We start from the raw sequence: 70,690 nt of genomic DNA, 5'->3' as shown, positions 1-70,690 counted from the left end.
GGTGGGTAATCAAATACTCTTTCATTATTTTGATTACCGTCTTACACACTTCTTTTGTTAACTATATCTTCATACTTTCATTTGTAATATATCCAGCAGGGGGGTTCCTGGGTGTTCATATGCCTAGCTTTAGTAGATACAGCCAATCAGTTTTCCAGTGTGGTTGTAACAGTTTACATTCCCACCTGCAAGGAAGGGGAGTCCCAGGTGTTCCACATGGGAATGACCACCTTTGTCATTCGATGATTTTGGAAGGTATGTAGTCATGTCACACTCTGGTTTTAAATTTCATTTCCCAACGGGTTATGATATTACTATCTCTCTAGATGCCTGTTGGCCACTGGGGATCTGTTTTGGTGAAGTGCCTAGTTCATATCTGCCCACTGGTGAAATAAATTGAGTCTTAGAGAGGAGATGACTTACTCAAGGTCGTCCGGGTTACCTAAGAAACTGAGATGCAGTGAGGTTATGTGACTTACCCAAGGTCACACAGAGAGTAAGAGAAGAGCAGAACCTGAAAGCTGGGCCTAATAACTCCAGGATGATTTAAAAAAAAATTTTTTTTTTAACTGGGAATATTCACAGGGTCTCAAATATCACCCCATAAATTACTTTATTAATTACAAATGAAAATGGGGTTTCTCTACAATGGTAACATTGAGGATATCACCTTGACCTTCACCAAATGAGACAAATTGATATCAGATCCCTCCTGGTGTAATCAGGATGATTTAAATTGTACATCGGGCCACCAATCATATAAAATATTTGGTAAGTTTTTTTTTTTTTTAAATGATCTGACAGCTGTTTGGGCATTTTGTAATACTTACACAGGTAAGTGTCAGTATTAGAAAGAAAAGGTATTCCATTGCTCCTCCTTCCTCTGTTCCCTGCCTCTTCCTGCCACAGACCTGTATGGAGCACCCATTCTGTGCCAACTGTTTTGGATGGTGGGAATTTATTGATTTATTGAGTTCCCAGGCACAGAGTAGATTACAGTCTGTGTATTCCTATCTTTTCTGCAACCATGGTGGTTTGTGGAGCCAAAAAGAGGACCACCCTTTATTTCCTCTCTACCACTTACTAGCTCTGCAATCTGATGTGAGTTTCCGCAAGTTTTCTGAGCCTAAGAGGCACATAATACGCTCTCAGTAAATGTTAAAGTTCTTCCTGCCAATGTATAAATTGGCTTATACAGGTAACCGACTGAGCCAGCCAGGCACCCTGGGGATTAGGTTTTAAATAAACGCTCTTCTGGGCAGCAGCTGATCACGCAACACTCATCGTTTGCGAGACTTAACCTGGCCAAGAACACTGGGGGCGGGAGAGGACAGTAGACAGTCCACACAAAAGAGCTGAGTGGACGATCTTAGAAAATTACTTATTTTACAAAATCGATTCCCTTCTTGTGAGCCATTTTCTCCTGTGTATAGTCAATACATTTACAAAATGTTCTCCTTGCTTCTGAATAACTGGCAGATCCTGAGGCAGAAGGGGCCGGTCTGGGGGAGATTTAGATCGCATTTTCAGAACAGCATTACCACAAATTACCACAAATGTGCAGGAAGGTTTAAGAATAATCACTAAAAGGCTAGTTTACCCCATTTTGGAAAGTTCTCTTCTTTCACAAATGCATTTTTTCCAAGGGGTTCTAGTTTTGCATAGGGGGCTCACTTTGGTAGATCATTATCGTGGCTGGCTAAGTCACCCTAAATTCTCAGGGATTCAGAATACTTAGTTCCTAGGAATATCTCTACAGGAAGAAGGAAACAAATCAACTCCTCTTGGAGCCTAAAAATCCCTACTTACCTCTAAGCAAGATTCTGACGGAATCTTTCTAAAGACATCAAAACAAAGTTCAAGCACCTCTCTGATTTGAAATTAGCTTCCTTCCATATAAATCAGCACAGTAATATTGGTGAATAGGAGCAAACAGCAATCACTCAGGCGATACCACAAAGATGTCTTGTCTGATAAATTCACAAGCTGACTTAATAAAAATACCTTACATGTGAGTCACACTTCTTAATCTTTCAAAACACTTTAATTAAGTTCTTTAAGCTTATTTGTTTATTTATTTATTTTATTTTTATTTTTTTTAAGATTTTATTTATTAATTTGACACAGAGAGAGAATTAGCGAGAGCAGGAACACAAGCGGGGGAGTGGGAGAGGGAGAAGCAGGCTTCCCACGGAGCAGGGAGCCCAGTGCGGGGCTTGATCCCAGGACCCTGGGATCATGACCTGAGCCGAAGGCAGACGCTTAACGACTGAGCCACCCAGGCGCCCCTGTTTATTTATTTTTTTTAAAGATTTTATTTTTAAGTAATCTCTACACCCATGGTGGGGCTCGAACTCACAACCTTGAGATCAAGAGTCTCAGCCCCACTGACTGAGTCAGCCAGGCGCCCCCGAAGCCTTTTTTTTTCTAGTTGTGGAAAAATATACATAACATAAAATTTACCATTAAAGTGTTCAATTTAAAGTGGCATTAAGTATATGCACAATGTTAGGGCACCTGGGTGGCTCAGTTGTTTAAGCGACTGCCTTTGGCTCAGGTCATGATCCTGGAGTCCCAGGATGGAGTCCCGCATTGGGTTCCCTGCTCAGCGGGGAGTCTGCTTCTCCCCTGCGCCTCACCCCCTCATGCTCTCTATCATTCTCTCTCTCTCTCAATAAATAAATAAAAATCCTAAAAAAAAAGTATATTCACGATGTTAATGCAACCATCATGTCTATATGGTTCCAGAACTTTTTCGTCACCTCAAGCAGAAACCCTGTTTCCACTGAGTAGTAACTATCCATTTCCCCTGTCTACACCTTAGCAGCCACTAACCTGCTTTCTCTATGCATTTGTCTTTCCTGGATAATTCATATAAGTGAGATCATATAATATGTAGCCTTTCGCGCTTAGTTTCTTTCTCACATAATGTTTTCAAGGTTCATCCATGTGTTTGTACTTCATTGCTTTTAGTGGCTGAATTGATAAATCACATTTTGTTTATCCATTTATCAGTTGATGGACATTTGGGTTGTTTCCACATTTTGGTGATTGTGAATAGTACTGCTATGAACATCTGTGAAACAGTTTTTGTTTCAATGCCTGTCTTCAGTTCTTTTCTCTTTTTCTTTTCTTAAAGATTTTTTATTTATTTATTTGACAGAGAGAGAGTGAGAAAGCCCAAGCAGGGGGAGCAGCAGAGGGAGAGGGAGAAGCAGGCTCCCCGCTGAGCGGGGAGCCCGATGCAGGGCTCCATCCCAGGACACTTGGATCATGATCTGAGCTGAAGGCAGACACTTAACCAACTGAGCCACCCAGGTGCCCCTCTTTTTCCTTTCTTTCTTTTTTTTTTTTTAAGATTTTATTTATTTATTTGACAGAGACACAGTGAGAGAGGGAACATAAGCAGAGGGAGTGGGAGAGGGAGAAGCAGGCCCCCTGCTGAGCAGGGAGCCCAGTGCGGGGCTCCATCCCAGGACCCTGAGATCATGACCTGAGCCGAAGGCAGCCGCTTAACGACTGAGCCACCCAGGTGCCCCTCTTTCTTTTTTTTTAAGATTTTATTTATTTGAGAGAGAGACAGAGAGAGCATGAGTTGGGGGGTGGTGCAGAGGGAGAGGGAGAAGCAGACTCTCAGCTCAGCAGGGAGCCCAACTCAGGGCTCCATCCCAGGACTCCAGGATCATGACCTGAGCCAAAAGCAGCTACTTACCAGACTGAGCCACCCAGGCGCCCCAGTTCTTTTCGATGTGTAATTAGGTGTGGGATTGGTGGCTCACGTGGTCATTCTGTGTTTAAGCTGTTGAGGAATCCCAGATTATTTTGCACAGATGCTAGCTCATTGTACATTTCCCACCAGCAATGTATGAGGGTTCTGATTTCTCCATATCCTTACCAACACTTTTTATTATTATTGTTTTTTTTTAAAGATTTTATTTATTTATTTGAGAGAGAGAGAATGAGAGAGAGCACATGAGAGGGGGGAGGGTCAGAGGGAGAAGCAGGCTCCCCGCTGAGCAGGGAGCCCGATGCGGGACTCGATCCAGGGACTCCAGGATCATGACCTGAGCCGAAGGCAGTCGCTTAACCAACTGAGCCACCCAGGCGCCCTATTATTATTGTTTTAAAATTAAAACCAATCTAGTAGATGTAAAGTGTATCTCATTGTAATTTTGATTTGTATTTCCCTAATCACTCAACAGTATTGAGCATTTTTTCATGTACATGTTGGCCATTTATATATCTTTGGAGAAATGTGCCTTCAAACCTCCTGCTCACTTTTTAATTGGGTTGTCTTTTTGTTGAATTTTAACAATTCTTTATATATTCAAACCACATTATCCCCCTCCCCCCTTTTTTGTACATGAAAATAAACATAGAGTCCAAAGACTCTCTCCTCCCATCCTTTGCACAAACACTTTTTGGGCGCCAGCTGTGTGCCAGGTGCTACTCTAGCATCTGGAAGTGCAACAGAAAGATCCTGGCTGGGCATGGGAGGGGAGGTCGGGGGAGTGAAAGTCACAGAGAGCTGTGCACTTGGTGCAGCAGAGTGTAGAAAATGTCATGGCCTTCTCATCAGCTGTTTCTGCATGAAGGAACACTCTCCTTTGCACTGATGTCATTTGGAATTCAGGCTGGAAATAAATATGCCACTCACACCGCCTTTGCCACGCTTGTTCGCTACCGATCTGGTTTATGTTTTACAAAGGTCTTGCCAGGCATTTATAACTCCCAGGGTGTGGCAAAGCATCATTACCATAGAAGTTAATGGTATTAGCAGGGTAAGTTCAAAGAATCAGAGTTACTTGTTTTCCTGAGATAAGTCATAACTGCTTTTTTCCCCTCACAGACTTCCCCTTACAAACTCCATCATGGTTTTCCAGACTAATTTTTTTTTTAAGATTTTATTTATTTGAGAGAGAAAAAGCAAGAGAGAGAGCAGGATGGGGGGGGAGGGCAGAGGGAGCAGTACAAGCAGACCCCCTGCTGGGCAGGGAGCCTGGTGACAAGGGGCTAGATCCCAGGACCCTGAGATCATGACCTGACCCAAAGGCTGATGCTTAACCTACACCCAGGTGGCCCCCAAAATAATTTTAAGTAGAACTACTTTCACTGGCTTAGAGAAATGTATTCCTTCCTGGCAGCAAGGTTTATGGAGTATAAACCCATGTAATTAGATCTGCCAGCTAATTCCTAATTTTTCTTTCACTTCCAGACGGCAAAAATACTGTGTTTGAATGACAACTTCGTGGCAGGACAGATATAAGATGTTTTGTCCTATCTTCCTCTTTGGAAGCTTAAATATTAGCAACCATACTTGCAGAAGCAGCTGGGCCCTCGATGCAGATACTTATTTTCAAAGCCACATCAGACCCCACATGATCCTTCTTTGCCTGCTGTGGGTCAGGCACTGACTGTGTCCCTGGGAGTACAATGGTGAGCAAGACAGACCAGATCCCTCCCCTACAGTCCTGCCACAGTGGTCTTCCTGCCTTTTTGATCTCTGATCTTTCAGAATAAAACATAGTGAGTCTGCACCCCCAATATATGTATTTGCTTAAATTGTACATGTTTACTACAGTGCTAGTACATAATTTACATTGCAAAATATATACTTTGAAAAGGATGAGATTATAAAATATAAATTGAATTTCTAACATTTGTTCCTGCACATCCCTATTTCATCTTACACTCCCTTCTTATGTTTTAAAGGTTGGTGTCTTGAGGGCGCCTGGGTGGTTCAGTCAGTTGAGCATCCGACTCCTGGACTCCTGATTTCGGCTCCGGTCATGATCTCAGGGTCATGAGATCGAGCCCCGTGTCAGTCTGGGCTCAGCATGGAGTCTGCTTGTCCCTCTCTCTCCCCCGGCTTGTGCTCTTGCTCTCTCTGAAATAAATAAATAAATAAATAAATAAATTAATAAAATATTTATTTATTTTTAAAGATTTTATTTATTTGTTTGTCAGAGAGATAGCGAGAGCAGGAACACAAGCAGGGGGAGTGGGAGAGGGAGAAGCAGGCTTCCTGCCGATCAGGGAGCCTGATGCGGGGCTCGATTCCAGGACCCCGGGGTCATGACCTGAGCTGAAGGCAGACACTTAACCGACTGAGCCACCCGGGTGCCCCAAATAAAATATTAAAAAAAACAAAACAAAATAAAGATTGGTGTCCTGGCAGACAAGATGATTCCTGACACATTGCCCTTCTCTGCCTGGGCGGTCAGCTCCTTCTGCAGGGGACGTCTCAGCATATCACTTAGCACCTGCTACATTTTATATTCTGTCATTGTCTGCTTCTTTCATCTGGGAGAGCCTGCCTGTTTCTTTTTCTGTCTCTCTTTCCCTGCCAATTCACGCATATATTTTGGGGATCTTTTTACCTCTCACAGTGGAATATGCTGGCACTCAATCAATTGCTATTAAAGGATTGAAAATTCTTCCACTTTTTTGGTTAGTCTGATTTTGTTGTTTTCTTTGGTGTCTGGGGATGATTCTATTTTTCCATAACTTTTTCAGAAATTGGGCAACAAATCTGAGTCAACATTACATTAAAAAAGAAGTTGTTCATTATTTTTGCCTCTCAATGGAAGTAATTTTCTTCTTTCTAGTCATCAGAGGTGGGTAAGGTCAATAAAACCAACTATTAGAAAAATGACCATGCAGGTAAATGTTGCAGCGGGAAACTCTAAGTTTTCCAACAGCTTTCAGTTTCTGCACTACCCACTGCAGACCAGCACCAGTCCAGGGACCACACAAGGAGTAGCCTGCTTTACTCTTTCTCCTCTGAGACCAGGATTTAGAGTCTTAGCCTTGAAATTGGAAATGCAGGCCAGTCCTTTGACCTGGCAATCCCACTTCTAGGACTTTATCCTACAGATACACCTTTATGAAATGTCAGAGAGGAGGTTATCACTTGTGACACTGTTTGCAATAACAAAAGATTGGAAATAATCCAGGTGTCCAGCAATGGGGCTATGAATGCAGCTATAAACAAAAGAATGTGGGCCATCTCTCCGTATTGACCTAGAGGGAGTTCCAGGCCATATTAAGTGGCAAGGTACAAAGAGCACATGTAACCTGCTTTCTCGGGTGTTAGAAAGTGGAGGAAATAATGGTATGCATTTGTATTTGCTTCTATTTGTATGAAGTATCCCTAGGAGGGTTAACAAGAAGCTAATATAAAGGGTTGCCCACGGTGGGGGATACCGACTGCATTGGTTTGGGGCAGGAGGAAGACTTCTTGGGGTGTATGGTTCATTTGTAAATGAGGCAAAGGCATTAACTTTTACAAAACAAAAAGAAGTTGTTTGGGAGACAAAGTGTCAGGGAAGTAGTTCTACAGACTTAGCAAAAAAAACAACAACAACAAAAAAACAAATAAATAAAAAAAACCCCAGCTAGATAGTTTGCACAATTGGAAGGTTTCCAAGGTTCCTTCAAATAGCACTCTTTGGAAATTGAGAAGAAAATTGGGACTTTCAACAATCTGCCCAGTGGGGCACTGGGCTACCTCCCCGGATTTATCACAAGCTTCCTTTAGAAAATTAAACATGTGGGAAGGTATGACCAGAGCTTGTTCATGGACCAGAAGAAGGCCAGCTCAGAGTCAAGTTCTTAACATATAATCCAGCCCGACTGTGCTTCCCAAACTCCAAGGAGGCTATGCGAAAACTCTATGGTGGTCATGTGTCGGCCCAGAGTGGGAACAGCGTCTGAGGCATCTGAGCAACACTTCATCAACTATTAAAAAGAAGTTGCCTTTTCCAAATAAAATTTACTCCAGCAGATCCCAGTCGTAAAATATTGTTGCCTGTTTAACTTCTCTAGCTTTCTAAGTACAATACACGATTTACCCAGATTTCAGTAGGAATCTGTAGAAGATGGAAGAGTCAAGACCAGATGATGATCATGAGGACTTATAAAAGAACCTTTACTCATCACTGTAAATAAAAATAATAATGCCACCATGGTTTGAACCGCTGGGTAGCTTCGAGTTAGCTGGGTGTTTTAGAGTATCACATCTGTCTGTGATCCTCAGGACAACCCATTTTACAAGGTGGGTAAGTGAGCCGTGGGGTCTCAGGCTACCCAGCTAAGGAGTGGAGTCAGGATGGACTTCCGGATTGTCCGACTTCAAATAAAAGTTATCCAAGTTTTGGCACTCAGAGTTGGCCTTCATGGAATCAATAAAAAAATCATTGCAAAATACACTGAGCTTCTTAGTACCTGGATAGATAAGGATGTAAATATTTAACTGGTACTTGAGGTTTCTCTTATTTTTTAAATTAATTAGCAAGGCAAATATTTTCTAATGTAAATGGCTGCAAACTCCCTACTTAAATTTTTGTAAAAATTTTTACTTTAACTTTTTTGTTCTTAGTTGAAATTCCTTCTTTTTTTTAAAAGATTGATTGATTGATTGATTTTAGGGAGGTGGGGAAGGGGCAGAGGGAGAGAGAGAGAGAATGTCAAGCAGACTCCCTGCCGAGTGGAGAGCCCTGACAGGGGTTTGGATCTCAAGACCCTGAGATCATGACCTGAGCCAAAATCAACGGAATTAGCTGACTTTTCAGCTCCATAAGCTGAGTCTCTCTTTAAACACTTGCTGTTGAGCTGATTGAAATGGGCTTCCCCGCTAGGTGGGTGAACTGAATTGGCGTGGTTGACGATTCTTTTTGGTATTTCCCATTCTTTCTCTACTTAGCCTTCCAGGCACACAGCCCTCTCAGAGGCTCCCCTTCTGGACCCAGTTCTGTCTCCTGGAGATATGGAGATCTCATGACCCGTGCTAGGGACTGGTCCACCGCCTTCTCTCCAGCACTCAACTTTATAAACTTAACCACACCAAGTGACATTTCTTCAGCACTTAGATAAGTAACAATAATGGTTCAATTGTCCTCTTTTCTTCAACCCAAGCTTCTAGGGCTTTAATCTGAATGGCTGTTACTAGTGTAAGAGTGGGAAGGGCTTTGGGCAGCCTGGGCTTTTGGAATTCCAGGATCATACTCCCATAATGGCCACTGGCTGTGCCACGAATTTCTGCCCCCAGGAATGCAGTGTAGAATAATCATTTCTACGAAGAACACACCGTGAAGATGGGTTCGGGAAGCTGTAAAAATCCTGCAAAACAGGCTCAACTTTCAAGAGCTTTAGAGTCTTGGTGGGATGATAAGATATAGATAGAATTAGAGGTATATGGTAGTGAAACAAGGACTGCAGGTGAGTGACCCCTGTGGCCTTTGTCACCAGGGAATGTGTCATGTGGAGGACAGGTGCTACAGCTAGATTTCTTTCTTTCTTCTTTTTTTTTTTAATATTTATTTATTTATTTTAGAGAGAGCAAGGGTGTACATGCAAGCAGGGGCAGAGGGAGAGAGAGAGAGAGAATCTCAAGTAGACTCCCCACTGAGTGTGCAGCTGGATGCGGGGCCCAATCGCACAACCCCAAGGTCATGACCTGAGCCAAAACCAAGAGTCAGATGCCTAACTGACTGAGCCATCCAGGTGCTCCATGCACCTGATTTCTTTCTTTCTTTTTTTTTTTTTTTAAGATTTTATTTATTTATTTGAGAGAGAGAGAATGAGAGAGAGCACATGAGAGGGGTTAGGGTCAGAGGGAGAAGCAGACTCCCTGCTGAGCAGGGAGCCTGATGCAGGACTCGATCCAGGGACTCCAGGATCATGACCTGAGCCAAAGGCAGTCGCTTAACCAACTGAGCCACCCGGGCGCCCTTCTTTTCTTTTTTTAAGATTTTATTTATTTATTTGACAGAGAGAAAGAGGGAGAGAGAGAGGGAGAGAGCACAAGCAGGGGGAGCAGCAGGCTCTCCACTGAGCAGAGAAGCCAATGTGGGGCCCGAACCCAGGACCCTGGGATCATGACCTAAGCTGAAGGCAGATGCTTAACCAACTGAACCACCCAGGTGCCCCATGGACCTAGATTTCTTAAGTGGAATTCAGCTGCTGGGAGGGAAAGTAAGTACTCCTGGCAGGCAGACTCTCCTATCAGAACCAGTATTTCAACTGCAAAATTTCTGAATCTCTGCCTATTGTCCCCAGTTCAGAACCAAGTTCAGAACTTTTACCAGCTACTCCTCTCCCGCTCTCTTTACTACTTTGCTTACCTTGCTCCTGCCAGATCCCTTCTTGTCTTAAAGAGGTTTACTCTCCTCCAGATACAAATGTCTGCCCCAGCTCAGTGCAGTAGCAACAGGAGGGATAAGTCATGTGTGTTGTTGAGTTTTTTCTGGGAAGGTATCTTTTTAGGGTGAATATAATCTGGGGGAAGGAAAATTTCTCCTGCTGGGTCAAAATCACCAAATACTTATTTTCTGAGTCTCTTTACCAGGCTTTCTCTTTGGTTGTCAGCTTGGATTTTTCCTTTTTAATCAATCCAAGGCCAAGTATATGTAAGCTGTACTAATAACAAGAAATAACAAGTTGGACAATGAAAGAAGTAGTGAAAAGTCAGAGGCCTGCAGAATCCATAAATCATTTTTCTGGTCACTGAGTAATTCAGAGTTGCCTATGGGAGAAAAATGAAGACTTGTTTCCTCTTTTTGTATAGTTTTAGCTTTTTTAGATGGTCAAGGTTGCCCGATCCAGTTCACTCCTGTTGAAAGAGCGCTTCCTGAACTTCTCCTTTCTCACTAAATTGACCCATGTGCTCTTGCCTGATTCAAAACTTATTGCAGAACCAGGCATGTAGGCACTCAAAGGACTTTGTTGAGTGAACTAATGAAATTAATTTAGGTGTTGGGTATCTGCTATAGGGTCAGTCTTTTTTTTTTTAATAAAGACTTTATTTATTTATTTGAGAGGGAGAGAGAGCGAGCACGAGCAGGGGCGAGAGGCAGAAGCAGAGGGAGAGGGAGAAGCAGGCTCCCAGTTGAGCAGGGAGACCTACTCCGGGCTGGATCCCAGGACCCCAGGATCATGACCTGAGCTGAAGGCAGACACCTAACACCACTGAGCCACCAGGTGCCCCTATAGGGTCAGTCTTTATATCTCCCAGATTTATGGCTCCTGAATAGTTAATTACTTGAATCTATGAACAGCTTTAGAGGCTCAAAAATCTTTGTAAAGTATGTTCTGTTTAAACATTTCTAGATTGTACAAGTAAAAAGCATACAAATAGAATAGCTGTTTCTTGGTTGAAAATAAGCTGCTTTCCAGTCCAGGGCTCCAAGGTCACATTATGCTGCAAAATAACCTGGTAGTAGAGAAACCATAAAATATTATCATGTACTTTGTACCTATTGCATTTTTCTGTTAAGAGAGAAGAGATAAAACCCAGACGTTCTCAGGAGTTTCTTACATGTGGAAACTTTTTTGTTAAAGAGCATCTTGTCTGTGAGTCCAAAGGCAATGTGACATATTTTGATGTTATACTCAGATCTTGGGTGTCATGTTCCCCTTCATGAACTCAGAAACACCTGCCCCTACTTGCCAAGGCTTAGGAGAGGTTTCCTGGGCTCTGTAAGATATCCAAGAGCTGGGCTTGGCTCTATATATCTGCCCAGGTTTGTAGAACAGGACCTTAGAGAAAACAATCCTTCTCTGACCTGTTGGGCAGAACAACCTAACTTCCAAGAAATCACACAGTGTTCAGGGTTGTGGAGGGACATCAAAGAAGTAAAAGGCAAAGTCCTGCTCTCAGTGAGCTCCAGAGAGTGCGTGGCTGTAACAGCTGGAGTAAGTGACCTTGGTCTAGGGCAGCGGGAGCCAAGGAGGACTGAATCCCTTTTGGTGTCTTGCTCTGGACATTTGCAGACATGGGCTCTGCTCTTTACAGCTTTGCCTCTGTGCCTACACCATTTTTCAGCCCTGACCTCGTAGCTTTGACTTTACTTTCTACTCAGCTAAGACTAATCTCAGTTGCTTATGTGTGTTGAATGTCTTCCATTTGCCTCTCTACCCCATCTATTCTCCACCCTTTCCCACTGAGTCTGTGTTCTTGGAGAGTAACCTGCAGAGACTTCCTTAAAGGGGCTCCCTAGGGGGGTGCCTGGGTGGCTCAGATGGTTAAGCGTCTGCTTTCGGCTCAGTGCATGATCCCAGGGTCCTGGGATCGAGCCCCGCATCGGGCTCCTTGCTCAGCGGGAAGCCTGCGCTTCTCCCTCTCCTTCTACTGCTCCCCCTGCTTGTGCTCTCTCTGTCAAATAAATAAATAAAATCTTAAAAAAAAAGGGAGGGGGCTCCCTAGGTCTCTGGCTTCCTAATGTGTCCAGCCCATGGAGAACTCTGGTAGGAGGTGGGAGGTCGGGATGCTTATCACCTCGGAGCCCTCCCAGTGGCGTCACTGATGACCACAGCTCAGGCAGGTAGCCTCTCCTTTCTTCTTCTCTTTGGGTTTTGGGAACCAGCCTAGGATTGACAATGGTGCACTGAGTCCAGGTTACTTCCCCACCCTTGTGGTTTACCAGTCCATGCTTAAATAATTCCTGTAACAAATGCACTTCAGATTTCCAATTTGGAGTGTGCCATAGGTTTCCAGCTGGGGTCCTGACTGATCACAATGGTTTCTTTTTCTTTCTTTCTTCCTTTCTTTCTTCTTTTTCTTTTCTTTTTAAAGATTTATATATTTATTTTAGAGGGAGAGCACCCCCCCGTAGGGGGAGGGGCAGAGGGAGACTATCTCAAGCGGACTCCCCGCTGAGTTCCCAGGCTCCATCTCACCACCCAGAGATCATGACCTCAGCCGAAATCCAGAGACTGAACCACCCAGGCGCCCCTGACCACGATGGTCTAAGGAAACACGGTGCAGTCCTTTGTCCCTGCAGCTGTCTTGGACTGCGCACTGAGAAGGGCAGAGGCACACGGGTCTGGGCTGCCTCTCACCTGCAGAGTGACCCTGGGCAAGTCGCTTTCCCTCTCCCAGTCTCTGGTTTCTAACATATAACAAAAATGGTGGAGGCAAAATGATGTCCAGGTCCCCTCCTATTCTCATACGAGATTGTCCTGGACTGTCCATTTTGAGTTCTGAGTTTTAATTATGGCTTGTGGAGGGCGCCACAGACAAACTTACACGGGGTGTGTCGCGGTCATTTAAGTGTCTACCCGCAGCACGAGGTCGGCAGTGTGTTTTCCAGCTGCCGTGATGACTTCTGGGGGTGGGTTCAGAAGCGCAACAGGGTTCGAGGGGTCCCGCAGCTGTGTTTGGGGTGTAGCTGGGTGGGCGCCCCGCAGAAGGCTCTGCGTGGCAAGGGACAGGGAGCATGGCCGGGAGCGCAGGGCTGGAGGTCCTGCCAGTCGTCCAGACCCTCGCGGCTGGGATCCTGGAAACTCCGGGAGCCCGAGGCCCAACAGACATTCCATCCTTTCGGGCCTCGTCTTCCCTCCAGCAAAGGGCGGACAGTGAGCGACCGGCTGAAAGGCAGCGGCCAGGCCCGCGCGGGAGCGCAGGGACCGGGCGGCGGCCCAGAGCAGCCCCGCCCGGGAGATGCGGGAGCCGCTCGAACCTCGGTGGGAGGTTGGGTTCGCGCCGCGCCGCAGCCGGGCGGGCGGGGCGGAGGGCGGGCCCACGGCGATTGGTGCCCAGCTCTCCGTCGCCAGCCAATGGGTGGCGAGGGCGTCCCGGGGGCGGGGCGGAAGCCGCGTCTTAGGCTCTGTGACGCGCCACCGTCGCGCTGCTGTGCTGTCGACGACGCGTGTCCCCGGCCGGCGTCGGAAGCCCCGCCAGGTATCCGCGCTAGCGCGGAGGGGCCGCGGCTCGGGCCGGGACCGGGCGTCCGCGACCGCGGCCGGCGAGGCGGCCGACGCAGGCGGCGTCGGTCTCGGGTCGAGGGTCTGGGGGCTGGGGAACGGGCTTAGGGGGCGCGCTGGGCCTCAGCCCGGGGGCAGGTTCCGCCTTTGCGGCCGTTTTACGCGGCGGGCGGCGGGCACTGCGGGGCCGGGGGCAGCGGGCGGACGCGCAGCCTGGGCGGGCGGGGGACGCGGCGCATCCCGGCCCGGAGCGGCGGGCGGGCGAGGGAGGCAGGAGGCAGAGAGAGGCTGAGGATGTGGCGCCTCCGCCTGCCAGAGCAGGCGGGGCCGGGCGGGCCCTCGGCCCTCGGTGCCCCCGGCCCGCGGCCCCCCAGCGCTGCGGGGTCTCTGCGCCTTGGCTGCGCGCCTTCGGGCTTGCGAGAAGGTGTTGGGGCGCTAGCGCGTGGGGAGGCGGCACCGGGCACCGCGGGCACCCTGGGTTCCCGAGGTCTACCAGAAGGGTACACTATGGATTTGGGGGAACTGCTCAGTAAACGGTGGCTTTTGTAATGGGACGGAGGGCGCCGATGGACCCTTGAAAAGGGTTCGAATCCTTCCGGGTAGTGCCTGGGCCCTGCCTCCGACCTGCTTATCTCTCCCCTCCCCCAACATCGTTTTTCCCTCCAGTCTTTGTCCAAATAAAAAATTGCAGAAGTAGAGCCTTATCTACAGTAACGTGCAGACTAATTGGATGGTGTCAAGGGATTGGGGCCAACAGGCTTTCAGCATGAAGACTTCATCCGTAGAGGTCTTTGCCAGCAGTGCTGAACATCAGTAAATTCTGGTTGAAATCAGTGGGGCCCTTGTCTCAGGAACCTGTGGTCTCCACCTTTTTGTAACTCTTACCTTCTTGGTTTCAGTTTTACCTCTTTGATGAGGTGATAAATTAAGAGAGAAAAGTGAGTTTGAAATGAATTGGCTTTAATAAATGACTAATCTGTAATTTTCTCAATTCCAAATCTCTTCTTTAGGTTTCTAAGAGTTTCTGTAGGTAAACTCGTTCTCAGTTTGAACCTGAAAGTGTTCTTTATGTAATCCAATTTCTTTATCTTACCTGTTTGAAATAAACAATAGACTTCTTTCTTTTTTTTTTTTTTTAAGATTTTATTTATTTATTTGAAGAGAGAGACACAGCGAGAGAGGGAACACAAGCAGGGGGAGTGGCAGAGGGAGAAGAAGCAGGCTCCCCGCCGAGCAGGGAGCCCGATGCGGGGCTCGATCCCAGGACCCTGGGATCATGACCTGAGCCGAAGGCAGACGCTCAACGACTGAGCCACCCAGGCGCCCCCAATAGACTTCTTTCTTAGAATATCTTGGTTTCATCTTCAGAGAATCTAGTTCCGGATTATGAAAAAGATCCAAGTATGAAAGTAGAGTCTGTCGCTCTCTCTCTCTCTTTTTTTTTTTTTTAAGATTTTATTTATTTGAGAGAGAGCGAGGAGAGATATGAGAGTACAAGCACGGAGGAGAGGGAGAAGCAGGCTCCCTGCTGAGCAAGGAGCCCCACACAGGGCTTGATCCCAGGACCCTGAGATCGTGACGTGAGCCTAAGGCAGACGCTTAATGACTCAGCCACCCAGTCGCCCGTTGTGGTTTTTTTTTTTAATGAAGCATTTTAAAAAATGTTAATTCCAGTGTAGTTAAAAGTGTGTATGTTAATTTCAGGTGTACAATGTGGTGATTCAACAGTTGCATATATTAGCGCTCATCAAGATAAATATACTTAAAAAAAAGATTTTATTTATTTATTTGAGTGAGGTGGGGAGGGGGTCAGAGGGAGAAGCAGACTCTCTGCTGAGCAGGGAGCCTGATGCGGTGCTCCATCCTGGGACCCTGAGATCATGACCCTAGCTGAAGGCAGCTGCTTAACCAACTGAGCCACCCAGGCACCCCTGAATCTCATATTTTAAAATACAGAGGAATTGGGGTGTCTGCATGGCTCGGTCAGTTAGGCAGATCTTGATCTCAGGGTTGTGAGTTCAAGCTCCCTTGTGCTCTGCGCTGGGCGCAGAGCCTACTTAAAAAAAAAAAAAAGTAGGAATGGACCAAATTTTGGAGGTGTGCGGAGGGTGTGGTCTGGCAGAGCCAGTCCTTTTTCAATAGTAATGGTTAAGATGTTTGTGCCAATGACGCACTTGAGTTGAATTTTAGCCAGATTACATACAAAAAAAAGAAAAACCCACAAATTTTTGTTAGCAGAACTTTAAAAAAAAAAAAAGACTGTATTTGTGAATGGTTACCTCAAGAAAAGTAAATATTTGACCGATACAGGAAAGTCAAATTTACTCCACAAGTTGAATATTTTAAGTGGCTTTTGATGAAATTCTGCTGGTTTTTCTTAGAGTTATTTAAAAAAAACTTGTATTTCATAGTGTATGCTAAATTAAATTAACTCTTCAAAATGCAGCCTTTTATGGAAATTCTATTTTAGGTATGTTTTCATGTAGACAGGATGGATTAGATAGATGGGAGTAATAATAGCTTGAAGAAGGGCTTTGTGAATTATGTAGATTACTGAAAACAATGATAAAATTTTTCCTGTCAGTAGCAGCTTGTCTTGTCTATCCTGTCGTGTCCCCCACCCCGCACCTGAGTGTGGGCCTTGGTTAAAGGCAAGACAACAGCCTGGACTGGTCAGGCTTACACATACTATTTTGACTCTTGAAGGCCATTAAATTTTTATTTTATTTTATTTTTTTTAAGATTTTTATTTATTTATTTGAGAGAATGAGATGAGAGAGCATGAGACGGGGGAGGGTCAGAGGGAGAAGCAGACTCCCTGCTGAGCAGGGAGCCCGATGTGGGACTTGATCCCGGGACTCCAGGATCATGACCTGAGCCGAAGGCAGTTGCTCAACCAACTGAGCCACCCAGGCGCCCTTAATTTATTTTTTTTATTTAAAAAACTACACTGTACATTAACTTATTGGAATTTAAATAAAAACTTAAAAAAAGTTCACTTCATTAAATTTAATGGCCTTGGGCTGCCAATCCACACGTATGGAGTAGAGCTTACTTAAAAAAAAAATGTTAGTTAAGAGAGTTCTTAGTATTTTTTTAATACCTCAGTTTGTTTTCATAGTGCCTCTCTGCATGGTTCTGGTCACAGAGCTGCAGACCTTGATAGCAAAATCACTACAGAGGGTAGTTTTCATCTTAGAATTTGACCGTGTCTCATACAAATGAACTTCTAGACCTACTTGTAATCCAGGCTGCACTTCCTAGGGGAAATGACCTCTGCCTTTCTTTTAACCACAGACCATTTTCTCAGAGCTTCTCAAACACTTCTTTTCCCCTTAGTTTTGTTTTATATGTTGCCTAAGCTTTTTCTCTGTCGAATGTGACAACCTAGGCAGACATTCAGCTTCATTTGTAACAGTTCTTTTTCTGATTATAAATGTGGGACGTAGAGAATAGTAGAAAGATAATCACAGTGAACGTTTTTGTGCCTTTCCAGGTAGTTTTTCCTTATATTACTTCTTTATTTATAATCTTGAACGTATTGTATATATGGTTTTTTTTCACTTAAACACATCGTAAAACACCTCTCCGTGTTGTTATACTATAATTATTTTAAGTGACAGCATGTTGTTATGTATGTGATTATGTTGATCCGTTCTCCTACTGTTGAATATCTTTTATGCATGAATGTTTCTCCACATTCCTGAGTATTTATGATAAGATCTTAGGAGTGAAATTACTGGTCTAAGAGTACAAACCCTTCTAAGGCTGTGATAAGGGCTACAGTTCTTTTCTTTCTTTTCTTTCTTTCTTTCAAGATTTTATTTGAGAGAGAGAGAGAGAGCACAAGCAGGGGGAGCAGCAGAAGGAGAGGGAGAATCAGGCTCCTCGCTGAGCACGGAGCCCAATGTAGGGCTCGACCCCAGGACCCTCAGATCATGACCTGAGCTGAAGGCAGATGCTTAACTGACTGAGCCAACCAGGCGCCCCTATAGTTCTTTTCAAAAAGGGTTTAGTTCAGAGTACCACCATGGAATGCTGTGTTTGTTTTTTTTTTTTTAAAGATTTTTATTTATTTATTCATGAGAGACAGAGAGAGAGAGAGGCAGAGGGAGAAGCAGGCTCCCAAGGAGCAGAGAGCCTGATGCGGGACTCGATCCCAGGACCCTGGGATCATGACCTGAGCCGAAGGCAGACGCTTAACCATCTGAGCCACCCAGGCGCCCGGAATGCTGTGTTTTATTGCTAATTTGATCAAGGCAGAAATTGTTAATTTTTTAGTTGGTCGAACAGAGCATTAATTCTTACTGCGTAGAGCATAAAAGGCCAAGAAATAAAGTTAAAATCCATGTTTTAGACTTCACAGTAGTATTTTGGGGAAGTTCTGTCTCATTTTGTATAGCTAGACCTTGCATTTTGCTAGCCACTGTCCCCTGTCTGCTAGTTCCTATATAATGTGCCTCCCCCGGATACAACCTGGTGAGAGCTAAGGACCTTCTCCTTCGGAGAATGCATTTATGCATACAATTCTGCATTTTATTTCAGGAGTTATTGGATCCTCTGAACACCATCCCTGCATCTCAGATTAAAAATCTGTATTCTCATCTGAACTGTGGGAAGAAAGGATAGTTGGTGAGTTTGGGCAAACGGAGTGCTGGATTTTGTTTAGTAACTGTGAATTCCTGAACATACTGGATTTACCATGTCGTGCCAGGCTGAAAGGGAAGTAAGCCAAACTCCAAGTATTAAGTTTTTGCTAATTTGGCAGCTTAAAATGAGTGCTAGGAGGTTGTGTGATTTGACTTGTCATTCATGGAACTCTGTCTAAACATGACTTAAGTAGTCTTTTTAAAACATAAGTATAGACAAAAAAATATAGACGTAGTAAGTATGCTTAGTGTTTGTCAACTTTAAAAAAAAATTATTAATTTGAGAGAGAGAGAGAGGGCGCACCTCCCTTTGAATGAGGGGGGAGGAGCAGAGGGGGAGGGAGAGGGACAAGCAGACTCCTTGCTGAGTGCAGAGCCCCACCCCTGAGATCATGACCTGAGCCAACCCAAGAGTCCAAAGCTTAACCAACTGAGCCACCCAGGTGCCCCTGGCAACTTTTAAGATTCTGTTTTTTTATTTGAGAGAGAGAGTGAATGCAAGAGCAGAGGGGGGGTGGGGGGCTGGGGGTGTGGTAGCAGAGGGAGAGGGAGAAGCAGGCTCCCCACTGAGCCGGGAGCCCAATGTGGGGCCCGATCCCACCTCCTCCTCTGATTTGGTCTGCGTACTGAGGGTCCTACCCATTTGAAAGGATCCGGCCCCACAGCAGTCCCTTATAACAGGTGCTCAGTCCACAAGATCAGATACCACCTCTCTAGCCCCTCTGCTGTGCAGCCTTGCCTGACTCCCCAGAGTGAGTTCCTTGTCCTTGATATACTCTCAGTACTGATGACTTAAAAAAAGTATGTGTGCTTAGTAAAGAACACTTGAGTGGCACAGAAGAGAAGAGTGTAAGTGAGAGTCAAAGCCCCTGACCTCCCATCCATAGTTTTTCTCGATTTTCTTACCTATTCTCTTGGCCTCCTTGCCTGTAGTACTTTGTGCACATCCTGCTGTAGTCCTTGTCAGGTTTGACTCTAAACATGTATGTGCTTATTTCCCTTAAGCTTCCCCAGGCAAGGACTGGGTCTTTGTTCTCCCTCATTTTCTTGATTCTTTGGCGGACTTTGGTGAATGCTCAACACATGATAAGCCGACATGCACTGACTCTGGGAAGACTTTTACTCTTACTGCCTTCTCTTCTTTTTGAACAGGTGGGTGGTATTCCTACTTGAAGGACACGATGTTTTCCAGACTAGCTCATCTGCAGACCATTGCTGTGCTTCGTCGTGGAGTTCATTCCTCAGTGGCTTCTGCTACGTCTGTTGCGACTAAAAAGACAATCCAAGGCCCTCCATCTTCCGATTACATTTTTGAGCGAGAATCTAAATATGGTGCACACAACTACCATCCTTTACCTGTAGCCCTGGAGAGAGGAAAAGGTACATTTTGAATTAATCCAATGCCCCTTCTCCCTTTTGCTTGAAACCTTTTATAAAAATTGTTTTTAAGTTTTCTCAGTATACATTTTTCCAGATGCATTTAATTTCTTTTTTTTTTTTTTTAAAGATTTTTATTTATTTGAGAGAGAGAGAATGAGAGAGAGCACATGGGAGGGGGGAGGGTCAGAGGGAGAAGCAGACTCCCTGCTGAGCAGGGAGCCTGATGCGGGACTCGATCCAGGGACTCCAGGATCATGACCTGAGCCTAGAGCCTAGTGCTTGCAGTCTTAGGTACGGGCGGGGGGGCGGAATACAAAGATGAACTCATTGTCTTTACCATTATGGACCTTGCCAGGAGGGAATGTAAGATACATAAGGAGGCACCTGGGTGGCTCAGTCGTTAAGCGTCTGCCTTCGGCTTAGGTCATGATCCCAGGGTCCTGGGATCCAGCCCCGCATCTGGCTCCCTGCTCGGCGGGAAGCCAGCTTCTCCCTCTCCCACTCCCCCTGCTTGTGTTCCCTCTCTTGCTGTGTCTCTCTGTCTCAAATAAATGAATAAAATCTTTAAAAAAAAAGGGAAAGTACTATAATAGTGCTGTCGTTTCTTTCCTTTAACTTTTATTTTGGCATAATTTTAGGCTTAAAGAAAAGTTACAATAACAGTACAAAGAATTTTCTTTTTATTTTTTAAAGATTTATTTATTTATTTATTTGAGAGAGAGAAAGCCAGAGAGAGCACAAGCTGGGGGAGGGGCAGAGGGAGAGGGAGAAGCAGATTCTCTGCTGAGCAGGAAACCCAACTCAGGATTCAATCCCAGGACCCCTCAATCCCAGGACCCCGGGATGATGACCTGAGCTGAAGGCAGATGCTCAACTGACTGAGCCACCAGGCACCCAAAGAATTTTCTATTACTCTTCACCCAGATTTCTTTCTTTCTTTCTTTCCACTCAGATTTCTTTCTTTCTTTTTTTTAAAAGATTTTATTTATTTATTTGACACAGAGAGAGAGCACCAGCAGAGGGAGAGGGAGAAGCGGGCTCCTTGCTGAGCAGAGAGCCTAATGTGGGACTCGATCCCAGGACCCTGGGATCATGACCTGAGCCAAAGGCAGACGCTTAATGACTGAGCCACCCAGGCGCCTTCATGCAGATTTCTTGAGTGCTACCATTTTACCACATTTACTTTATCATTTTCTCTACACACACACACACGCACACACGCGCACTCGCACACACGGGCTACGTATTTTCCTGAACTGTTGAGAGGAAGTTGCAGACATGTGATGTCTCTTTACACCTAAATACTTAGTGTTTCTTTCCTGAAATACAGGACTTTTCTCAAACAATAGTGTAATTGTCAAGATAGGGAAATTATCGTTGGTAAGGCACCATTATCTAATCTACAGACCTGATCCAGATTTCATTTGTTGTCCTGTCGTAAAAGGAAAATCTCAGATCATGGGTTACATTCAGTTTTCAGGTCTGTTTAGTTTTCTTTAATCCAGAGCAGTTCCTCATTCTTTCTTTGTCATCTTGATCTTGATGTTTTTAAATAGTACAGGTCAATAATTTTGTAGAATGAACCTCAGTTTGGAAGTTGGCTGGTAAGGTAGTGACTGCCAGCCTTCTTCACTACAAAGATACTATTTTGTCCTTTTGAATATCTTGTGGGGACATGATTTGAGACTCTGCAAACTTTTACTCACACTTTTAACATCCATTAATTATTCTCTACCTGAATAAATGATTACTGATATTTGCCAAGTGGTGATTTAATGCACATTTTGAAATAACAGCCTTAACCTAATAAAACCAAACTTTATTACTTAGCTTTGGGCCAGAAGATGATGTATAAGAGTATTAAACATCTTTATCATTTTGCTGTATTTTTATTTAGGACCAGCACTGTAATCTAGATTTTGAACAAATGAAAATCTAGACTTCTTTTTTTTTTTTTTTTTTTAAAGATTTTATTTATTTATTTGAGAGAGAGAATGAGATAGAGCGAGCATGAGAGGGGGGAGGGTCAGAGGGAGAAGCAGGCTCCCCGCTGAGCAGGGAGCCCGATGCGGGACTCGATCCTGGGACTCCAGGATCATGACCTGAGCCGAAGGCAGTCGCTTAACCAACTGAGCCACCCAGGCGCCCCGAAAATCTAGACTTCTATGTTATGAATTTGGAAACTGTTTGTAAAAATATTCCTGTACTAGCAGAGTGTGGGTTCTGGAATCTGAGTGCCTGGGGTCAAGTCCTGGTTCTGTATGTGCCAGCTTGGGCTAATTCTAAGTCCAAGCATCTCTTTCCATATCTTTGTACTGTAGGATGGTAATACTTTCATGGGTGGTTTGTTTTGTTTTGTTTTGTTTTTTAAATAGGGTTTTTTTGATGAGATAAGATACAGAAGTACCTAACACAGTATGTTAAAAGTACATGGTAAAAGTTAGCTGGTAAGCTACCCAGTACATTTTAAAATCTATAGTCAATTAAAAAAAATTGTTTTTAAGCATACATAACTTAAAATTTACCATTTTTATCGTTGAGTTCAGTGCAACTAAGTACACCTACAGTATTGTAGAGCTATCACCTCTAGCTAGTCCTGGGACTTTATTACCCCCAAAGGCCCCCCCTATACCCATTAAATAGTCACTCTACAGTCTCCCCTCTCCCTAAAACCCAGCAGCCACTAACCTGCATTCCGTCCCTGTGGATTTGCCTGTTCTGGATATTTCATATAAATGGAATGGCTGCAACACATGGTCTTTTGTGTCTGGCTTCTCTGACTTAGTGTAATGTTTTCAAGGCTCACCCATGTAGCATGTGTTAGTACTCCATTGCTTTTTATGGTTGAATGATATTTCATTATATGGATGGACCACATTTTGTTTATCCATTCATTAGTTGGTGGACATTTGGGTTGTTTCCACCTTTGACTACTGTGAATGGAACTGCTATGAGCATTTGTGTACAAATTTTTGTTTGAACACATGTCTTCCACTTTTTTGGGGTATATACCTGGGTGTGGAATTGCTCGGTTAGATGGGAACTTTATGTGTGACTTGCTGAGGAGGTGCCCAACTGTTTTCTACAGCGGCTGCACCATTTTACAATATATATGAGTTGCAGTTTCTAGTAATACATGAGTTCCAGTTTCTCCTTATTGTTGCCAACACTTGTTTTCTTCCTTCCTTCTTCCCTCCCTCCCTCCCTCCCTCCCTCTCTTTCTTTCTTTCTTATAACCATCCTTATGAGTGTAGAATGCTATCACTGAGATTTTGATTTGCATTTCTGTAGTGACAGATATTGAGCATCTTTTCATGTGCTTTTTGGTCATTTGTATATCTTCTTTGGAGAAATGTCCATTCATGTTCTTTGCCCATTTTTAAATTTTTTTTTTTTTAAGATTTTATTTATTTGAGAGAGAGAGCAAGAGAGAGAGGGAACACGAGTGGGGGTGCAGAGGGAGAGGGAGAAGCAGACTCCCTGCTGAGCAGGGAGCCCGATGATGCCGGGCTCGATCCTGGGACTCCAGGATCATGATCTGAGCTGAAGGCAGCCGCTTAACCGACTGAGCCACCCAGGCGCCCCTGAATTGGGTTGTTTGTTGTTGACTTGTGTTTTGGATACTAGATCCTTAGTAGATAGGTTTGTGATCTGGAAATATATTTTCTCATTCTGTTGATAGTTACAGTCAAGTAATCATGATTTTTATGTTACGTTCTGCTTTTAAATTCCAAATGCCAGTTTTCTAGGAGTGAGGGTTTCACTCCAGACTTTATAAACTTTTTCATGTTACTGTGTTCTTGTTAAAGGTCTAATTTCAAGCTGGACAGATAAAATATAATTCCTTATAAACCAGGTTATTTATAATCAATCAGACTATGCTTGAGCTAAAATATGCCTTAACCACAATTCTGTATTAAGTAAAGGTTCATGTGTAGGTATTCAGAAGGCTTGCCAACAGTCTTAATCTTTGAATTTTATGTAACTCAGTGATTTTCTAAAATGACTCTCTTTATATATTTAGGTATTTATGTATGGGATGTAGAAGGCAGAAAATACTTTGACTTCCTGAGTGCTTACAGTGCTGTCAACCAAGGGCATTGCCATCCAAAGATTGTGAATGCTCTGAAAAGTCAAGCAGACAAACTGACTTTAACATCCAGGGCTTTCTATAATAATGTGCTTGGTGAATATGAAGAGTATATTACTAAACTTTTCAACTACCACAAAGTTCTTCCTATGAATACAGGTAAAATATTTCCTTTTACATTAAATAGCCAAGAAAACAATCTTACTACTTTTTGATAATTTAAGATTTTTTTTTTTTAACTGAAAAATTTTCTTTCTTGATAGGAGTGGAGGCTGGAGAGACCGCTTGCAAACTTGCTCGTAGGTGGGGATACACCGTTAAGGGTATTCCAAAGTACAAAGCAAAGATTGTTTTTGCAGGTATGTGAAATTCAACATTAGCCTTTGTGATGTCATCATACGATGTCATTATTATTTCAATTTACTGATGGAATATTTCCAGTGTGTTTGCCTCCTCTGTGATACATTATTTGCTAAATGTTTCATAAAAATTGAGAGATTTTCTCTTTTGGGGTTATTTCCAAGTATTTCTACATAAATGGGATTTTCTCTGCTAAGTAACTCTCTACTCCTCACTCCCTAAAATGAATGACTGTATGATTTATTTATCATCTGCTTATCGGATTTTTTTCATAGCAGGTTTCTCATTAACTAGATGATCTTTACTGGTAGAGCATTTTTGTCAGGTTGTTGAGGTTGGGTTGTGTTAGAATGGGGCCGTGTCCTAGGCATGATATGGAGTTTGAATCTTAGTATTTGATGTGTTATTGTATCATGTTCTCAGAAGCTGTTGGAAGAGGAGGGCTGGAGTTGCCCTGGATAGATTTCTGGGAATGGTTGAGAGGAATGACTTGGATACTGATTTGGGAGACGAACAGTTACTTCAGATGATGGAATCTGACCTTTCTCCTCCGTACCCACCCTGTATTGGCATCTTACTTGTGTATTTAAATTTTGCTTTTATTTTTTGACATACCAAAAGATGTTTGTAATTGATGTAGACAACTTGCTGAGCTCAGAGATAGGTGTTCACCCATGAAACCACCATGACAATCTAAGCCGCTACCCTTTCCACCACCTCCAAAAGTTTCCTTTGTCCTCTTATTTATTATTACTAGTTGTACTTTTTATTCATTTTTTAATTGAAGTATAATTACCGTACAGCATCCTAGTAGTTGCAGGTATACAATGTAGTGATTCAGTAATTCTGTACATTCCTCAGTGCGCATTGTGATAAGTGTGCTCTTCATGCCCTTTATTTCACGCATAGCCCCACCCACCTCCTCTCTGGGAACCGCCAGTTTGTCCTCTGCATGATATAATCTGACTCTTGGAATCTTTATAATGATGTTCAGTTGATAGGTTCTGCCTTTTTTATAAAGTTTTGATTTTAATTTTTAAAAACAAAGTATGGATAAATTTGTCATTGCACATGGTCAAAATGCATTCTTTCAGTAGTTGAAATTGTTAAATATTCTGACGGCCAGGTGTAGTTGGTTTTTGGGGGTGACAAATTACTATTCCCAAAGAAGAAATCTTTGCTCAGCTCTGTGACCTGCCATTTTGGAATCTCGTGCCTTAGGGGTAGGATGGCATATCATAACTTTTCTTGCAAACAAAAATGGCATTTCTGGTGATTTTCATTCTTCCAGACTGTATTAGTCTCTTACATATTAGCAAACGGTGCAAAGGTGTTTTCACCTGAGTATTGAAAGCAGTTGGTGAGTCAGTTGGGTAGAGACAGAGAAGGCTGTTCCCAACTGAAATTCCCTTCCTCCACCCGCAGAGTAAGCCACAGAGGAGGAGACTCCTGAGGCTGCGTAGGGGGAGAGCAGATAGGCTCCTGGGCTGACTGGTGCATTTTCTTTTCTTTTTTCTTTTTACAGAGAGTGCACTTGCTGAGGCGGGGGAGGGGCAGAGGGAGAGGGAGAGAGAGAATCTTAAGCAGGCTTCATGCCCAGTGCAGAGCCCGTTGTGGGGCTCATTCCCACAACCCTGAGATCATGACCTGATCCAAAATCAGCAGGCGGACACTTAACTGACTGAGCCACCCAGGTGCCCCTGGTGCATTTTCTCTTTCACAAGCCTGGTCAAAATCAGTGTGCTGTGACTGGTGGACAAGGAGAGTGGGGGTCACTCATGTGAGAGATCCTTTGCAAGAGTAGTGTTGAGGGACGCTTTAAGCCAAAACACAGTAATTCAGTACTGGGTTAATTGGGTTGGTGTGCGCAGAGGTGGTAGAAAGCTATTAAAAAAAAAAGGGGGGGGGAACCCCCAAGCCTCTCTGTTATTCTACATTGTTTCTTTCCTTGCTTGAATGTAACCCAGTTCAAATTATCTTATGCATTTGCTTTACTCTGATTCAGGTTATGGTGTTTCTTCCCTCCAGCTTGTAAGCAGGCTCCATGCAGACCACTCTGTCCCCAACACCAAGGACAATGCCCCACATAGTAGGGCCTCAGATTTATTAATGAAATAAATTAATGGGTAAAAAGATGTTTCTGAACAAAGAACAATGTCAGTCATTTAGCACAAAAAAGATAATACCAAGGAAGGCAAAATTGAAAATGTTTAGATTGCCTGGGGATGTTTTCTGCAAATGAAATTTTTTAAAAAAAAATTTTTATTAACATATAATGTATTATTTGTTTCAGGGGTACAGATCTGTGATTCATTAGTCTTACACAATTCACAGTGCTCACCATAGTACCTACCCTCCCCAATGTCCCATCACCCAGCCCCCACATCCCTCCCACCCCCCACCACTCCAGCAACCCTCAGTTTGTTTCCTGAGATTAAGAGTCTCTTATGGTTTGTCTCCCTCTCTGGTTTCGTCTTGTTTCATTTTTCCCTCCCTTCCCCTATAATCCTCTGTCTTGCTTCTCAAATTCCTCATATCAGTGAGATCATATGATACTTGTCTTTCTCTGATGGATTTATTTCGCTTAGCATAATATCCTCTAGTTCTATCCCCATTATTGTAAATGGCAAGATTTCATTTTTTGATGGTTGCATAATATTCCATTATCTATCTATCTATCTATCTCACATCTTCTTTATCCATTCATCTGCAAATGAAACTTAAAGTTCATTCTGTAGTATTGGGTGTTTAAAAGGAAAATACTAATTCTCTGTAAAGGATATTCTTTTTCTTTTATTGCTATTATAAATTCACTGTGTCTAGAAAAGCATATGTTGAATGCCTCAGTTGTTAGGGTTTGGGATTACTGAAAGAAAAGACCAATATTTGTCCTCTAGGGCTCTAGATTATAGTCTGGACATTCAGTAGAGAAGTGCCTATAATAGCAATTGCGAGGCCAGGCCTTGGTGGTTGTGTGAGCCATGGTGTTTAATAGTGGGTGGTTTTTTTCCCCCTAATATCAGGTTTTTTTTAACAAATGAAAGCTCACCGGAGGCTGTATAAAGCAAAACCTCATTTTTTAAAAAAAATCAAACTTTTTTTTTTTTTTTAAAGATTTTATTTATTTATTTGACAGAGACATAGCGAGAGAGGGAACACAAGCAGGGGGAGTGGGAGAGGGAGAAGCAGGCTTCCCGCTGAGCAGGGAGCCCGATGTGGGGCTCGATCCCAGAACCCTGGGATCATGACCTGAGCCGAAGGCAGACGCTTAACGACTGAGCCACCCAGGCGCCCCCCAAAAATCAAACTTCTTAAGGTATTTTTTGGGGACCATGCTTATTAAGTTTGGGGGTTTGTTTGAAATAATCTCTGTTTATTTTTCCTTTTCAGCTGGAAACTTCTGGGGGAGAACATTGTCGGCTATCTCCAGTTCCACAGACCCAAGCAGCTATGATGGTTTTGGACCATTTATGCCAGGTTTTGAAATCATTCCATATAATGATCTGCCTGCTCTTGAGGTACTGCACTTAGCCTCACAGTGCTTTAGCTCAGAGTAATAGAAATTAAATTTGTTGAATGTATGAATTGAAAATAGATATGGGACTGTAATGAACGTCTGTCTAACATAAGTTGGGCCAAGATTTCAGACTGGTCTCTGTAATGGTCTGTTGGTTTCCAGCACGGGGAAGTCAGGTGCCATGGTCTAATCCTGAGAACCAGCTACTTTCTCTTTGTATCCTGCATAAGTAACTTGGATAGTGTATGTTTAATTACTTTATTAGATAAAATTACTCAGTTTTTAGCTAGCCTTTTAAAATTATGAGTGGAGGACTTGTAAAATAAAAAGATTCACTGAAAATGTCTTTTAAAAAGCTATGTTTTTGGGGTGCCTGGGTGGCTCAGTCAGTTAAGCGTCTGTCTTCTGGCTCAGGTCATGATCCTGGGGTCCTGGGATCCTGTCCTGGGATTGAGCCGCATGTCAGGCTCCCTGCTCAGTGGGGAGTCTGCTTCTCCCTCTCCCTCTGTTGTTCCCCCTGCTTGTGCTCTCTCTTTGTCAGATGAATAAATAGAATCTTAAAAAAAAAAAGTAAAAAGCTATGTTTTTTTGGTTTTGATAGTACATTTAACTATGTATTAGAAAATAAAGGATATTGGGGGGCCTGGGTGGCTCGGTTGAGCGTCTGCCTTCATCTGCCTTCGGCTCAGGTCATGATCCCAGGGTCCTGGGATCGAGTTCCCCGTCGGGCTCTCTGCTCACTAGGGAGCCTGCTTCTCTCTCTCCTTCTGCCTGTGGTTTGCCTACTTGTGCGCTCGCTCGCTCTCTCTTGTCAAATAAATAAATAAACAGAATCTTAAAAAAAAAATAGGGTAGAGTAGCTTAAAGCTGAAATATTTGGAGCTCTTGGTAACTGAGTGTCAGAAATGTTATACTTTTTTTTTTAAGATTTACATCCAGGGCACCTGGGTGGCCGAGTTGTTAAGCGTCTGCCTTTGGCTCAGGTCATGATCCCGGGGTCCTGGGATCAAGCCCTGCATCAGGCTCCCTGCTCAGAGGGATGCCTGCTTCTCCCACTCTCACTCCCCCTGCTTGTGTTCCCTCTCTCACTGTCTCTCTGTCAAATAAATAAATAAAATCTTTAAAAAAAAGTAAAGATTTACATCCATTCTAAGAGTGAGAGATAGCGCATGTTGGCAGGGAAAGGGTAAGGGGAGAGGGAAAGAGAGTCCCAAGCAGACTCTGCCTGGAGTGCAGACCCTGACGCGTAGGCTTAGTCCCGAGACCCCAGCCATGACCTGAGCCAAAACCAAGAGTCGGGTACCCAACCGCCTGCGCCACCCAGAAATGTTATACTTTAGTACAAAACTTAATTAGCATACTTAATGTAAAAATATATGCAGTGTGTGATTTCAGATTTAACTTACTTTTAGGCTATTTAACCAAATAGGTTAAAAAGGAAGCTACTAAAACGTATTCATATCTTTTTGTAGCGTGTTCTTCAGGATCCAAACGTTGCTGCGTTCATGGTAGAACCAATTCAGGGTGAGGCGGGCGTCGTCGTTCCAGATCCTGGTTACCTGATGGGCGTGCGAGAGCTGTGCACCCGGCACCAGGTCGCCCACCTTGCACCTGCCTACCTCGCTCAGGGCTGGGCCGGTAGTGTGGAAGCAAAGATGACATCACCTTTCCACTAGGGGGAGACCTCATTCTGAGAGCTTCAGAACTTTCTAGTACGCTCTGTCAGCGGCCTACACAGAAGTTGACTTTTTACTAGCTCTGGAAAGTGGCCAAGCCTGGGCTCAGGCAGAGCTGCAGACTTCCCGGGCCAAGGGTGGTTTCTTCCTCTCCACTCCAGCAGCCTGTGGGTGCTGTGATCCTCCCCAGGCCCCTGGTTGTATCCCTCTGCTCTCTTCCTCTTCCCACCGAGCTGGTCCATATTTAAGAAGTAACTGTTTAAGAAATGTTTGGAATAAGCAAGTGAATTAATTTGTTCCCAGAGAGTAGTTCTATCCAAACCCTGCGGAATAGAGCAGAATGGGCCTCAGGGAGGGAGTGGCCTGACACAGGAGATAATTGTGTGTCTGCAGGATTTCCATAGGATGCTGTTGAACTTCAGTCGGTAATTAAAAGGTTCTCACCAATCTGAGGGAATGTCAGAATGACAGATTTGTGTGGGGAAGTGTTCGCTGTTTGCCCTGTGGAAACAAAATCAGTAATTAATGTATTCCCTTGTTTTCCAACAGGTTCTGTTTATTGCTGATGAGATACAGACAGGATTGGCCAGAACTGGAAGGTGGCTGGCTGTGGATCATGAAGGGGTCAGACCTGATGTGGTTCTTCTGGGAAAGGCGCTTTCCGGTGGCTTGTACCCTGTAAGTTGAGGGTTCAGCTTCTTTAGTCCCTACTCTTGTGAAGTCTGCCCTTAAGATATTTTTACGTCAGCCAATCATGACAATGTGCCTTTCCCATGGCCTGGTTATACGGAGTGCGCTGCAAGGCACCCTGAACGTGTAATAGGAACATTTCGGCATTCCAGGGGGCCGATCGGCTTCGTTAACTTTACCCGGAGAACTGCGTGTACCTTGGAATTTGCTCCGGCATTTGTTTTGGATGGAAGCATTTTACCCCAGAAGTACTTCTGTAGAAGCCTGTGCTTTTTCCCGTTGTTCAGAAACCTAGCATTACCAATTGTCTAAAACCGTGACTGATTCATGTAGAGGTTGGGAAAAGAGTAATGTTTTGTTGTAGCTTCGTCCTTGAGTTTACTGCTCAGAGCCAGTCATTATACTGGATGATAGGTAAAGGGCTCTGACCGTAGCGCATGACTGTTGTTTTCTAGGCAGTTAAACCAGGCATTTCACTTGGCAAGTGGAAAGAATTCTAAATTCTATCGTTGCAGAAACCGCTTTCCTCTTGGTTCCTAAATGCTCTTGTTCGGAGCCATCAAAGCGTGCCTGACGAGCTCGCACTGAGCCCAGGGTATCACCAGTTCGTCCCTGGCAGTTAGGATGAAAGATGCATAGCCCTTGTTTGTGGAAGCTTCATGTCACATTTAATACCAGCTTCATAAATATTTGCTGAGAGTGGGAACGGTCAGTCCGGGAAATGACTTGGTTGGTCCCGAATTCTCTGTCTTGCAGGTGTCGGCCGTGTTGTGTGACGATGAAGTAATGCTGACCATTAAGCCGGGGGAGCACGGGTCCACGTACGGAGGCAACCCGCTGGGCTGCCGAGTGGCCATTGCGGCCCTGGAGGTAACAGCCGATTCAGACCATTTGTCTGGTGTCCTTTTGTCTGGGTGGTGTCGACGTGGCTTTTAAGTTTGAGCCCAGGGGCGTAATGAGAAATATAATGACTGCCAAGTATCATAGAACATGAAGTCCAGAGGAGGGACTTTAGGGGCAAGGCATTCTCAAAAAGTAATTTAACCTTGGTCTTGTAGACGGGACTCCTCTGGGGGTTTTGAGTTGCAGTCACCTGGAGCTTTGGGGCCAGAGGCCCTGGGTGGCTTTCAGAGCTTTTACTCTGTGAGCAGACCTGGCCCGCAAGGCTATTTTTTTTTTTTTTCTTTAGGTTTTGTTTATTTTGAGAGAAAGTAAGAGAGCGTGCACAGAGGGAGAGGGAGAAGCAGACTCCCCACTGAGCAGGGAGCCCGATGCGGGGCTGGATTCCAGGACCTTGAGATCACCATCTGAACCAAAGGCAGATGCTTAACTGACTGAGCCACCCAGGCGCCCCCCTCCTTTGTTTTTAAAGTGTAGATTTGAACACTTTTGGACTTATTCCTTAGGGGCCTACTACAAGGCATAAAATTATGTGATCTGGATCCAAGGATGGACTTTTTAGGGAAAAAAGTAAATGAAACTGTAGTTTAAAAATTAAAGTATATTCAGTCCATTGATTTATTCAGCTAATAAGATCAGTTGCATTAAACAAATTTTCATTCTTATTTTGCCACGAAATCAGATTGATGATGGATTTGTGACTAAAGCAAGCTCTGTTTGAGGCTTGTATATGTTTAACTAGAAACTAAACTGGTTGGGCCGCCTGGATGGCTCAGTCAAACGTTTGACTTTTGGTCTTAGCTCAGGTCTTGATCTCAGGGTCGTGAGTTCAAGCCCCACGTTGGGCTCTATGCTGGGTGCGGAGCGTACTTAAAAGAAAAATGAAACTGGGATAGACTTTGGAAAACAAACGAAAGTTCAGTGACTCTGGTCTTTATCTGATCGTGTTCTTCCTTTGCTTATTGTCCACGTTCCTTTCCAAAGAATGACTTAAACCAGGGCAATCTTAGCACTTGTGTAATTTCTCGTTAAACACAGGTTTTGGAAGAAGAAAACCTTGCCGAAAATGCAGAGAAGATGGGTAATATCCTGAGGAATGAGCTCATGAAGCTGCCGTCTGACATCGTCACAGCCGTCAGGGGGAAAGGATTGCTAAATGCTATTGTTATTCGGGAAACCAAAGGTATGGACGCGAACATTTTACTCCAGATGTTATTTCTTTGGGAAGGACTGAAACACTTGCGGTATTTTCTCTGGTGGTTGGGTTCCCCTGTTTGAAATTGTTGACCAGGTCTGTTAGGCAGAGTCTCATCTGACTTCTGTTAATGGCCTGTGGAAATAGAGCCCTTTCCTCCGGGAAGGACTGAACTGCTCCGTGACGTCACTTACCGTTCTGCCTTGGGCCTGTGACGCAGCACGCGGTGTTCAGTTACTTGCTGCCACGGCCTGCACACGGCACTTCCCTGGGGGGCTTCCTGTTCGCTGTCTTCCCTGCCTCCCGGCGGGACTTGCTCCGGCAGCGAAGGTGGCAGGGGTGGCGGGAGTGGCGGGAGTAGCAGTCGGAGCGACGCGTGACAGTGATGGCGGTGACCGGAGTTCCCCCTCCGCCGCCTGCTGCGTGTGGGCTGTCGCAGTACATCATCTGTATTGGCCCTCGAGGGCTCCTTGCTGGATTTTCCTGTGATAACCCTTCCTTTTATTTTTTTTATTTTTATTTTTTTTAAAGATTTTATTTATTTGACAGAGAGAGAGACAGCGAGAGAGGGAACACAAGCAGGGGGAGTGGGGGAGGGAGTAGCCTTCCTGCTGAGCAGGGAGCCCGATGCGGGGCTCGATCCCAGGACTCTGGGACCACGACCGAAGGCAGATGCTCAACGACTGAGCCACCCAGGTGCCCCGATAACCCTTCCTTTTAAAGCAGTGATTCCCACCTTGGCAACACTTCAGGGTCACCTGAGGAACTTTTCATTTTTATTTTATTTATTTATTTTAGAGAGCGTGTGCAGCAGGTGTGGGGGCGGGCAGAGGGAGAGAGAGAATCTTAAGCAGCGGACTCCACACGGAGCGCAGAGCCCAACACAGGGCTCAAGCCCATGACCCTGAGATCACGACCTGAGCCGAAACCAAGAGTCGGACGCTTAACTGACTGAGCCACCCAGGCGCCCCCTGAGGAACTTTTCTTTTTTTTCTTTTTCTTTTTTTAGTTTTTACCCTGAGGAACTTTTATTTTATTATTTTATTTTTTTAAAGATTTTATTTATTTATTTGATAGAGACACAGCCAGAGAGGGAACACAAGCAGGGGGAGTGGGAGAGGGAGAAGCAGGCTTCCCGCGGAGCAGGGAGCCCGACGCGGGTTCGATCCCAGGACCCTGAGATCATGACCTGAGCCAAACGCATTCACTTAACGACTGAGCCACTCAGGCGCCCCCCTGAGGAACTTTTAAAAACAATCCAAACCTAGCCTCCCCTCGGAGATTCTGATTTGATGGGTCTGGGCGGGGCCCAGGCATTGGCCGAACCCTTTCGGTGATTCTGACTTGCAGCCAGGGTTGACAATCATACTCTAAAATGAGGACAGTCTCTTTCCACAAGCTCAGGAGGCAGATCCATCTTAGGAATGTGTAGTGTTCCCTGAGTTTGAGTATTGCTCATTCTCTGCCTGTTAACTTCTCTGTGTCCTGCCCAAATTCTTTTTGCACTGGTTCCTCATAATTAATACGACAGCCTTAGCACATAATTTTTTTGCCTGGTGTTTTTCATTTTTGAAAAACGAATAAAGCTGTATGTCTGATCAGACCATCCAAACCTAGTTAATGCGCTTGCTGAAAAATAACCTCATTTTTGAGAATAAGAACAAAGCGCTCTTGCAACTCTAAGCGTCTTTCTTTAGTAAGCCCTGGGAGTTTTCTTCTGCCAGGTGGCTCTTGCCCATCTGTACTGCAAGGGGATGCTCAAACATTTGTCTTTCATCAGCATGCATGTTTGGCCATTTTTCTTTAGATTATGATGCTTGGAAGGTGTGTCTACGGCTTCGAGATAATGGACTCCTGGCCAAGCCGACCCACGGCGACATCATCAGGTTTGCCCCACCGCTTGTGATCAAGGAGGATGAGGTTCAGGAGTCGGTGGAAATCATTAACAAGACCATCCTGTCTTTCTGAGGGGAGGGGCTGTTTCCAGTGGTGCCCGGAGCCAGCTGGAGCCAGCAGTTCGTGTGAGCTCTGTCACATTCCTGTACCTCACAGAGGCACATGCCACTCCCCGGTGTCTTCACGGACTTTTTTTTAATATACATTTTTTTTTTTCAGTTCGTGCATAATAGAAGGGCATTTATAAACACTCGGTGTGCTGTGTAATGCGACTGTAAGAGAATGGAATGGCATCTCTGTACAATCAAGTTTCTGTGTGCGTGTGTTCTTTTAAGGTGAAATGTACCTACCTGTATATAGAGAGCCTTTTAATCAAGCCCTGCAGTATAATTTTATGTTTTTATAATTTCCTTACTGAACAGATGTTTTGTATTTGAAAAAGTTACATGGGATAGTACATGGAAGACTTGCTTAACCTTATAAAGTTAAATTATAATCACTGAATTTTAGGAAGGATTAATGGTTAAGCTTATATGAAATACTAGGATTTAAGGAAACTTCGTATTGGCCAGCACCAGGGTGTATCCTATAATGTCATTTTTAATTAGGAATTAGTGTTTAACATTCCCAGATTATGTTTTAAGTGATACAGTTTGTAAGAAAGGTTTATTTTCAGTTTTTCTTTAAAGTAACGCTCTATTTAAGCATCTGTTATGATGGCAGTGTCTCTGATTACCTAACATTTTTAAGCTCTTTGAGAATGTTTTTGCTTTACTGTGTGTGTTTTCTAAGAGCATTTCAGCGTCTTTGGTGATAGAAAAATAGAAATTATAAAAAGAAAGTCTGTTATTATATACTCCCTTCTCCCCTTTGACAATAATTGCTTTTTTCCTGTGCTTATACTGGTATTTACCATTTTTATTAAAGTATCCTTATTATGCATGGCATTGTGCAACTTTTTTTTTTTTTTTATCTGAACATAGTATTCTGGAGGCTTTTCTATGTCGGTAATTACAAGTTTATCTCAGCCTGTGAGGACTGTCATGTGGATATATTATAATTTCACACTGGGGGACACTTGGGTTGTTTCCAGTTTTTCCTTCTTTAAACAAAGCTTGTGTCTGCTTTACGTTTCTACAGTCTGTGTTCGTGGAGGTCTCTAGAGGTGGATTGCTGTGTCAAAGGGAATGAACTTCTATTTATTTTATTTTTATTTTTTAAAGATTTTATTTATTTATTTGACAGAAAGAAAGAGCACAAGCAGGGGGAGTGGCAGGGAGAGGGAGAAGCAGACTCCCCTCTGAGCAGGGAGCCCGATGTAGGGCTCGATCCCAGGACCCTGGGATCATGACCTGAGCCGAAGGCAGACACTTAACTGACTGAGCCACCCAGGCGCCCCCCCATTTTTATTTTTTAAAATATTTATTTCTTTTTTTTTCAGTATTTTATTTGTTTGTTTGTTTGTTTATCTATCAGGGAGAGTGAGAGAGAGAGCACAAGCAGGGGGAGTGGCAGGCAGAGGGAGAAGCAGGCTTCCCGCCGAGCAGCGAGCCCGATGTGGGGCTCGATCCCAGGACCCTGGGACCATGACCCGAGCTGAAGGCAGACGGTTAACCAACTGAGCCACCCAGGTGTCCCTTAATATTTTATTTCTAAATAATCTCTACACCCAACATGGGGCTCGGACCTACAACCCTGAGATCGAGAGTCGCAGGCTCTCCTGACTGAGCCGCAGGTGCCCCGGGAATGCACTTTTAAATGCCATGGTGCTGTGTGGCTCCCTGCCACCCCCAGGTTCCAACGAGTTACCTCGTAGCAGCATGGGGGTTCATGACTGAACGTGTGGGCAGTTACAGGGGGTCTGTTCTTACCAGTGGCGGTGCTTATTGGTCTGGGTGGGAGTTTCTGGTTAAAGTGTTGGCAGCGGCTAGACAGGTCTGTCTGTAGGACACATGGCACACGGGAGTGTGACGTTCCTCCTGAAACGTTCAGAGGCTGCCAGTTCTCCATCCCTGGTTTGCACTCTAGGACCGGGTACCAGTGTCTCAGCCTTCCCTCCAAACCTCCCGGAGGCCCCTGACTGGAACCTGCAGACGGCCTCGAGGCTGCCCATTAGCATCACTCGGGCTGTCGGAGTCTCCAGGCTGGCACCCAAGCACCAGGAAGTTTAAAGCTCCCCAAGAGGATTCTGTGTGCAGTCAGGGTTGAGAAACCTGGCTCAGGGGTCTTCCTAAAATGCAGATCCTGATTCAGTGTGAGCCAGACCTGAAATTGTGCATTTCCAGTGAGCGCTCAGGGGGCCCCAGTCCCTGCAGAGGCAGATGCTGATGCTGCCTTCAGGCCTATGATCATCAGGCAGGAGTCCGTTTGATGTGCATTCAGCAATTCTCACCCATCAGAGAAGCCCTGAAGGCCAGGTGAATTTAAGAAATCGACAAGCTTCTTGCTAAATCCTCTGTGGGCCTAATAGTTTGAGAAAGGACCCTGTAGGAAAGCACAGGGTGCCGTGGGGAGCAGTTAGAACCTCGCGTGCAAGAAGGTGGGATGTTGGGGAGTCTGGAATTCCTTTGGCGTCAGTGGAGGAAGGACGGGAAGCAGGGAAGTGGGGTGATACCAGATATATTAGACAAGCCTGCCAGGGGGAATGCTGCAGACCTGTTCACCCAGTGCACGCTTCCTGGTTTGCTAGCCATGTCTGTGGTGCTGGGTATGTGGAACGTGGAGAGCGAGGCGGAAAGACCCACGTGCTTGCTTCACTTTATATAGTTTGTGGAGGGGGTGCTTGGTGATGGGGGGAGCCCAGGTAGTGGGGAGGCAGGACGGAGGAGAGGCTTTGGGATGTCAGAGCTATAGACTTGTCTTTAGAGCCTCCCTTCCCCCCTCGGAGGAAGTGGGACAATACCCACCTTTCCAGAGAGGTGTGGGCATGAACCGCTATGGGATAGGTAAAGTCCCCACACAGTACCCGACAGATGCTGCCTAGGGCATGTGATCACAGTCAGGGGTCCCCGCCACTCTCCATTGGAGGAAGAGGGAACCTCTAGATGAGGGTGCTAGTGGGAGGGGGAGAAATGGGGTAGAGTTGGCGGGGCTGGCTGTGCCCTGAAGGGGAGGAGTGGCCTAAAGCAGAAGCCACGGAGAGCATGGGATGCCCAGATACAGGCCCTGGGTTGAATCGCCCAAAGAAAGATAATCCAGGTGTTATTTCGCACTTCCAGTGGTAAGTACCATTGTACTTAGTACATAACAAAGTACTGAGTGTCATAAATGCCAGAAATTTATTTCACAGTTCTGGAGTCTGGAAGTCTGACGTCAAGGTGTCTGTAGGGCTGGTTTCTTCTGGGGGCAACTCTCACATGGTCTTTCCTCTGTGTGTGTGTGTGTGTGTGTTCTTATAGGGACACCAGTCACACTGGGTCAGGGCCCACTCTAATGACCTCATTCTAACTTAATTATCACTTTAAAGACCTGATCTCCAAATACAGTCACATGCTGAAGTACTGGGGGTTAGGACTTCAACCTATTAATCTCAGGGGAGGAGCACAATTCAGCCCATAAGAAACCCCAACGATGATTTGTTCTTTGCATTTTGTCTTCCTAGGACACCTGGTCTAAGTTTATCATTGGACACATAAGAAAACTCAGGTTGGGTAAGACATCTGATTTACCTAGGCTAGCACGTGAGGCAAAATTACAGTGCATTTGAGGCACTAGGAATTTAAAGCTCCCAGCCTCTTCCCTACAAGAGGGGAACACACCATATGGGAGCCATTTGTAGGTTTAGATCTGTGCTTAATGCTGGCAGCAGACTAGGGTCACTTGGTATGCTTAAAAAAATTCATATCAACATCTAGGCTCCACCTCACATCAATTGCATCAGAATCTCTGGGGAGGGGCGCCTGGGTGGCTCAGTCGTTAAGCGTCTGCCTTCGGCTCAGGTCATGATTCCGGGGTCCTGGGATCGAGCCCCGCATCGGGCTCCCTGCTTGGCCGGGAGCCTGCTTCTCCCTCTCCCACTCCCCCTGCTTGTGTTCCCCTCTCTCGCTGTGTCTCTCTCTGTCAAATAAATAAAATCTTTAAAAAAAAAAAATTTTTAAATTAAAAAAAAAAAAAAAGAATCTCTGGGGAGAGGGCCTGGGCGACTGTCTATTGAATGCCCCCTGGGGGATTCTTTTTTTTTTTTTTTAATTTTTAATTTTTTTTTAAAAGATTTTATTTATTTATTTGAGAGAGAGAATGAGAGAGAGAGCACATGAGGGGGGGAGGGTCAGAGGGAGAAGCAGACTCCCTGCCGAGCAGGGAGCCCGATGCGGGACTCGATCCCGGGACTCCAGGATCATGACCTGAGGCGAAGGCAGTCGCCCAACCGACTGAGTCACCCAGGCGCCCCCCTGGGGGATTCTAATGCGCAGCCTTTGCAAAGTGGGTGTTGAAGGTAGATGGAGGAGTGGATGAATGTGAATGCAGGTGTCATGCACTCCACTCACCATGCCAGGCACTGGGCTTGCACTGGGGGTCCACTGGTGAAAGAGAAGGACTTCATGGGGTTTTTTTAGTCAGTACACTTTTTAAAATTATTTTCTTTTATTTATTTGGGAGAGCGAGAGAGAGAGAGAGAGAGAGGGAGCCAGAGTGTGAGTGCAGGAGTGGGGTGGGGGGGCAGAGGGAGAGGGAGAAGCAGACTCCCTGGACCCTGAGATCATGACCTGAGCCGAAGTCAGACACTTAACCTACTGAGCCACCCAGGCGCCCCTAGTCAGTACATTTATTTGTAAGTACTTAGTACCACTTGGCTAGCCCCGGAGGAGAGGCAGTGTTTCAAAGAAATCCCATTTATTTTTATTTTTATTTATTTATTTATTATTCTTATGTTAATCCCCAAGAAATCCCATTTATTAACCAGTATGTGCCAAGCACTATTCCACATGTGTTGTTTTGCCACAGGCACAACCGTTTCCATTTCACAGATGAGAAAACGAAGTCTTAGGGCAAAGAAACTTGCCTTAAGTTATTAAAGTAATAGGTGGTGGAGGCCTGGAGCCCTAGGTGGTCTGCGCTAGGCTTCTGTGAGGAGGCAGGGGGTAGTCCCAGGTGCCCCAGGGACTAGGGGGTGGGGGACAGACAGTGCCTCCATTTGTCTAAGGAGTGGTTGAATGGCCCCCAGTATGTGTAAAAGCATTTCAATTTGTTTCTAACTTGGGGAATGGATTCTGAAAAATACCAGCAGGAGCCATTCAGATGAGTAATATATAAAAAAAGCAGCTTAGCCCACTTAGGAAAAACTGTAAAACATATTTCAGGCCCTACTCTACTGTTGCATGCATGTATAATGGTTCAGAGGAGTTTTATTAGCTCCCAGCCTTTATTTTGATTAATGTGCAAATGAGAATTTTTTCCCCCTCTGCACTACTCTAAGTCCCACAAATCGTTAATGAAATATCTGAGCTAATATGGCTTTTGTAATTTGCATCACAAAACCTAAGTGCAGAGCAGATGGTGGCTAAAGATAGGTGGGGGTAGAGCAGAACTGGGTTCAAAGCAGCCTGTTCACTAGGACTGTGGCTTGGCTGCTGAGTGATGGGGCCGTGGGGGTCCCAGGTGCCTGTTGTGGGTGGCCTTTCCCCAGGCCTGTGGGGTGGATCTTCCTCTTGGAGATGGAAAGTGAAAGATGCCGGTAAGATTCACCAGCCCGCAATCTCTTCTACCTTCCCTTTCATCACAAAGCACTTTAACTTAGTGACTCCTGAGTGCCAAGCCATGTTACTAATGATCTGGAAGTCATTACTCCTGGGGGTGATTTCAAAATAAAAATGCGAACAGCACACAGAGCTGCAGGACATCCAGAGCTGGAGGACCTGGTTGCTTGAACCTGGGTGAGGAATTCTAGAGCCATGGAGGGTCTACTGCCTATGGGTTCATGTTAGCACCCAGACCTGGGGGAGGGGAGAGGACTTGCCCCCGGGCACAGCGCCAACGTGTGGGGCCTGGGACGGGACCCTGGCGGCGGCCTCCCGGTTTCCCCAACTGTGGGATGAGGGAAGGGGTGGCAGGTGAGCTGTCAGAGCTTCAGCTTGGCTCTTCCCTCTGTGGCCTTCGGCAAGTCACCGCCTGTCCGCCCTTTATGAGATGTGGGGTATAAGCCAGTATTAAAGTGTGGTTCTGGCTGAGCGGGTCTCTGGAGGTGAGGCCCAGGAGGGACCCCAACCCCTGGGCTCTCCGCACGCCTTCCGCACCAGCTGAGGAGCCAGGGTCTGAGACCCCCGGCAGAAGGTTTCAGATAGGAACTTGCCGGAAAACAGCCCCCACAGGTTGTGAGGTTCCCATTCCCCGTCTCAGGTTGTTAGATCCTCTTGTGACCTAGTTATTCCTCTAAGTCAGCTCCTTGGAAATGGGAAGTCCCATTTCTGCGGAGAAGGGGCTTCGGGCTGTGGGCGGAGGACAGGGCTGTGACGAGTTGCCCCTCATCCCCAAGATCCAGCACCTCAGCAAAACCGGGAGCCGGGTTTGGCCGGAGCCGCTCGCTGGCCCGGGGCCCAGGGCCCCTCGGGCCGGCAGGGGGCGCTGTCCGCAAAGTTTTCTTCCCCGGCCCGCCCTCAGGGTCGCGCGCCCGGTGAGTGCGCTGGGGGCCGGGCCGGGCGGGGTCTGGGGCGGCCCGGGGGTCGCCGGCGCTGCCTGCGTCCCTGCGCTGCAGAGCCGGGCGGTGCAGGAGGCCCAGGGGCGGCGGCGGCGACCCGCCCGGGCCTCGCGACCGCGCGCGGAATCCGCAGTGTGCTTTCGTGAACGTCCTTTTATTACTATTTTTTTTTTTTTAAGATTTTATTTATTTATTTGACAGAGAGAGACGCAGCGAGAGAGGGAACACAAGCAGGGGGAGTGGGAGAGGGAGAAGCAGGCCTCCCGCGGAGCAGGGAGCCCGATGCGGGGCTCGATCCCAGGACCCCGGGACCATGACCCGAGCCAAAGGCAGACGCTCAACGACTGAGCCACCCAGGCGCCCCCGTTTTATTACTATTAACTCTGCTCCTTGTTGGGAAATGTAGAAGCTCCCACGGCTGCTCCCCGCAGAGACGAGCGCTGTTGCTGGGGGGGCTCGGCTTTCTGGCTTGTCGGGGGTCTGCGAATCGCTTCCACCCCCTCGGAGCCCAGACGCCGCCCGTTGCGCCCCTCTGGACCCTTTCGTTCACTGTGCAGAGGTGCGGTTTCCCGAGCAGCTGGAGAATCACCCACCGCGCCGGGTCGGTGACTTAAAGAGCTCCGTGGCCAGCTTGGCAAGTGCCGGCCGCCCGTGCCTCCACCGGGCAGGGGGCAGGGGGCGCTCTGACACTACGGGAAGGGCCTCTTTCCCGGGCTCCCGGCCCTGCTGTGCCCGGAGGGATTTGCGGCTCGAGGGTCCTGCAGGGACTGTGCAGGGGTGCAGGGGTGGGATGGGGAGTACGGTGGCGGGTGGAGGGGTGGTTCTCTGGCTTCTCCGGGCCTCCGTGTTTGTCCCGGTGGTTGGGAGGGAGTTGTCCAGTGAGTGGCAGGATGTGGGTCCTGGTGCTGGCCCGGCCGTGGCTCACTAATCTTGCCGTGGGTCACTGAGATCGTGACGGTCCCGTGCCAGCGAGGTCTGGCAGGCCGTGGGTGTGTGGGTGCCAAGGGCAAGGCCAGTGCCTGGGGCCCAGACCCGGCCTTGCCGCTGTGCTTCTGGATGCGAGGGAGAGGAGTGGGGAGCCAAGAGGGGTGAGATCCCTCCCCCTCCAGGGAGGAGCCAGGTGCTGCGGGGAGGGGGCGGGGCAAGCTTGCCTCGGAGTCCTTGGAGGCTACTTACCAGCTCCATGGCCTTGGACGAGTTTCCTCATTTAGAAAATGGGAGCGAGGCGCTGGGTCGGGGACAGTGTTGGGTTCTTGGTCCTGCCTGTCTCCCCCTCTGGCCCTGACCTCTCCTCTGGGAATTCTCAAGCTCTGGAGGGCACTGGGATGGTCTGAGACTTGATAAACATGCAGGCGTCCTGGGCCTTGCTCCACGGGTGGCTTCTGTAGGTCTGGATGGCCCCAGGAATCCTGCTTTGAACAACCCTCCTGGGGTTCTGGACCCCAGGGGCCACAGCACTGGGCGGGGGGTGTGGGGGTGCTAAGGTCATGGGGTGTGGGGGAGGTACCTACTCCAAACCCATTAACCTACAAGGCCATGTCAAAAGTGAGGGATTTTAGTGGTTTGCATGGGCAAATTTGGGCAGGACGTGAGTCAGTGTTTCACTTAGGAGGGCTCATTGCTTCCCTGGGCTTGGGTGGCCTGGGGGTCCTAATCCTAGGTTCACCTGCCAGTGCCTGTCTCTGTCCCCATGGGTTTCAACCTGATGAGTGAATACTGATCCTGTCCTTCCTTCCTCTTTGAGGGCCAGTTCATGCTTTAGATTCACGAATCCCTATAGCAGCCCTGCATAGGGAGGTAATTCCCAGACCGGGTCCCAGGGAGGTCAGGCAGCTCTAGAGTCTTCAGACTTTAGGAGTTGAAGTTTGACCCGCATGGAGTCTGGTACCCATATAGCCTGGTGTGTGCAGTGGAGTTAACTGAAACTCCAAACCCCATGCTCACAATAGTGACCCCGTGTTTTCCAACCCAAGAGTGGTTGGGGCCGGGTTGGTAAGCAGGGCCCAGGGTGGGGCTGGGTGCAGCCTGGTCTAGAGGCCAGGGGTGGGGGAGGTGGCTTCCACCCGTGGCTTCTGTGCCCCCCACCTGTTTCTGCTGTGTGGGCTGAACCTCCGTCCCTAGGCAGAGTTGTGACCCCATGCCACCCCACCTGGAGCATGGCCCTCTCTGGAGAGGTTCTGCCAGTTTGCCCTTGGGTGTAGCCAGGGCGCTCTCCTGCAGTGAGGAGGAGTCTGGCCCCCCATTTGGAGGAATGTCTGTCTCAGTGGAGCCTTCTTTAGGCTGCTCTACCTCACGGTGGGGGAGCTCTGCCTCCATGGGTGTGGAGCTCGTTAGGCTGCAGGAGTGGCGCCTGGCCCCATCTGCCAGAACTCAGCCTCCCCTCCCGCCTGGCCTTGGCTGTTTGTGCTCTCACCCCCAGAGTACTTGTGTTTGGGTTGACACACCCCCTGCAAACAGCCAGCCCCGGGCACCTCTGTGGCAGCCAGACCTAGCCCTGCCCATGGCCAGCCACTTTTCCAGAGGAACACGCAGCCCCCCAGCAGCCCCAGCACGGCCCTGATCTTGAAGGTGGGAGCCAGGAGGCAAAGTCAAAATTGCATGGAGGGTAAACAGCAGAGGCCCCAGTTTGGCCTGGTTGGGGTGTCGGCTGGCTACAAAGGGACACTGTGAAGAATGTCCTTGGAGCAGAAGGGACCCATTCAGCTCCCCCAGAACGGGCTTTGCCTACTAATTCGGTGGGTGGGCTGCAGGAAAGGATGGGATGGGTGGTGGAGACTGTGGCCCAATTGCCGAAGAGCCTGCTGCTTCTGACCAGCTAGAACCCAAAGTCCAAACCCGGCCCTGCAGACCGGCTGCTCCAGAACCAGGCAGGGAGCTTGTTAAAAAATGGCCGTGCTGGGCTCCTGGGTGGCTCAGTCTGTTAAGCATCGGACTCTTGATTTCAGCTCAGGTCGTGATCTTGGGGTCATGGGATCGAGTCCCGCGTCGGGCACCATGCTTGGCAGGGAGTCTGCCTGAGATTCTCTCTCTCCCTCTGCCCCTCCCCCTGCTCACTCTTTCTCTCTCTCTCTAAATTAAAAAATAATAATAAATAAATATCCTTTTTAAAAAATGGCAACGCTGTCCCCATGGCAATGCCTCCCTGATGAGATGACAAAACCCAGCCCTAGGTGGTGGGCTTAATATATACCAGATCCCTACCTGGTGCTTTGGGAGGTTCAGGCTTGCACATTGCTCCCCTCAGCATCCTGGGCAACAGGGGCAGAGATGGAGACCCCTTTAGCTCTGGGGTGGCTGGGTGGGGCTCGGGGGCAGGAGGAAGCTCACAAGCAGTGTGGTCCTTTACTCAGTGCACTGTGCACATATTTCTCGTTCTCTATGTGTCTGGTCGTGAGCACGTCATGAAGCACCAGGTACTTTCATTTCATCTCATAGCGGGATGTTGTCCCCATTGCACAGGTAAGAAAGCCGAGGCTCCACGAGGTTAACCGATTTGTCCAAGGTCACACCGTGCTGGGGCTGGGACCTTCTCCATGAGTCTGCCTTCGGGGGGTGGATGGGGCCCCGGGCATGTGATGTTGTGGAAAACTCCACAGCAGTTGGACTGTGCAGCCCTGTGGGGAGCGACGGGCCACATAACCTCTCGCTACCACTCCAGGTGGCCTCACTGCACACAGGACAAGTGTCAGGGCCACGCAGGGCTCTAGGTGGGGAGGTGAGGGAGATTCCCGTAGATGTGCTGATTGATAGCAGGAAGACAGGCCCCAGGGGCCCCTGGGGCTTCCTGGAAAAGGGACCCACTTCTGTGCAGGGATGCCGACCCATGCACAGAGTGGCAGCTGAGAGTCATTTCTAGACCCTTCTGGAGTTGGAGCTACTATTACAACAGCACGAACTTGTTTGCTTAGAAATGGTCTAAGGAATCTTGGTGGGCATCGGTGGGCTCATTCAGGGTCACCTGACTTTGGGCCCACCTGCGTGCCTGGCATGGAGGTCGGCTCCCAGCAGCCACCCACGGAAGGCTAGTTTGGAGTGCAGCGAATGGATCCCAGGGCTGGCACCGAGTGGAGCAGCTAGCTGCCTGCTGCTAGAGTTAGTGTGGGGGGCTGAGCGGGGCGCGGCGGTCCCACCAGAAGCAGGGAGAGGGTGAGCGGGCTCCAACAGGGCTGAGGGGTCCTGCGCAGGGGGGTCCTGGCGGCTCCCTGCAATACACTCAGGGGTCTGCACACCGCGACTTGGTGACAGGTGCCCGGTGGTGATGGGCAGACTCCTGCACAGAGGCCACACATACAGTGAATTCCCGTGTGAGTTATTCCATGACCCAAGTGAGGGGAGAGCTCATTCCCATTGTTCTCTCTCAAGGACGCAGAAGAATGTGCTTGGACAGGTAAAAAATGGGAAAGGTTTGCTTAGCTAGCAGATTGCTCCCAAAACAATTCTCAATTTGGATTGAAAAGTGGGTTGCTGTTTCTCAAGCCGTCCCTTAAGGCCTGGTAGGTTTTTCATTCCGGCTCGAGGCAGGAGAGGGAGTGTGGCTGGGGCTCTGCAAGGCTGGATGGAGCCCAGGAAGGTCCCCGGGGAGGGGGGCGTCCGAGTCTCTGGGGAATCTGACATCTGCCTGGGGTCCCCACCTCTGCTCTGGGTTTGAATGAAGCATCAGTGGGCGGATGGAGTCGAAGACGAGAGAATCTGGAAATAAATCTGTGACTTCCTCGACCCTGTAAGGTCTTCCTCTTGAAACTAGAGACTTTGAACTTCAGAGCTAGAAGACCCTAAAGAGCCCTAGGCAGGAGAGACATAATCAAGAACACGCAGGAAGTTAGTAGCAGGAGCTAAACTTGAACCCAGGTCATGGGACTTCCAACCCAGTGCTCTCTCTGGAGTCGGAAATCAGAGTGAAGGAGACTGGTTTGTGTCTGCTTTCTTTTAGACCCAAACCCTCATGTGTTAATGACATTTTCACTCAACATGAGGAAGTAGGTAATTTGGAAAAATTATCAAGTGAGATGTTTCTTGAATCTGGGTGTCATGGAGCAAAGACAGCCTCGTCAGATAAATTAAATAATATTTGTGGCTTGACGGCTTGCTTTATGAGGTCTGCAGAGTGAGCTTCTGTGTCTTAGGCAGACTTACGTGGTCGAGGGGTGCAGGATTTTACTACATCTGTTTTACGGACGAGAAAGCAGAGATTAGGACCAGTAAAGTGACTGACACCAAATACACAGAATGTCAGAGGTGGAACTGGGACAGTGTCCTGTCCCCCCCCTCCCCCCGTCCTTCTGCGATCCAGTGGTCCTCAGTCTCTGGAGCACTCTAGCGGGGGCGTCCCCCACATGCCTCTTTCTAGCAGACTTCCCAGGTGCTTTGGTTGAGAACCCTCCAATCAAAAATGTGATGATCAAATCCAGAAAGTCTGGTCAGTGATGCGATGAAGAGAAGCGTCCACTCCCTGAGTACTGAATGACTTCATCTTGGGCAACTGTGGACAGATTTTGTTTTCCTGGGACTAAGTCAGACCACGTGTTTGTTGTGATCATGAGCCAGCTGTTGGGAGTTTGGAATCCATAATTCAGCCAACTTTATTGAGTACCTACCTCGGAGGCGGGGGATGCCGAGTTGGGAGTCTCCAGAGAGTGGCCCCAGAGGCCAGGAAGCTGCCTTTAGCTGTTCATTGTCTGTCCTGCTAAGAGGCATCTGTCGGGGGCACAAAGCAGAATAAGCTTCTGGTTCTCTGAGGGATAGTGAGCGAGCGACAGGTTTGGGGTTTGTGCGGGTGGGATGCATGCTGCATCTATCTATCTATCTATCTATCTATCTATCTATCTATCTATCTATCTATCATCTATCTATCATCTATCTATTTAGAGCATGAGCAGGGGGATGAGCAGAGGAGAGGGAGAAGCAGAATCGGAGCTGAGCGCGGAGCCCGACATGGGGCTCGATCCCAGGACCCTGAGATCATGACCTGAGCCGAAACCAAGAGTCGGACGCTCAGACTGTGCCACCCAAGCACCCCCTGTTCCTGCAGTTTTGTCCTCAGGGGGTGCCCCTTGGGTGCCTGTCCTGGCTTGGACATCACTGGCCCTGTGACCACCTGAGCTTCCCACTGGAAGTGTCCCCAAGTCTCTCCAGGGTGCATCCCACAAATGCAGCGCAGAGGACCCTCCACAGAACAGGCTTTGATTTCCGTCCTCAACTGTGATGGTGGCTTATTGAGGTCGCCGCCTTTCTGATAGTGCTTAGAAAGCAAGGCCCATCCTCCACAGCGGAGGGGCCTCTTGTTTCTGCTGATTTATTGTGCTTACAGCACGGATGTTCACAAGGAACTGCGTATTTATTCCAGCACAGATATTTGCGCCCCTAAACGCACATGTGAAGGAAAACGGAAGAGCCCAAGTCTGGAAGGCTTCCCGAGGAGGTGGGAGAGGCTGGTTTCTGATTTCCTCAACGTGCCTGCCCCCGCCCAGCTGGGCATCTTGAGTCAATTTATGGAAAACTGCCGAGCAATCTTGAGATGGGTTAATTTCAGAGATTGACAAGCAGTTTCAACGTCAGCCAGGGTTTGTAGGGTGCTTATGGGGCCAGGAACGGTGCCAGGGGCCAGAGGGGGAGAGCGAAGAGAAGACAGATGGCACCTCAAGGTCATAGGCGCTCAGCAAATAAATGTGTATCAATCATGTCAATTGGAAGGTAGCTGCTGCTTCTCTAGCCTTTACAGTCAGGCACTTGCCCTGAGCTAAGGTCCACCCGAGTTTGGGCCTCGAAGCTGAAGGCCTGGAGACCCTGATGCACATCCTCCTCTTCACTCGGCATCCATGCAGTGAGGGGATTGAGTGCTGCTCTTTGAGGAGGCGATTTGGAATTGAACGGCCTTCGAGAAGCTGGCTCAGACCCCTGGCTCCCTTGGCTGGTTATCCTGTTCCTTAGGCAAGCTGTCTCTCTGTAAGGCTTTCTCCCCAGCCTTCATGCCTTCGAAACAGCGTGCTCTGGGCTAGACCTCCACCACACAGGGAGAGGCCCTGGCTGTACCCCAGCACCTGGGATGTTTGGCACTCTCCCCCACCCCTGCTCATCTCACGTACATTAGGATGCTGGTCCCAGCTTCCTACCCTGAGATCTCTGCTGACCATTGGCAACCTGTCAGGCCAGGGATTGATGATTACACCTGCTGGTGGCTTCATGCTCCCGATATGCCCTCCGTGTCTGACAGGCCAAGACGTGGCCTCGTTGTGTGGCTACTGTTTGTGTCCACGGTCCCGGATGGCAGCACAGCGTGTGACTTCGCCCTGCCCCGAGCTCTCCTTAGCTGGGCCTTCAAGCATTAAATACGTTGATCTGCTCTGAGTGGACTAGAGGGTGAGAGAAGCCTGACTGTATTATATATATACTTTTTTATTTTGAAAGTCATAGCTGCTCATTGAAAAAAATGATATAGAAAAAAATACAGGAGAGCAGAAAAATCATCCATTATCCCATCTCTCTGAGAGAACTCGTGGTGATATGCCAGCATCCTTCCTTCCGGGCTTTCTGTCTATACCCTCACATAACGATTCCTTCCAAAACCGGAACACCATGGGTAACAGACTGCCTGATACGGCAGAAGTTAATTTACCATCTGTGTTTACCTGAAGAGTCCCATCTGTAGCCCCACTCAGTGATGCAGATGAAGAGCAGGCAGGCACCTAGGTCTGGGGGGTGCAAGGGTGCATCTTGAGGTTCTTAGAGATGAGACATAAAAGGAACCAGGGCCTTTTGGGAGGAGGCTGGGCACCAAGTCCCCATTCCCAGCTGCCCAAGATTGCGAGTTAGGGAGATCTATTGGTTGGGGTGACCCAGTGTGGCCCCAGCCTGGTTGTAGGGTTGGTGGCGGCTCAGGATGCCTCTGGTCATTCTTGTCCACCAGGGCAAAGCTGCAGTGTCCGGTGGCCCAAGTTACTGGGCGTAGAGGACCTGCGTGTGTGGCAGATGCGTTCCCCAGAACTCCTTTCCCTCCATAGTTCCGGGTTGGCTGGGGCCATGACAGATACTTGGCCTGAGTTTTGTTTTGGTTTGAAAGATTTATTTATTTATTTTAGAGAGAGAGAAAGAGAGAGAGTGCGTGGGTAAGCAGGGGGCGGGGCCGAGGGGGGAGGGGCCAGGGGGAGGGGCAGAGAGAAACAATCCCAAGCAGACTCTGGGCTGAGCGTGGAGCCTGAAGTGGGGCTCCATCTCACAAACCTGAGATCATGACCTGAGTTGAAACCAGCAGTCAGATGCTTCACCGACTAAGCCACAGGCGCCCCTGCCTGAGATTTTGGGGTCCGGTGGCAGCCATGTTCCCTTCCTTTGGGGAGACTAGAGCAGGGCCTTGGGCGCCGGCAGCTCACACACACCATCGCTCCTGCGCAGGCTTACCCGGCTGGCCTGGCCTCAGCGCCCCTTTCAGCCTCTGCTGCTCCTGGCCAGGGGCCGTTTGGCTGGGACGAAGGGTGCCAGAAGCAGGCCATTGCCATCATGCACGGTAAGCCTAGTCCATCCTATGGGCTCTGCTCATCCTGGCTTCCCCTGACTTCCTCCGCGTCGCACCCACCTTCCCTTCACTGCTGACGTCAAACCTGACAGGTTGCCAATGGTCACCAGCTAGAGCAGGGCCAGCCTCCCAGAGACCGTTTCACCAGCCCCCACAGCTGGGTGACACCAAGCCCCTATAATCACAGATATGTGATTATACACAGTACATTATATATATTATTACATGATTATGATTGCACCTACTTTACACACGTGGAAATCGGGAAGCTACCAGGCAAGGGTCTGCAGTCCCAGATGCCGGCTCAACACTGGACTGGCCACTAAGGGACCCACGGTCCACCGAGGACCTTCTCCTCCACGGGCTGGGGGTCTCCAGACCCTTTAGGGAAGAAGCAGGGTAGGGAGGGTGCTCCCCACCACCATCTTCGTACCCCGCTCCCTCTTCTCCATTTCCTCCAAGCTGCCAGTGCCCAGAGCACTGGGCCTGGGCAATCGCCACGGACACTCAGCTGATTCAGGAGAAGGGGGGGATGGAGGCTGGGGTGGAAAAGGAGGAAAAAAGATCTCAGAAATGAAAGGGCCCTGGGAGGAAGGCCCTGAACACCCCCATGCGGTCTTCACCCACAAAGAGGGCACAGCATCGGGGTGCTACTTGGTCCAACAGCCAGCCCTCTAAAATTAGCACAGCACCCTGGCAGGGGACCCCCTCCCCTGGCCTCTGGGGACCGTGGGCACCAGCCCAGACAGAGGGGCAGAACCATAGACTCCCAAGGCTGTTCTGTAGGGTTTTTCATGCTGGAGACAAAACTCAGACATAACTTCTGCAAACAACCCTTGCAGGGACTTGGGGAGCTGGGAAAGATACCACCTCCCATCCCTCAAGAAAGAGCGCCCAGAAGTGAGCGCTGGAGTACACATCAGCTCTTTGAGGTGGAATCATAAAAAATAATTCCTTCATACCTAGATTCACAAGCCCGTAACATCACATGGGACATCGGTGTGGAGGGAGAAGGGGAATCCCAGCCCCTGAACTCCAGTGGGGCTTTGCCATCCACGGGCAGGCACTCTGGAGAGGGTTTGGTGGGCTCAGGGGTTGGGGACTTAGAATGCATCTTGGCTCTGCCCACCTTCTTGCAGAAGTCACCTGACAGCTGTTGAAAGATAAACTGAGGCATATTCAACATTTTAAGGGTTTGAACAAAAATCAGTTAGAATCAGGCAGCATCCACTCCAGCAGAGAGGAAGGAGCTGAGGAGCTGCACAAAATAAAAGACTTGCAGGCAGAAGGGAGTGGGAATAAGGAGGTTAAACTGGCAAAAAACAGGGCTGGTTATTGCAAAGTCACTTTCCTTTAGGGGATGGCAGGGGTTTATCAGGCAAATGACCTAATTAGCACTGATCAGGGGGTCCCTTTTGTTTTTTGTTTTTTAAGATTTTATTTATTTATTTGACAGAGAGAGAACACAAATGGGGGCAGCAGCCGAGGGAGAGGGAGAAGCAGACTCCCTGTTGAGCAGGGAGCCCGATGTGGGGCTCGATCCCAGGACCCTGAGATCATGACTCAAGCTGAAGGTAGAAGCGTAATTGACTGAACCACCCAGGTGCCCCCTGATTAACTGGTTTAAGATTCCATTTCTGGGAGAGCTGAAACTAATTAAGTCTGGGTTTGGTGACCTGGGGCTTAGCATAAGTGACTCCATTTGGGGCCTATTGTCTTGTGTTTATTTTTAAACATAGCCCTTCTTCCATAACAAGTCCTTCTGTCTGGAAACCCACAACAATGATCATGGGGAGATGATGGCATTTCCCCCCAGTCCTTTACCTCTCTATCAGGTTTGCACACTGTAATTTGGGAGAAATTATATAATGTGGTGTCTTTATTAATAGCACCTTGTGAAGGAAGCAGGAGGTGAGGTGAGGGAACTGGAGCAAACGGACCTTGCCTCTAGAAACCCTAGCGGAGGGGCTTTGAGGGGTCTGGAAGGAAAAGGGACCTTTTGTCATCCTGGCCTTGCCCCAGGAAGGGACCCAACAGTGCCATCAGAGCAAACAATAAACTAGTACCCAGGCTGCTGTTCTGTTGACCAAGGGGGTTATTTGCATCTCAAAGACCCTGGACTAGTAGATGCTCCTTTCATGGGGTTTCTTGTTCCACATGGGATCTTTCTTCATGGCACATGCAACTGTGCTTTAGAATGGGTCCTCACTGCGGAGAAAGGGGAACCCTCTTACACTGTTGGTGGGAATGCAAGCTGGTTGCAGCCACTCTGGAAAACAGTAGGGAGGTTCCTCAAAAAGTTAATAATAGAACTACCCTACAACCCAGCAATTGCACTACTGGGTATTGACCCCAAAGATACAAATGTAGCGATCCGAAGGGGCACGTGCACCCCAATGTTCCTAGCAGCAATGTCCACAATAGCCAAACTATGGAAAGAGCCCAGATGTCCATCGACAGATACATGGATAAAGAAGATGTGGTACATATATACAATGGAATATTACTTAGCCATCAAAAAATTGAAATCTTGCCATTTGCAATGACGTGGATGGAACTAGAGGGTATTATGCTAAGCAAAATAAGTCAGTCAGAAAAAGATGATTATTATATGAGCTCAGTCATATGTGGAATTTAAGAAATAAAACAGAGGATCATAGGGGAAGAGAGGAAAAAACAAAACAAGACAAAATCAGAGAGGGAGACAAACCATAAGAGACTCTTAATCACAGGAAACAAACTGAGGGTTGCTGGAGGGGAGGAGGGTGGAGGATGGGGTAACTGGGTGAGGGGCATTAAGGAGGGCACATGATGTAATGAGCCCTGGGTGTTATATACAACTGATGAATCACTGACTTCTACCTCTGAAACTAATAATACACTATGTTAATTAATTGAATTTAAATAAAATTAAAAAATAGAATGGGTCCTCAATGCAACAACGTTGATTATGTTAAGGTGTGATCTGCATGACAGAAGACCTAAGATAATTTAGGATGTGGTTCTAGTGGGATAGTTCATGTTGTTACACAGGTAGTACCCAGGCACCAGCAGGGGGAATTATTTTCAGGTAGGACTCTCAGCAGGAAGTGATCCCTCCCTCCGAGAGAGTTTCATGATGGGAGAGCAGCATTGGATTTAGAGTCAGACAAACCTAGAACCCATCCTGCCTCTATCTTTTAATTTTTAATTTTTTTTTTTAAGATTTATTTATTTGACACAGAGAGAGAGCACGAGAGAGCACAAGCAGGGGGAGCAGCAGAAGGAGAGGGAGAAGCAGACTCCCCACTGAGCAGGGAGCCTGATGCAGGGCTCGATCCCAGGACCCTGAGATCATGACCTGAGCTGAAGGCAGATGCTTAATTGACTGAGCCGCCCAGGCGCCCCGCCTCTATCTTTTCTAGCTGTGTTGCCTTTGGCAAGTTGAGAACCTCCTTTGAATCTCAGTTTCCTCTTCTCTAAAACTGGGCAATAATCTTTTTAAATTTAATTTATTATTTATTTTTTAAAAAGATTTTATTTATTTATTTGATAGAGTGAGAGAGAGATCACGAGCAGGGGGAAGGGTAGAGGGAGAAGCAGACCCCCACTGAGCAGGGAGCCCAATGCGGGACTTGATCCCAGGACGCTGGGGTCATGACCTGAGCTGAAGGCAGATGCTTAACTGACTGAGCCACCCAGGCAGACTATTTTATTATATTTTAAAGACTTATTTATTTATTTGAGAGAGAGAGAGCGAGCGAGAGCATGAGCAGAGGGGCAGAAGGAGAGGGGGAGAGAGAATCTTAAGCAGACTCCACGGTGAGTGCGGAGCCTGATGTGGGGCTCAATCTCAGCACCGTGAGATCACAACTTGAACTGAAACCAAGAGTCGGACACTTAACTGACTGCACCACCCTGGGGCCCCTAATACTGGGCAGTAATCTTATCCATGCAATAGAGTTGTTATAAATAAGAAAAGGCGTGCAGAATGCTTACTCTAGCACCCAGCCCACAGCACGAAATTAATGGAAGAAATTTGAACAATGAAGATTGGCTAAGAGTGCAATGGGGTGTTATAAAAGGATGTGCATATTGCTTCAAAACTGCATATCTCAATGGCTATCAAGACCTCTACAAATGTCCACCACCTACTCATTCTTCTAGAAATCCATCCAGGAAAGTAGCCCAGGATGCAGTCAAAATTCTGTGTACAAATATGCTTTTACAGCATAACTTATAAAGTAGAAAATGGGCAACAGCCTTAGTGTCAGACAAGAGGATGGCTAACAGAAATGATGGGAAACCCTCATTTTAGAGGGTTAGACATTAAAAGTCTCTTTCTTTCTTTCAACATTTTATTTATTTATTTGACAGAGAGAGAGAGCACAAGCAGGGGGAGCAGCAGAGGGAGAAGCAGGCTCCCTGATGAACAGGGAGCCCTATGTGGAGCTCCATCCCAGGACCCTGGGATCACGACCTGAGCCGAAGGCAGACGCTTAACAACTGAGCCACCCAGGCGCCGAAAAGTCAGGCTTTCAAAGAATATTAATGATGTGGGGAAATGTGAAAATTAATAAAAGTGAACCCGGTTTAGACTGGAGTCGGGAGGCTGGCAGAGGAAGCTCTCAGGCTCTACCCTTCCTTGTCAACTGCAAATCCAACAGCAAGAGGGGGACCTGGCAGGGTGGATGCTACTTTACTCTCTCAGCAGGAGGAAGACGACTTTCCTTCTCCACCCCCCCCCCCCAACAGCCCAGCCAATGAGACATGGTCACAAATCAGCCAATGAAAAGTCACCATACTCCAAACTCCCAGTTATTCCAATGGACATTTTGTTTATAACAGCCCTCCCAGTGTCCTTATTTCCTCTATAAAAGAATGTTCCTCTCCTTTGTTCTCTGGGCTTGCCTGTGGTTTTGCAGTAGCTTGCTTGTCCTGGATTGTAATTGTCTGCTATTCCTGAATAAAACCATTTTTGCTGGTAAAATAACTCACAGTTCTACTTTTTAAGGTTAATAATGCCCACAGCAAAATGTTAGGAAGGATGCAAAATTATGTGTAGCCAGAGCCCCAGAATAAACCTAAGCTTCATCTAACACGGGGGTTGGGGGGCAGGGCAGGCTGAAGTGCATCCTGGTTGCAGGTGGTCATGGGCCATGATCAGAGATTGCCCTTGAGGTAATGGAGAGAGTGACAGGGGGCCTGGGACCTGGGTCAACCTGGAGTCCAACCACATTGCCAAGTGTCCTGGGAAAGAAAACCTGGCAGACTCTGTCCTGGGCTCCATGCTCAACACTTTCCCTGTGTTTTCTCATTTAATCCTCAGAGACTCTATTCAGATGAAAAGGCCCAGTTCAGACCAGCTTAAGCTAAAAAGGAATGATTGGCTCATGGAACTAAGAGGTTCAGTAGTATAATTAGCTTCAAGCCCAACTAGATGCAGGGGCTGGAAGGGGTCATCATGCCCCATCTCCCTGGCTGTCATGTAGAGGTTGAATCCCAGTTCCGCTGTCTCCCTCTTCATCACCCCAAAGGGCACTCTCTGCATTATGTCCAAGATGGCTGCCTTCAGCCTTTACAGCAACCCCAGCAAACACAGATGGTCCTTTCCTTTTTTGAGAGAGAAAGAGAGAGCGTGTGCGTGCGATTGGTGGTGATGAGAGAGGCAGAGGCAGAGGGAGAGGGAGAGAGAGAGAGAATCTTAAGCAGGCTCCATGCCCAGCACGAACTCCACACGAGGCTTGATCTCATGACCCTGAGATCGTGACCTGAGCCTAAATCAAGAGTCTGATGCTTAACCGACTGAGCTAACCAGGCACCGTCAGATAGTCCTTTTTTTTAAAGATCTTATTTATTTATTTGAGAGGGAGAGAGAGAGAGAGCCCAAGCACAAGTGGGGAAGGGGCAGAGGCAGAGGGAGAAGCAGACTCCCTGCTAAGCGGGGAGCCTGGCGCTGGGCTTGATCCCAGGACCTGGAGATCATGACCTGAGCTGAAGGCAGATGCTTAACTGACTGAGCCACCCAGGTGTCCCCGAGATAGTCCTTTTTAACCAGAAAAATCCTGGGAAATCTTAATGAGCCTGGAGACCCACGCCCATCCTCAACAAGTCATGAATGAATTTACCCCAGGAAAGATGGACTCCATCTCCAGGAGCTGGAGTAGGGCTGCTGGGCAGGCAGTAAATCCTGGAGGTCTCCTACAAATCTTCAGTATTATTATCTTCATTTTACAGATAAAGCCAAGGTTCAGAGAGGCTCAGTAACTTACCCAAGAACACACTTACCTAAGCCATCGAGGAACCAAGATCCTAACCCAGGCTGGTTACTGCCGAAGCTCATGCTCAGACCACTCTTTTATACCACTTCTATTAGTCTGGTTGGGCTTGTCATAGGCTGGGGGGCTCAGTCAACAGAAATTAATTTTCTCACCGTTCTGGAGGCTGGAAAGTTCCAGAACAAGCCCTGTCACAGGCGGTTTCCAGGGAGGGCTCTCTTCCTGGCTTGCAGATAATACTTTCTGCCTGTGTCCTCCCATGGAAGGGAGAGGGATGCCTGTCCCCGTCTTCTTACAAAGCTGCCAGTCCTACCAGATTAGGCGGCATCATTATGCCCTCACCTAACCTTAAGTTCCTCATAAAGGCCTCATCTCCAAATATAGTCACATTGGGGGTTAGGGCCTCAACATCTGAATTTTTGGCAGGGCGTGGGGCGCAGTTCAGCTCCTAGCACGGCTCATTGGAAAGGAGCGAGCCAGCAGCCCAGCTCGAATGCAGGAGGTCACCCAGAGCTCAGTCCCTGGCCCACTCCCAAGCCCTCCCACCAGAATTTTAGAGCCAGAACGGCTGCAAGCAAAAGCCGGCAGGGCTGCGTGCACTAAACTGTGCGTCAATCAGGGAGCTTGGTTGCAAGCAGCTGAAGCTAATTTTGCTCATTAAAGCAAACCAGAAATGCATTAAATGCTAGGGAGCAGCTCGCAGGACCGCCAGACGACTAGGTTGGGAGGCTGTGCAGCTGGGGACAATGTTCAGAATCACTCCGCAGAGCTGCCCCGGGAAGACACCTGGGATAGTGGGGACGGACATCGCCACGTGGGCTAGTGACCCTGCTAGTGAATGAGCTGGCCACTGTTGCTTGAACCCAACCCTGGAAGCCTCTAGAACTGGCATGTGGGTATCTCTGCTGCCCCCAACCTCCCCAGTGTGGTGTCCAGACTCTGTGTCCCTGGCTTCCATGAGCCCCTAATTGGCAGAACACTTTTTTTTTTTTTTAAAGATTTATTTATTCACTTGAGAGAGAGGCAGAGAAGCAGACTCCCTGCTGAGGGCAGAGCCTGATGCGGGTCTTGATCCCTGGACCCTGAGACCATGACCTGAGCCTGAGTTGGATGAGCCACCCAGGTGCCCCTGGCAGAACCCATCAAATGGTTGCAATGGAGGCTGGGAAGGCAGGGGCTTCTGGCATTTTCAGCCTCTGAATTGGGATGGGGCCTCTGCCTTACTCCAAGCTTCATGAAATAGGGAAAGGGCATGCAAGGATGCTGGGTGGCCAAAAAGTGACATTGATCAGAGAAGCAGAACCACTAGGAGGTTATATGTGTGTGTGTGTGTGTGTGTGTATCTCCATCTCTGGGTCTCTGGTCCCCCTGTTTTGGCCTCATCCTCCACAGTCAGAGGCTTTCCTGGCAGGGGTGTGACCGGTTGGTGGGCTAGTAGGATGCAGGTCAGATCTCCTGGGGCTCTGCTCACCGAGCCCATCTGTGCTCAGAGCAGGGTTGAGGAGGGCAGACCCCAGGGCCAGGCAACAATGCCCTGAGCTGGTCCAGGACCATCCATAGGATCCTGTTTTCTATGTGGTCAGTGTGGGCAGCATCTCCTTAGCTCGGCCTCCCCCTGCCCGCTGTAAGTTTTCATTAGCTTTATTAATAAAATATGGCCACGTCCCCCTGCCCATAAGTTGACTTGTTATATTTATAGCTCTTGGAAAACTCCCTGCCCAAAGCCTCAAACCCTCAAACCCTCGACCCCGCCAAAGCCTTTGCTTGGCCAACAGTGCTCCTTTCCCAGAGCTATTATTTCCGCCTGGCTTCGATGGGGCGGCATCCGCCGGCAGATGTAGGTACTTGGGGACGGGCGGCAGCCTCCACCCAAACAGGTTCAATTTTGTCAGAAAGCAGCTTAAAACCATCCTCGGAGAAGGAAATGTGTTTTATTTAGGGAAAACAGAAAGAGTCTGTTGCTGTTTAAAGTTATTATATAGTTTTCATCTCCTTTTTTTTTTTTTTAAGATTTTATTTATTTATTTGACAGAGAGAGACACAGCGAGAGAGGAAACACAAGCAAGGGGAGTGGGAGAGGGAGAAGCAGGCTTCCCACTGAGCAAGGAGCCCGATGCGGGGCTCGATCCCAGGACCCCGGGATCATGACCTGAGCCGAAGGCAGACGCTTGACAACTGAGCCCCCCCAGGCGCCCCATCATCTCCTTTCTTTTTTTTAAACCCTTCCCAAGAAGTAGAATGGGATTATCTGAAGCCTGTTTTTCTTTTATCTAATTTTATTTTTATTATTATTTTTTATGTTTTTATTTTTTTATTTTTTGAAGCTTGTTTTTCTATACACCAGGAGCAGAATTCAGAATAATTTTGCTCTGACCGTAAGAGACACTTCTGTAAGAGTCTCCGGGCGCAGCGTCCTCGCAGGAATCGCTCCCCCGCGAGGCGGTAGGAGAGCCTGTATATGAGTTCCCTTTACTGCTGTAATAAAGCACCACAAATGTGGCCTCACACAACACAAGTTCGTTATTTTACAGTTCTGGAAGTCGGGAGTCCAGAGTCAGTCTCACAGGGCTAAGGTCAAGGTGCGGGCGGCGCTGTTTCCTGCTGGGGGCTCTCGGGAAGAAGCCTATTCCTTGCCTCTTCCAGATCCTCAAGGTCACCCGCGTTCCCCAGACTGTGACCCCTTCCTATTTACAAAGCCCAGCACTGACCTCTGCTTCTGTCATCACTTCTCTGACTCTGGCCTGCTGTCTCCTCTCCCGAGGGCCTCTGTGATTCCAGCGGGCCCACCAGATACTCCACGATCGACTCCTGTCCTTAGATCCTTACCCAGCGCATCTGTAAAGTCCCTTTTGCCATGTAAAGGGGCACAGTCACACTTCCGGGCATAGGACTGGACCACTTTGGGGTCCTTATTCGGACTTCCACCCTCAGCAAAGCACTTGCACGGCCCGGGGACGCCCAGAGGTGAACTTGCTGGCCTGGGGTTGGGTCATGAGTGTCAGGGCTGAGAGTGGAACCGGGGTTTCGCTGCTCTGAGTCCGACACTGTTTCTGCCTGCTCACACAAACCGCCCGCCAGCAGCCTCTCTGCGGGGCGGCTGAGCGTGTGGATGCCGGCTGCAGGGGTGCCCACCTTCTAGACCCACTCCACCACCCACCTGAGATCACACAGCCAGCAAGATCCTCAGCCTTCCTGCATCTCCGTCTTCTGGGGAGAAGCATTGTTCTTCTCTGCAAGGATATTTGTGCGGATAAAAGAGAATTCTATAAGAACAACGGTAAGTTTGGGCTATGTGGTGACTGGCACACTTACTGATGACGGTAGGACAGAACTCCCAAGCTTGGGGGCTCTAAGGCCGTGCACTGACGTGGCTCCAGGACGCCTTGGTTCCTGCCTGCCGGGCTCAGGCTCTGACACATGCTCTCTTTTTCTCTTTGCTCCTCTCTTTCAGCCAACCCTACCCATCATTCTAGGCCTGACTCGGACATTGCCACCTCCAGGAAGCCCTCTTTGACTGTGCCAGGTGGAGCTGGCCTCTCCTTCCCGATATTGGCACCTTCCATGCCTCTCAGGCGTGGTGAACATGGACGTGGGGGTGGACGGAGGCTGGCGTTACCTGCTGCAGATCCGCGGTGGAGTCCTGGGCCCATTGCCTACCAGTATGTGTCCTTGGGCTGTTGTGAACCTGATTGCTTACCTGTGAGCTGGGGCTGAGGATGCTGGGCTTGCTTCCCAAGGGGACATGAGGCCTGAAAGAGATGATTCCTGCGAAGCCTCCCCTCCTGGGGCTTGCACGTGGGAAGTCCTCAGTAGCTGGTAGCTACACACAAGTGAATCATGGAGTTGTCCACTGTCACCGGAGCCCAAAGAGCCCGGGCACCCACTGTCTCCGCTTTGAGCTGGAGTCACGTCTGCATATGGGCTTAGCTCACACACATTGGACCTAGTTATGGCCGTCTTTGCTTAGCAAGGATGGGACAACAAGTTAATGACTACAAAGCATGGGAGCTGATTGAAACAATGGGGTGGTCTATGGGAGCTGATGGTATTTCCAGGGTCCTTGGTGCTGTTGGGGGGTGGGGCAGCAGCTCAGAGGCCCTGCCCTGATGGCTTTTGTATCCACTGGGGCTACATTTAAACGCTGGTGCTGGTGGTGGGCTTCCCAGGCCCCAGGAATCCAGTTACGATGTTGGGGCCTCACGCCCTGGTCTGCAGGGGTGAAGGTCCCTTGCTGGGCTCAGCCCCGTGGCTGTACATAACAAGGTGGGGGAGGCCCTGAGCCCTGCACACGGGCTGAATGCCCCTCAGTTCTCCCTGCCTTTGTGCCTTCATCACAGGGTCCTTGTGCTGACCTGCCTCTTTGCCCCCATTGTCTGGGCACCCGGTCCCATAAGCTGAGTGCTGTCCCAAAGTTGTCCCAGGTCCATAAATGCCTTGTAAAAATCGCCAGGGAACAAGACTATTTTATGTTGGTGGTGACTCCAGCCCAGGCCATTAAGTCTGTCCCGACGCAGGTTGGGGCCTGTGGTGGTCCCACTTCCAGGCTTTGTGTAATCCCCTAATTAGGGCCCCTGGGCTTCTGGCCCTGTGCTCTGTCCCCTCGGACCCGGCCCTGCGGGGCTCTGCCCTGTGTCCTGGCAGGGCTCTTGGGCTCCTGGGGCTTGGAGCCAGAGGACTCGGATTTATGCTGTTTGAGACCTTCTCTCCCCTTCCCTGTGTGTTTTCTCTTTCTGTATCTTAATCCAGTCCTTGGAAGTTCTGTTCTCCTACTGGGCTCTGCTCTCCTCTGTCTCTCTTTCTTAGGCCTCGTTTCCAGCTGCAAGTGCCAACTAGTAATTCTGGGAGGAGGCACTTTGACCATAACCCGGGGTGGGTGGGAGGGGAGTGTCCCTGGGGGCTGTGCAGGGGAGCCAGGAAGGGGGCACCCAGAGTCTCTCTCCTCTCAGGTTGGACCCGGACATAGAGCGGAGGGTGGTTGGTGTGGAGGAAGGAGTCCAGACTCTGATGCCGAGGTGTAGGGTCCAGAGTTGGCCCTCTACTTTCCAGCTCCGTGACCCTGGCCATGTGCCTACCCTCTCTGAGCCGACTTCCTTATCTGGAGTTGGAGAAGGTGACCATCGTCTCTATGCTGCTTGCCTCACAGGGCTGTTCCAAGGGCCAGATGTGATGAGGGGTACGGGCAGGTCTGGCTCCATGGCATCTGACCTGTGCAGGTGCATGGGGCCCCACGCTCAGAGGACCTCGCGCTTGGTTTCATGCTCTCCTGTTGCCACTTTGCAATTCTTCGTCATTTGGAACAAGGGCTGGCATTTTCATTTTGCCCCGGGCCCTGCAGATTATGTAGCTGCTCCTGGCTAAGAGAATGCTTTATGGACTGCAGGGTGTGCTCTGGACAGAAGGTCAGGGTAGCCAGGACAGGAGCAAGTGCTCGGAAACCAGGTCTGGAGCAGGAATGTCCTAGTGTGTATGGGGGCATGCGGACAGCACAGGGCCCTGGGGGTTATTGTCAGAGCTTCTGCTCTACTCAGAGAAATAGGACGGCACTGGAAGGTTTGAGCAGAGGAGTGACATTATCTGACCTCAAGTATAGAAAGACCAACGTGGCGGCTGTGTTGGGAAGAGACTCCAAGGGTGGAAGCAGGGAGAGCAGACAAGGGGGCTGATGAGGAATCGTGACTCACTCACCTGGCCGCAGTGGTGCTGGAGGGAAGGGGCCGGATTCAGGAATGTTCTCCAGGCGGAGCCAACGGGACTTGTAATGCACCAGATGTCATGGTTCTGGCGTGAAGACTGGGAGGATGGAGGTGTCGTCCACCAGGCCGGGAAAGGCCGTGGGTGCCAGGTCTGGGGGAAGGGCGGGAGTTGGATTTCGGCAGGCTGGGTGTGAGATGTCCTGGTAGAAGAATCTCTAAGGAGAGCTGCTGACAATTCCTCCCCTCCGTCCCCCTGCCCCCATGCCACTTGGCCATTATTTCCCCCTGCCTCCCCGTCCTTGAACCAGGGCTGGTCTTGTGGCCTGCTTGGATCCGGGGAGCATGGGGAAATTATGCTAGGTCAGCTCCTGGCCTCAGCTTGACAAGGTCTGGCAGTTTCTGCTTTGGCTTTCTGGGAACTCGGCTACCAAGCGGAAAGGAAGCCGAGGGAGCCAACTGGAGAAGCCTGTGGATGGCAGTGAGTACCTACCCAACACGGGAGAAAGGCCTTCTTCCATGTTCCTGTACCAGCTGCAGTCTCTGAGGAATGCAGCCCCGGGGTGGCCCCAGCCCACAGCCCATGGGGCAGAAGAACCGTCCTGATGAGTCCGGCCCAAAGTCCCGACCGACAGAGTCATGAGAAATAATCAATCGTTCTTTTGGTCACTACGTTCTGGGGTGTTTGTTACGCAGCAATAGATGACGGACACAGATCTCTATCTGACATCCAAGCAGAGATCCGTTGTGTGGGCCACTGGATGCATGAGCCTGAAGTTCAGGAGAGAGATCCCATCTGGAAAGGTTGATTCGGGAATTTCGGACCCAGGTGACATTAAAGTCCTGAGACTGGATGAGATGAATGAGGTTGAGTGTGGAGAGAGAAGAGGACAAGGGACTGAGCCCCGGGGGGTGGGTGGGGGGGTAGGTAGGGGGCTGGCAAGGGGCGGGAGGGGTATGCTGGGGGCCAGGCCTTTCTCCCACTCTGCTGGTGACGTGCCTTCTAACACCAGCCCCCTGTAGCTGTCCCACGTGACCACAAACTCACTCAGTGGAGAATGCCAATTGTCCTGCTGGGGCCACCCGCATTCCCCTCCTCTCTGAGTTGGGGTCTTCTCAAGCCTCACTCAGCCTCACTCCGTCTCAGCCCAGGGCTTGCTGAGAGTTCTGCATCTGGAGCCTAGGACAGAGCACTTGGTCCTTACTGCAGCCCACAGAGAGAGAAGGGGCTGCCAGGCCCCCAAAGCGGGCAGGAAACAGGTCCTCCTGCAGCCCGTTGAGTGGCACAGAGTTGGGCATGGGGAGGGAGCCCAGGGCTTTGGCCTAGTGTGCGTGGAAGTGGATGCTGAGCCAATGGTTCTCAGGTTCTCAGTCGTGGGAGAGTGGTCGTGGCAGAGGGAACAGTCTATGAGAGGCCCCGAGGTCAGCCGGGAAGAAGGAGGCTCGGAGAGCGGCAGGGCTTGGGGGTTAGGTGGGGCAGGCAGGTGGGACACAGGCCTCAACAGCCCCCCCGGGGGGGGGGTCCTCGTGATGTCCCACAAATGCTCCAGATGACGACCCTTTTGAGAAAATATCACATTGTGCTTGGTGTCCTGTGCGTAACTAAAGGCAGGGACCATTAGTACATTTTGCAACATTAAATGGTTAAATGGTGCTTAAAGGGATAAATTTTATTTGCCTGAAGATTTCAAGATGTGCTCAGCTCCCTCCAGATTTTGATGAAGCAGGTTTCTACCACCCCAGACGTGTGCATGGAAACCCCTGTTGTCAAAGGGCTTTGCCTCCTTTGGCTCGGTTGGTGTGTCTGAGATTGGCTTGTTTGTACTTCTGTGTGGCCACTGCCCCTTCCCTCCCTCCCTCTGCCTTCCCTCCTCTCTTCTATCCATCCTGTCCCTCTTCCAGATTCCATAGGTGGGTCCTCAGAACCCATGCTGTGGGTGAGGTACAGCAACCTTGTCCTAAGACCCCCCCCCACTGCTCAGTCACCCTCAAAAAGTTAGTAACAGCAGGAAGGTAAGCAAATGCCACCCTCCGACAGGGCCCCCCACAGTGCTTCTGCTCATCTGAGCCGGTCTCTGGCCCAGCAGTGGAGGGCTGAGGGGGCAGAGGCCTCAGAGGCATCATCGGGGACGTGGACAGGGCGCGGACACTCTTGGGTGAAACGGGGGGTTGGGGTCTGGTGCTGATTGGTGATGAAAGTTGGCCTTTCCACAGGCCAGCCTGGGCCTGTGGGGCTCACCTGAGGCTGGTGGAGGGAAGCAGGATGGGAGCCGTTGGCTGGGAAGGCCCTGCAGGTGAATCCCGGCCTCCCAGTGGCCCTGTGGCCCTGTGGCCTTGGGGCCCCGGTCCTCTGGTCCTCTGCCCTGGGAAATCCTGGAACAAAACCAAGCCCCCACCGCCCTGCCCCCCAGGTCCTGGCTCACTTCACCTAGCTGCACTTAGGTTGTATTTACCCCTCTCCCCACCCTCCTTCCCTCTCCTCCCTCCCCTTCCCTCCTCCCTGTAACACCCGCTTAGTGCAGTTAATTCACTAGAGTTTAATCCTTCCGATCCATTGTCAATACGTTGTACATTCATTTAAATATAAGTGACTCTTTGAAAATGATTGAGTGCCATGTTGTGTGTGTTTTAGAATCTGCATAGAGAATATTGGTCCATAAGTTTCATTTTCTGTCTTTTTTTTTTTCACCAGACATTAAGTTTTTGAGATAGGTCCTTGTTCTAGGTAATGTGGTTCAGGATATCTGATGGCCTCATGGAATTTTCACTGTGTGAGTCTATGTATAATTTCGACTGAAGGTGTGTGTCCCCACAAAACTCAGATGTTGCACCTAACCACCATCCCCCCACCCCCCGCCAAAGGTATTAGGAGGCGGGGCCTTCAGGAGGTGACTAGGTCATGAGGGTGGAGGATCACAAATGGGATCAGTACTCTTAGAGAAGAAGCCCTCATGGGATGCTGAATCTGCAGGGACCTTGATCTTGGACTTCCAGAATCATGAGAAATAAATGTCTGTTGTTTAAGAGGCTTCCAGTCTATGGCATTTGGTTATAGTGGCCCTGATGGACAAAGACAACTTAACACACACACCCCCATTCCTGAGTGATGGGCCCTTACGCTCTTTGTACCTCAAATCACGCTGTGCCCCCTTCCCTGTGCTTCTGGTGGCGGTGAAGCACGTCAGGGTCACGCCTCTGCAGGAGACACACCCTGTGTCTGGGGGTGGTGCACACACTTACGGGGGTGCTCCTGCCTGGCTGCGTGCAGCCCTGCAGCAGTCCGCCCTCCCAGCCGGGAAGGGAACCTGTTTCCGCAGCTCACGGCTGTTCGACCTTCTATTTCTAGTGAACCGGAGCGCTGGGGGAAGCCGAACAGGCAGGTTCCCGGTCTGGTGACTGGAGAGGTAAAGCTCTCCTTTTATGGTTAGACATCGGGCTCTCCCCGCCGCTAATCTCCGTTCACACCCTTGCTCATTTACCGGAGGCGCTGACTCTCTTTCATTTGCTGATTTGTAGGAGTTACTTGTGTAATTTGCATGATAATTCCTCATCAGTTTTAGACAATGAGGAAAAACTTCTCTCCATCCGTCACTCATCTGTTCAGCGTGTGCACGGGGGTTAGTTTGGGGTGTTCTTTATCTAATAGAAATCTTCAACTTTGATGAAGTTGAATCTGTCATTTATCTTCTCATACTTTGTCTTTTGGCATCTTGTTCAAGAAAGTCTTCCTTTGAGACCATAAAGCTTTTTCTCTTCTATTAGCTTTATACTTTAATTTACATATTTTAATCCTTAAACTATGTATGTGTGTGATTATAGTATATTATACTATCATGTGATATTATATAAACATATGTAATAGTTTTCATTTTTATCTTCTTGTCTCTGTGGACAGTTTTTTTGTTTTTTTAAGTAAGTCCTACGCCCAACGTAGGGCTTGAAATCATGACCCTGAGATCGCTTGCTCTACCAACTGAGCCAGCCAGGTGCTCCCTGTAGTCTCGTCATTATGTACAATATGAAGACTTTCCACATACCATTGATAGTTGCATTTATTTTTTTTTTTTAAGATTTTATTTATTTATTTGGCAGAGAGAACGAAAGAGCACATGCAGGGGGAGCAGTAGAAGGAGAGGGAGAAGCAGGCTCCTCGTGGAGCAGGGAGCCCGATGCGGGCTCGATCCCAGGATCCTGGGATCATGACCTGAGCCGAAGGCAGACGCTTAACCATTTGAGCCACCCAGGCGCCCTGATAGTTGCCTCTAAAGAACTTTAGTGCTTTTTTTTTCTTTTTAAAAAAATTTTTTATTATGTTAATCCCCATACATTACATCATTAGTTTTAGATGTAGTGTTCCATGATTCATTGTTTGTGCATAACACCCAGTGCTCCATGCAGAACGTGCCCTCTTTAATACCCATCACCGGGCTAACCCATCCTCCCAACCCCCTCCCCTCTAGAAGAGTGCTTTGTTTTCTTTCTTCATAACCTGTACTGAGAATCTGAAGTATCTCTTATTTCCAAAGGAAGAAAATATCCAAGGCAAATACTTTTCTTTATACCTCGTCTCCTGCTTTCCTGATGCTAATTTGTTGGAATTGGAGGACCGTTGTTCATCTTGATGAGTTTACCTCCCCATTTTGAGAAGCTGAATGCTCCACCAGCTTATCTTCCCTTTAAAGCTGTCTGATTATTTGCTTGCTTAATTCGGTGAAAGAATTTCAAGAATCTGCCTTTCATTTTGAACTTGCTTCATTCAACTGCTCTTCCACACAGGAAAAGTTTGAATTACTAAGCACTTAGTATGCAGTCAAGAGACAGCTGGGTGGCTCAGTCGTTAAGCATTTGCCTTCGGCTCAGATCATGATCCCAGGGTCCTGGGATCGAGCCCCGCATCAGGCTCCCTGCTCCGTGGGAAGCCGGCTTCTCCCTCTCCCACTCCCCCTGCTTGTGTTCCCTCTCTGTCAAATAAATAAATAAAAAATCTTAAATAAAAAAAGATTAAAAAAATATGCAGTCAACATTGAAAAATATTGTGAATGTATGTTGAAATTATAAGACACGCTGCAATACTCAAACTAATGATTGTCAAATGGGCAAATCATTTTTAGTTGGTAGATGAGGTCATTGAGTCAGGGTGTGGATGAAATGTTGGGCCCTGTTTGGAGTATAGGCTGTACGTAGCGGGAGCGTGCATCTGCTTCACACAGCGAGCCAATATCCCAGCTTCATTTCTTTTTTTTTTTTTAAGATTTTATTTATTTATTTGAGAGAGAATGAGAGAGAGAGAGAGCATGAGAGGGGGGAGGGTGAGAGGGAGAAGCAGACCCCCTGCTGAGCAGGGAGCCCGATGCGGGACTAGATCCCGGGACTCCAGGATCATGACCTGAGCTGAAGGCAGTCGCTTAACCAACTGAGCCACCCAGGCGCCCTCCCAGCTTCATTTCTTAAATAATTCATTTTTCCTCCCTAATTTCTGATGCCACTACCACCATTGTGGTATGATTTTGGAATTTCTATTCTGTTTCTTTGATCATCTGATCTGTTCCCTTGCCAAAACCACTTCTTTGATCTTTTAGCTATTCGTGAATCTTTATTTTTCATATGAATTTTCACGTCAATTTGTAAAGTTCCTGAAAATGTATTGCTGTGACTTTGATTGGATTGTTTTAAGCTTACAGAAGAGCTTGAGGAACACTGACCTTGGCAATGTTAAGCTGTGCCATCCATGAATAGGGCACATCTCCCCATTTTCTCACACAGTCTTTTGTGCCTTTACGAAATACAAAATTTTCTCCATAGAGATCTTGTGCATTCTCTAATAGGCTAATTCCTAGATGCACTATATTTTTGGCTACATTTTTTCAATGAGTTTTTGCTGGAACAGAGCAACACTGTTGCTTTTGGTGTGTTGATTATGTATCTGGCAACCATAGTGAGTGCTCCTGGTAGTTCTAATAGTCTGTTGGTTCTCTTGGGTTTTTACTTTTATGGCTATTGATCTATTCAACTTTTCTATTTTCTGTTGAGCCAATTTTGGCACTTCATTTTTTTTTTTTTTAGAAATGTATCCATTTAATGCATTTTTAAGTATTGGCCTATGGTTGTGATAATATCCCTCAAATGTTTAAATTATAGTTGTTATATCTGAGTTGTTTCCTGTTTCCATTTTATGTCTTATATATTTGTATTTTAATTGTGTTCATTATTTCTGTTTTGGTCTTGATTTTATTGAATTCTGTCCTATCTATTTACTTAGGTCTTTCTTGTGCCTTGAGTGTTGCTGGTTAGTTTTTCTTTTTCTAGCCCCTTGAGCTAAACTCATTTGTTTTTTGATTAATATATTAATGGCTTTGAATTTTCCTCAAAGAGCAGCTTTAGCCATGACCTGTGAATTTTTTACATGTAGTATACTCATTGTTTGGCTTTCTTGGGGTACTTTTGACTATTCGGCATTCTAAATGATTTCCCCTATTCCTGTTACCTCTAAGTTTTAAAGTGATGGTCTTTTAAACTTTCAGGCTTTAAAAAAGTTATCTTTGACTTGAAAACAACCTGCGGGAAGTATAACCTGATGTGGGAGACAAAAGGAAAAGAAAGAATTAAATTTCCTTCCTAATTACAGCCCATTGGCAAATCCTTGAAACAGGTGGAATGACCTTCCTCTAGGAACTCAGTGCCTTGATGTTAGTACTTTGCTAAAGGCAAAAGGCAATCTTAGCTTGACATTATCCCAACCACCCCAGGATCCTGTGAGTCTACTTTAGCATACAAAAATTCCTTTGGAAACTTCCTTTATCTCTACCCCCCAAGATACAAGTTAGCAATCATCCTCTAAGCATATGGACCACTGATATGCATCTGAAGGGTCTCATGATTAAGGTGTTATCAGACAGTAATAAATGACCTTTTCCCAACAATAGCTAGACCCCTCAAGGTCCTGGAAACCTTGCTTTCAAAATTCCTTAGGGACTTATGTTATCCCTAACCCCCTCCCACTTGAAAGTATATAATGGGTCACTCCTCATGACCCCAGCGCAGCTTTCTGCCCACAGGTCCTGTCCCCCTGTTTTAATAAAACCACCTTTTTGCACTGAAGATGTCTCAAGAATTCTTTCTTGGCCTTCAGCTTGGGGCCCAATTTCTACATCATAACCAACCCAGAGGTAAATATGGCTAGGGGAGGTGGCTGAAGGCAGAGTGGTGACAACATCTCAGGAGCCCCTGAATCCTGACAGTAAAGTCACCTCCCCCATTAACCCAGGGCGTGGAGGGTTTCTGTAATTTGCAACAGAAAAATATCACAGTCTGGGGTAGGGGGAAGGCTGCAGATCACTGAGTCTGTATGTGCCTGGACCATCAGCGGGGGCCCAGGGCAGCCCACCAGGTCCAGGACAGGGTCAGGCTGGTGGAGCCTGCAGGGAGAGGGCTGATGCAGGATGCTCTGCAGGTGTGTCCTGGGGCCCATGCAGGTCAGGCAGGAGAACCCCTTGTGTGGGCATGCAGCTGGAGGGCCACAAATCTCCAGAGTGCAGCTCATCTGAGGAGGACACATGTGTGGTTTTATTTTTTTAAAAAAGATTTAATTAATTGATTAATTTAGAGAGCGAGTGGGGGAGGGGCAGAGGGCTAGAGAATCCCAAGCTGACTCCGCACTGATCATGGAGCCCGACACAGGTCTCCCTCTCACGACTGTGAGATCATGACCTGAGCTGAAATCAAGAGTCAGGCAGTCAACCGACTGAGCCACCCAAGTGCCCTGGAAAATATGTGTTAATAACAACAACAGCAGTGAAAAATCCCTTAATAAGGTTAGTTCTGTGCTAAACCCAGTTCTAAGCACTTTACAGGTTATTACCACATGTAGTCTTTGAGACTGTCCACATTGTAGGTGCTATTATCCTCAGGGGCAGAGGCCGAGGACCAGAGAGGTTACAAAAGTTGCCCAAGATGATCAGCTAGCAAGGAATAAGGCTGGGATCAAACCCAGAGGTCAGAGCCAGTCGGCCCTGGGTCCCTGCTCACAGCCACTGTGCTGTCCTGCTTCTTGCAAAGGAGCTGCGAGAAGCCTCAACACTTTGGGCAGAGTAGGGGCTCCCTCTGCTGCTCCTTATGATGAGTCCAGGTCCCGGTTGTCCCTTTCTGCTCCCTGCCTCAGAGGCTGATATTTTGGTTCCTATCTGGATGGAGTGGTTTCTTCTTGAGGAAGCTGGTTGTTTCCTACGTATTTGGCCTTGAAAGAAGTGGGAGTGATGCTTCTGATCCTTGACATGTCACATGCTGTTCAGGAATCCAGCTTGTATCAGAAGGCCTAACTCAGGGCGCCTGGGTGGCTCAGTCGTTAAGCGTCTGCCTTCGGCTCAGGTCATGATCCTGGGGTCCTGGGATAGAGCCCGCATCGGGCTCTCTGCTCTACGGGAAGCCTGCTTCTCCCTCTCCCACTCCCCTTGCTTGTGTTCCCTCTCTTGCTGTGTGTCTCAACAGCGGTGGACACCTAGGCCCCATGCCCGCAGTGTCCCGAGAGGTGGCAGGGCCTTGGGCAGTGACCAACTTGTACCTCTGGTCACCAGGTGCCCGGCTTTGGCAAAGATGCCTCCCATCACCCCACTCAGCATGGGGACAGGTGAGCTTCCTGCCCCTGAGGGAACCATGATAGACTCAGAACTCACAGTGGGTGCCAGTGGGTACTGGCGGCCTGTTCCCCACCTGTTCTGCTCTGAGTGACCTTGTGGGGTCTTTGCAGGACCCTTAGGAGATTCAGATAGGGTTGTCAGAGAAAATGAAGGACACCCAATTAAATATGAATTTCAGATAAACCATGAATATTTTAGTATATCTCAAGTATTTCATGGGATATACTTATACCAAAAATTATTTGTTATTTATCCGGGCATCTGATATTTTTATTTGCTAAATCTAGCAACCCTGGTCAGAGAGAGATCCCTGATAATGATGAGTGAATTTGCCATTAGCCCAGAGGAATGGGAGCATGGGGCCAGATTTAATCTGCTTTTGAAAAATATGAAGTGTCATTTCTTGGTGCCTCCGAGTAAAGTCCATGCTGAACCGAGCATGCACCGCCTGGTAGAAGCTGGATGTGGGATGAGGCGCTCGCTATCTGTCCACACCTTGCCCCCTTCCCTCCCAGGCATCCTTGGGGAATCTCAGGGACTGACACCCAGGAGCTCCGAGAAGGACGCCAACAAGTCATGCCCACCTTTCACACCAGGAAATCAAGCTGTCAATTACTTTATGATATTTTGTCCTATTGTTACTAGAACATTTTTTCTCCCTGATTTCTGAAGTAACGCAGGCTCATTACTGAAAACTGGCAAATATGGAGGAAGAAACGACCAGCCGTTCATTATTCACCATTCAGAGAGAGCTGCCAACAGCTTTGGTGCCCAGCCTTACATTTCCATGCCTTTATATACATATAGGTTATATTTTGAAGATAAAACTTGCATCCTACTCTATACACTATTTTATCATTTGCTTTTTCACTTAGTAAGAGAAGGGGAGTACTTTCCCATTATCCCAATC

At 47.9% G+C, this 70,690-nt stretch overlaps 1 protein-coding gene across 2 annotated transcripts; it reads left to right on the top strand.

Annotated features, from left to right (window-relative positions):
* Positions 1-13,599: 13,599 nt before the first annotated feature.
* On the top strand, positions 13,600-34,999 carry OAT (ornithine aminotransferase). 2 transcript variants are annotated; one of them, XM_034985683.1, is made up of 11 exons: positions 13,600-13,681; positions 18,250-18,336; positions 19,506-19,733; positions 23,758-23,982; positions 24,087-24,182; positions 27,574-27,701; positions 29,173-29,295; positions 29,926-30,054; positions 30,823-30,936; positions 32,005-32,149; positions 33,969-34,999. In XM_034985683.1, the coding sequence occupies exons 3-11, from the start codon at positions 19,535-19,537 to the stop codon at positions 34,127-34,129; spliced, it is 1,320 nt and encodes a 439-aa protein (XP_034841574.1). In that variant the 5' UTR covers positions 13,600-13,681; positions 18,250-18,336; positions 19,506-19,534; the 3' UTR covers positions 34,130-34,999. The 2 variants fall into 2 exon arrangements, with proteins under 2 accessions (XP_034841574.1, XP_034841583.1); XM_034985692.1 differs by lacking the exons at positions 13,600-13,681; positions 18,250-18,336; positions 19,506-19,733; positions 23,758-23,982; positions 24,087-24,182 and adding an exon at positions 24,306-24,765.
* Positions 35,000-70,690: the final 35,691 nt, after the last annotated feature.

The sequence above is a fragment of the Mirounga leonina genome, unplaced genomic scaffold (assembly GCF_011800145.1).
Source record: "Mirounga leonina isolate KUSES-001 unplaced genomic scaffold, KU_Mleo_1.0 Mir_114, whole genome shotgun sequence".
Lineage (NCBI taxonomy): Eukaryota > Metazoa > Chordata > Mammalia > Carnivora > Phocidae > Mirounga > Mirounga leonina.
The sequence above is the reverse complement of the archived record's forward strand: the minus strand, read 5'-3'. Positions and strand labels throughout refer to the sequence as shown.

Coding starts and splice junctions, on each gene's coding strand:
- OAT (XM_034985683.1), top strand. CDS start 19,535: ATGTTTTCCAGACTAGCTCATCTGCAGACCATTGCTGTGCTTCGTCGT. Junction 30,055..30,822: donor TTTCCGGTGGCTTGTACCCT/GTAAGTTGAGGG, acceptor TCTGTCTTGCAG/GTGTCGGCCGTGTTGTGTGA. Junction 30,937..32,004: donor TGGCCATTGCGGCCCTGGAG/GTAACAGCCGAT, acceptor CGTTAAACACAG/GTTTTGGAAGAAGAAAACCT.